The sequence below is a fragment of the Triturus cristatus genome, chromosome 5_2 (genome assembly GCF_964204655.1).
Source record: "Triturus cristatus chromosome 5_2, aTriCri1.1, whole genome shotgun sequence".
NCBI classification, from domain to species: Eukaryota; Metazoa; Chordata; class Amphibia; order Caudata; family Salamandridae; genus Triturus; species Triturus cristatus.
In genome coordinates, this window is record NC_140588.1 from 719,531,237 (window position 1) to 719,603,325 (window position 72,089).

Sequence of the window (72,089 nt, forward strand, 5' to 3'; positions counted from 1 at the left end):
ATGTATTAACATCAAGGGGCATTGTTGTTCGACCTTGCTCACAATGTTCAGACAAAATCCCAGGAACCTGCAGAGTGAACACAGCGATGGGTTCTCATGTGAAAACAGCAATAGAGACAGTTGCAAAAATAGAGTCTTGTAGTAACATGCACAAAGCAACGGGCAATCTGCAGCGTGCTCATGCTAACTTAGAGAAGACGACAATGTCCCCATGGGCCATGTGACAGTAGAGATGCAGGCCCAGTCCTTCTCACTCCTAGGCAAGCCTAAACCTGTCTATTTTGATTGGCAAGTATACCAAAGCAAAAAAGGCAGTCTGTATTTGGAGATCGTGGACCTCACCGTGGCCTTCGACTCCGTAATTCATTGGAAGCTATGGGAGGTCCTGGTAGTAATGGGGGTTGACCAAAACATCATAGCGTTATTGCAACAATTGTATAACGGAGCCTCAGCCAGTGTTCGCTATGGCATAGGAGGGGAGCTTACTGATTCATTTCCCATTAGGAGAAGGGTCAGGCAGGGTTGTGTCCTGGCCCCCTTCCTTTTTAATCTGTATATAAATGGCCTTGGTGAAGCTCTGATCAGGCAGGGACATGACTTCCCTCAAGCTGGAGGGAGACCTATTCCAGCACTTCTATATGCAGTTGATGCAGTCTTAATGGCACGGACCCAAAATGGTCTGCAGAGGGTCCTAGACAGCTTTAATACTTCATGAAAGACCTGGGACTTAGTATTAACGTCTCCACAACATTTGTCATGAGATGCGGTAAGAGGATTCAGAGAGTAAGGGAAATGTTCCTGGATGGCAAAAAGTTAGCGACAACAAGGAACTTCTCGTATCTGGGCATTTTATTTAATCAGAACAACACCTGGTCCCATGCAATAACCACTAAAACGCTTGCATTTACAAGAGCATCCACAGGCCTAGCATCCTTCACTAAGAAATTGGGGAAGAAGCCGCCTGGGGAACTTTTGCAAATATTTAAAGTGAAGTGCATTACAGCCGCTATGTACGGGGCAGGGGTGTGGGGCTTCGCTAACACCCTCCCACTGCAGCAGGTGGAACATTCTTTCTTGCGGTACATTTTGTCTGCTCCTCTGAGCACATCCTCCTTTGTTTGTCATGAGGAGCTGGGCCTTCCTTTTATTTCCAACCTTATCAGATTGGAACTAGTACTCCTCTGGCATAGGATCTGGTCCAAGGAGCAGACAAAATTAAATAGAGACATTATGAAGGATAGCATGGGTCTGGATGGGGCCTTAAAGATCCCGTGGATCAACTTTATATGCAATTTCATGAAGGACCTAGGCCACCCGGAATTCTTCACAAATCCCACCACTATGTTAGCCATGTCTAGAAAGGCTCTGAGAAGGGAGGGTCTACAAGTATTGGACTCCTTGAGAATGGCAGGGGAAATGGTGAAGCCAAGCGTTATGCAACACCAATTAACACTTTCTTGTATCTAAATGGAGCCTTACCTATTATTTGTACCAGGAGCATACGATAGGATGCTTCTGACAAGATTTAGATTGGGCAATGTCCACAGAATAATGACAACACCATCTATGCATGACTGGTCACGTAACCTGCCGCTTTGCCTCTGTGACAGACATTCAGAGCAGTCCACAATTCATTAAATGTTCTTTTGTAAATTTCATGAAGAGTTGAGGAAAGTGTGGATACTTCCACTTTTAAAACACCAAGGGGTGAGGCAATGTCGTCCAGCTCTTATTTGGCTGCAGTTCTTGGAAGATGAGCACATTGCGTTTAGAGTAACAAAGTTTTTAAAGAAGGCTGTCCTGCAGCAAAAACACATGATACTGGATGCCCTGTAAACTCAGGGCACCTTCTCCGCAGCACATAGCATGTTTTTAAAACACAGCATTTGCATTTGTATGGTTTTATGACATCTTAAATATATGGTGTATATTTTTTAGATTTTATCTTTTGTAATTTCAAATTACATTTTATATGGATTTTTCTTATGTATTTGTGCTTTTATGATTGGTACAATAACAATCGAATAAAGCTTTCCTTGACTTGACTTGACTCCTAGGCAAGGAGGCCAGCAAGGTAGTAACAGCAGAGCAGGAGTCCAGCAGAGTGACAGTCCTTTCAGCAGCAATTCAGTCCTTCCTGGCAGAATGTCCTCAGGTCTTGAAGTATACTGAGTTTGTGGAACTTATACCCAGTTGTGCCTTTGAAGTGGGTGATCATTCAAACAGAAGCCTTTGAAGTGCACAAGGTCCCTGACCTTCATGCCCTGGCTCCAGACTCACAACAGGGGGTATGCATTTCTTTATGTGGGGATAGACGTAGCCCATTCAGGTGTGAGTGTCAGCTCCTCCATTCCCTCCTGCCCAGGATGACCAATCAATATGTTAGTAGCCCATCAGGATGTGAGTGGCCCATCAGGCACGCCTAAGCTACCTTTGTGTGTGGCTGTCTAGAGGAAATGCACAAAGCCCAGCTGTCACCCACCTCAGATGTATATTCTAGGCCTGGGCGTAGTTCGCGAAGTAGCACTTCGCGAAGCTACGCAAAGTGAAGTTCGCACTACGCGAGCTACGCGTAGCACTTCGCGAACTGCGTAGTACCTTGTTCGCACTGTGCCAGATGTCGTTTTCAATGATTGCACAGTGCGGACAAGCAACCGGCACTGTGCAATCATTGAAAATGGCATCTTGCACAGTGCGAGCTGTAGTTTTCTGCTGCTCGAGTAGATTTTTACTCGAGCTTCAGCTTTCTCAACGCGAACTGGTAGTTTCTCATCGCGAGCGGTCGCGAGCATACGCGACCACTCGCAATGAGAAACCTGACCTCCTCGCGTTGGGAATCTCGCCGGGAGGTTTATTTTCCATGCTCGCGATCGCCAACTTGCAGTTGCTGATCGCGAACAAGGAAAAAGTCTCGCCAGGGATGTCATTTTGCTTGCTCGCGGTCGCCAACTTGACGTTGAGGACCGCGAGCAAGCAAAAAAGGACCGCAGCACTACGCAACACTACGCTACGCGTGTTCGCACTGTGCTACGTGCAGTTCGCATAGTGCGAAGTAGCGCGAACTTCGCAAACTACGCGAGCGTAGCGTAGTGCTTTGCCCAGGCTTAGTATATTCAGAGACAGGCAGAGGCACAGAATGGTTAAAGTAAGAAAATGCAACTTTCTAAAAGTGGCCTTTTTTAGACTTACAACTTAAAATTTGACTTTACCCCAAGATGTGATTTTAAATTGTGAGTCCAGAGACACCAAACTTGAAATATATATATATCTTTTCCCTTTTGGAAATTACTTATAAAAAATGTAACAAGGCGATTCCAATGTTAACCTATGGGAGAGATAGCCCTTGCAGTCTAGGGTGTACGTTAAGGGTAGCTTATGTGTACTATAAAGGAAGGTTTAGGTTTGGTAAGAGGGTAAGCTTGCCAGGTCGATATGACAGGTTTAAAACTGCACACAGGCTCTGCAATGGCAAGCCTGAGACATGTTTAAAGGGTTACTAAATTGGGTGGCTCAATTAGTGTTGCAAGCCTAATAGTAATATTTAATTTACAGGCCCTGGGTTCATGTAGTGTACTTTACTAGGGTCTTATAAGTAACTTAAATATGCCAATTTTAGATAAGCCAATGTTACCATCTTTTAAGCGGAGAGCACATGCACTTTAGCACTGGTTAGCAGTGGTAAAGTGCCCAGAGTCCTAAAGCCAACAAAAAAAAATTCTGCAAAAAGGGGATGAGGAAGGCAACATGTTTGGGTATGACTCTGCAAAAAGGACCAGGTCCAACATTCATTACTGATATTCCTTGGTCAAAATTTGGAAAATGACTACCCTATCGGATTTAAGATTATGTAGAGGAAAAATAAAGTAATTTTAAATGCTCAAAATGGTTTTATGCCAAAAAACATTATGAAAGCACTGCACTTCAGATTATTTCTGTTTAGGGTAACACATGACCGCTTAATTGTCAATCATTTTAACTAAAATTCATCAATCTGAAATCTATACTTGAATCTGTTACACCTGTAGCTTTTCAGCCACCTGGGAAACCCAAGAACCTCAGTAGTTTGTGGGCTCTCATGGTTCCTGGAGCTCAGGAGATGACATACAAAGCCCACAGCTGTGGGCTAGAAGAGCCTCTCACCTAGGTATCTTTCTTCTTCTCCTCCTGGATTATTGGCTTGTGCTCCTTCTCACTTCAACTCCAAAATTGCAGTCACCTGCCTGTAGATTGGCCGCTGCCTTTTTAAGGCAGGCAACTTAACAGCTAGTCCACTTCAGATTTTTTTTCTTCTTTCATTTCCCCTTCCATCATAGCTGTTCATACTTTGGTTTCTTCCTATATTTTGGTAGAATTAGAAACCAGTCATTGTTTATGAATTTGTGAAATTAGTTATGTTTCTACACTAAAATATAGTACTCCTTCTAGATGAAGAAATGTGTTTTTGTATAGTGCAAGGGATAGCGTTGTTTGTCTAGAATCACACAGTGAGTCTGTGTGCATTTGGGAACCACTGAGAGAGAAGCATTTGGTAACATTGTGTATTTGCTGACAGATAACTGTTTTAAAACCTGTCTTGTTGTCAAGTTTTAGTAGCATTAGAAGGCAGTTTTTGACTCTAAAGTGCAGTTCTGAAATATGTAGTTTGTGTGCATTTCCCTTACCTCTTCCACTGTAGTGAATGAGTTTTGGTAAACTCCTAGGGATAGTGGTGCTTGTCTAGAATTATACTGTGAGTGAGTGTGCTTTTGGGAACCATTGTGAGAGAAGCATTTGGTAACATCATGTATTTTCTGACAGATAACTCTTTTAAAACCTGTCATGTTGTCAAGTTTCAGTAGCATTAGAAGCCAGTCTTTGCTTATGCATTGATTAAACGAGTCATGCTTTGACACTAATGTGCTGTACTTTAATATGTAGATTGTGTGTAGTCTCCTTACCCCTTGCACAGTAGTGAATGAGTTTTGGTAAGCTGCTAGGGATAGTGTTGCTTGTCTAGAATCACACTGTGAGTCTGTGTGCATTTGGGAACCACTGTCAGAGAAGCATTTGGTAACATTGTGTATTTGCTGACAGATAACTGTTTTAAAACCTGTCTTGTTGTCAAGTTTTAGTAGCATTAGAAGCCAGTCTTTGCTTATGCATTGATTAAATGAGTCAGGCTTTGACACAAAAGTGCAGTCCTGAAATATGTAGATTGTGTGCAGTTCCCTTACAACTTCCACAGTAGTGAATGAGTTTTGGTAAACTCATTGGGATGGTGGTTGTTGTCTAGAATCACACTGTGAGTCTGTGTGCATTTGGGAACCACTGTGAGATAAGCATGTGGTAGATTGTGTATTTGCTGATAGATGACTGTTTTAAAACCGGTCATATTGTCAAGTTTTAGTAGCATTAGAAGCTAGTCTTTTGTTATGCATTGATAAAATGAGTGAGGGTTTGACACTAAAGTGCAGTACCCAAACACTTATAAATTCACCATGGCACTCTCCTTGCAGTACTCTTATCATTCAGTCATTGCCCAAGTATTCATGCACTGAGCCAGGCCTTAGCACATGGACTGCTTCAAACGCGTATCCACTATGCATGCAGTCCTCTAACCACCTACATACTTGTCTTTCACACCTTCAATTCCCCAGTCAGTATGTATACACTCCAGCAAACACCCTGTCACTCCCCTTGCACTTCTCTAGTGACCCATTCAGAACCATGTACTAATCCATTCACTGCGCCAAAACCCAAACACTTATAAATTCACCCATGCACTCTCCTTGCAGTACTTTAATCATTCAGTCAGTACCCAAGTACTCAGTCAGCGACCCAGGCCTTAGCACATGGACTGCTTCAAACAGCTATCCACTATGCATGCAGTCCTCTACCCCCTACACACTTGTCTTTCACACCTTCAATTCCCTAGTCAGTATCCATACAGTCCAGCAAACACCCTGTCACTCCCTTTGCACTCCTCTAGTGACTCATTCAGTACCAAGTACTAATCCATTCACTGCGCCAAAAGCCAACCACTTATAAATTCACACAGGCAATCTCCTTGCTGTACTCTAATCATTCATTCAGTATCCAAGTACGCATGCAGTGAGCCAGGCCTTAGCACATGGACTGCTTCAAACGCCTAGCCACTATGAATGCAGTCCTCTAACCACCTACACACTTGTCTTTCACACCTTCAATTCCCCAGTCAGTATTCATACACTTCTAGCAAACACCCTGTCACTCACCCAGTGTGTTACCTTATAGTACTGTAAAAATTCAGTCAGTTAGCATGTAGTCTTTTAGTGAGGTAGGCTTTAGGGCATGAACTGCTTCAAAGTAGTATGCACTATGCATGTAGTGTTTTAACCATTGTCACACTTGTGGTTCAGGGCTATAGTTTCTTGGTCAGTTTTTATATAAAATGTGTTTCTACAGTAATAGAATAGTATACATTTGAAAGTTATTAATATACATTTATTTGTGATTCTTTTTTACAGATACTGTTTTTCAACGTTAAAATAGAGAAATCATGCCAGAAAAAAAAGAAAAGAACAGAGACAGGAGGATTACTTGAAGAAACATCAACCACAAGTATTGAATGTACAAGATAATGTGGCTAAAAGGAAAACATCTTCTGATAAGATTACAAAGCAATTTATTACAAATGTTTGTAGGACCAAACAGAATGTACATAATGCTGGAACTACTGAGAATTTTTCAAGTAAGAAAAAAATTCAAAATAAGAGGAAAAGCAAAAAAGCAAATGGTCAGTCAAAGGAGACAAAGTATGGTAAAAGAAGACAAAATCAGTAAAAGGAATTACGCAAAAAAATATTTTACAAGAGAGTAGTGCATAATTTGCTGAAAGATGTGAAGAAATATAAAAAGAGAGTTGTATTTTATACAAAGAAGAAGCATATTGAAAACATTGTGGAAAAGGCTTTTGAATTAAAAAGGAAACTGTTTATTTTAGTATTAAACAGAATTCGATCACTAGATAAACCAATCCATGTAATGAAGGCCAAAAGTAGGAGGAAAAGAGTTATTAATAAAAAAACAATGTTGTGATGTTTTCTTGGGAGAATGGAAACACAGTTCCAGTTCAGAGCCTTTTTTTAACGAAGAGAGTTATTCACTCAGCGAAAAATTATTGTATGCAGTTGACACCAGTGGTAGAGGTTATGAGGTTAGCGACGGTTGTCCAATTGAGAAAGAGAAAATGGTTGAAAGAAATGCAGAAGAAGTGATAGATGATGAAGTTTTAGGGAGACGTGCTAAAAACCCTGTGTACACTTGGGATTGCAGTAGTATTTGCAGTGTACGACAGGAATCCATTGAAAAATGATGTAGTTTTTTACGAGCCTATACTAAAAAAAGTGTAAAACAAAAGATTAAGCTGTTGCAAGGACTAGACCCTTGCAGAGTGAGAAAACATACTGGTTTGCAAGGTCATTCTCTGGCTTGTCTTTCTAGGAAAGTTTGTCAAAGTGTTTTTCACCATTTCAGAATGCTGACAGTACATCATACTCAAATGCGGAAGTTAGTGAGAAGGTTGTATTATGCAAAAAGTCCAGCACTAAAGTTAAGTGAGTTGAACAGTGCTATTTTGCGTGGGTCAGTATCAGATGTGAAGCAGGTCTGTGATGATATTGAGTTTTGTTACTTTGGTCCTCCGCAAGAGAGTGAAGAAACTGACACATTAGTAGAACAAAATGTTGAATACAATGTACAACCCGTAATTACAGAAAAATTTGAGGATGAAATCACAAAGTTTAAGGTAATTTCAGGTGAAAGACCAAATGTTTCTTGTATTTGTTGTCGGCGAAGTCACTATAAAAATCAGATTCAGTGGTGTCAATCTGTATTTAAAAAGTGAAATAGAAGATAATGATAGGTGGATGGAATTTGCAACTTATTTGTTGGTAGAGGATTGTTTTGATTTGGGATCTGAGCAGCGTATTTGCAAATATTGTTATAACAAATTAGATGAGAATAAAATGCCTCCTAGAGCTGTTCATAATAATCTAGAGTTGGTTGCTATTCCATCAGAGCTGATAGATTTAAATACGTATGAGTCTATTCTCATACAATGGTGCCGATTACGATCCTGGAAAAACCGTGTACGAACCGTCGGTCGGAGCGTTTTCTCCGTCCGACTCGTACCCGGTTGTTAAACTTTACAAACATGGAAGTACGAATCGCACGGAAACCCCATTTCCGTACGATTCGTAAAAAACACCGTCCGAATGTGATCCGGGAATGCTCCGACGTCACGTCGGGACGCTGTCAGGCAGCGTTTCATGACCCAGGAAGTACGATTCGAACCGACAGCAGTCCGGACGGCAATATTTTCACGGCACCCAAAAAGTGCCGGAAAAGCGGAGTATGCCGCGAAACGACCAGAATAGGGGGCCTGGTACGCGCCGTACCCCCCACCCCAGCCCCCGTGAGTCCGCGCCGAACCCCCCCAGCCCCCGTGAGTACACGCTGAACCCCCCCCAGCCCCCGTGAGTACGTGTCGAACCCCCCCGTGTACGTACACCCGTGAGTACGTGTTGAACCCCCCGTGTATGTACACCCGTGTACGTGTCGAACCCCCGTGTATGTACACCCGTGTACGTTCGAGTCATACCCCCCCGTGTATGTACACCCGTGTACGTGTTGAACCCCCCGTGTATGTACACCCGTGTATGTGTCGAACCCCCGTGTATGTACACCTGTGTACGTTCGAGTCATACCCCCCCGTGTATGTTCACCCGTGTACGTGTCGAACCCCCGTGTATGTACACCCGTGTACGTGACGAACCCCTGTGTATGTACACCCGTGTACGTGTCGAACCCCCCTGTGTATGTACACCCGTGTACGTTCGAGTCGTACCCCCGTGTATGTACACCCGTGTACGTGTCGAACCCCCCATGTATGTACACCCGTGTACGTGTCGAACCCCCGTGTATGTACACCCGTGTACGTGTCGAACCCCCCCGTGTATGTACACCCGTGTAAGTTTGAGTCGTACCCCCTGTGTATGTTCACCCATGTACTTGTCGAACCCCCCGTGTATGTTCACCCGTGTACATGTCGAACCCCCGTGTATGTATACCCGTGTACGTTCGAGTCATACCCCCACCCGTGTATGTATGGTGCATACCCCCAGGTACACGGGTGGGGGTACGACTCGAACGTACACGGGTATACATACACGGGGGGTTCGACACGTACACGGGTGCACAAACACGGGGGGTACGACTCAAACGTACACAGGTGTACATACAGGGGGGTTCGACATGTACACGGGTGTACATAAACGGGGGGTACGACTCGAACGTACACGGGTGTACATACACGGGGGTTCGACACGTACTCACGGGGGCTGGGGGGGTACGGCACGTATGTGGGCACATGTCTCCATGGTTGCAATGGGAGTTCGGTGCGGACGGTGTTTTTTCCATACGGTTGTGACATCGGACGCACGGGATGGATCGTACTTGCGCGGTCGGACTTCACTTTTCACGTTTGTACGGTAAATCGTCCGGGGAAGTGTCGGACACATTTTCCGACCCGAGGACGTGTGGGGAATTATTCCCAATGCGACTCGTATGGAGTTTTTCCCATGCGAATCATACTTGGCAGTTTGGACGGCACTTGTACGATTCGTACGGTAAAAAGACCGGATACGAGTCGTACGGGCACCAATGTGTTCACCCGTTTCAGGCTATTGTTCGTATGGAGCCCAAACAGGTAAATTACCTCCATCAGAGTTGCAAAGAGAATTGAAAGGAAGAGTTGTGTGTTTACCGTTAGATTTAAGGAAAAATATTGAAACTATTGGTGTAGACCATGCAGAAAATGAGCCACTAGTCATTCTAGTTAATGGTGTTCCTACTAAGAATAAGAAAATTTGGCAAGAGTTAGTGGATGTTAGAAACGTGCAAAAGGCGTCATTGTATCTGTTAAAAAATAATGAGTACTATAGAAATGTGTTTGTTGGAGAAGAAGAAATAGATTTAGCAGAAGATACTGAAACAATAAGTGGACAAATAGTAAAAGTGGACATGTCCAGATGTGAAGAGATCTATGAACATTACAGTGTACATCCACTTCATTCCAAAGAGGTGATGGGGAATACAATTGAGTTGTTTCAAATGAAAAAAGCAACAGGAAGTCCAATGAGTGTATGGGAAGAGAGTTTGGAAGCTCGTTGTTTCCCGCAGTTGTTTCCAACAGGAAAAGGTGGACGATATGATGAACGTCCTGTGCAGATTCCTGCATCTGAATATCGGACAACAAGATTATATGCAGAAGATCCAAGATTTCAACAATGTATCCCTTATATGTTTCATCTTCTGTTTGAAAGTGACTTGTCTGGACTTTCATATGCAGTAAATCACATTTTAAAAACTGGAATGCATCTTCAAAATGTTACTGCAAAGGATTTTATGGATAAAGTGCATCAGAGAGTTGATCATTTAGAATCTCAGTTGATTAATCTGATGGCATGTCAGCGTGGGGCTAATGAATATTGTTACCGTCTACATGGAGAACTGCTACGGAGCTTGGGAACTCCTACAGGGTTTGTTACACTAAGCTGTGCTGAGTATGCTTGGGATGATTTACTTGAATTTCTTCGAGAGGCAAATTCCAATCTAAAAAAAATTGAATACAAGACACCTGGTCTTTGGATCCTGTCAATGTATGCAGATATTTCAATCATAGATTTGAAGCTATGATGTCTTTCATCTGCAATAAAAAGAATCCTCCTCTTGGAGAAGTTGTGGATTTCTTTTGGAGAAAGGAGCATCAAGCAAGAGGTGCTCCTGACATACATATGTTGTTATGGATCAAGGACGCCCCCAAATTTGGAACAGATTCAGATGAAAGTGTTTTGTCTTTCATAGAAGATTATGCTACATTTTCTCTTCCCAATAGCAGAGAAGATAAAACTTAAAACAACAAGTCTTATGATTTCAAAGCCACAGGTGTGAAAAATACTGTTGACGAAAGTACAAGTCAAAGGATAAGTTCTATACCAAATGTCGTTTTGGATTTCCACGTCCTGTATTATCCAAAGGAAGAGTGAACAGTTTTATGTCAGCTAAGTGACATACCATCACAAGAAAGTCTCCGAAAAACACCTACAACTTCAGAAGAAGCGAAGAATCGAAATACATAAATGACTACAATCCATTTATTTTATCCATGTGGAACGCTAACATGGATATTCAGTATGTTGCAGAAAAATCCATTGCTGTTGCTCGATATGTGACGGCTTACATTACTAAATCAGAAAAGAATGAATTGAAAGAAATGTGGGAAGAGATTTCTCACGAGAAGACTCTAAGTAAGAAATTATGCAGTTTCAGTTTGAAGATGTTATCGCATCGTGAAATTGGAGCATATGAATGTTCAGATCGGTTATCATCTGCAAGTCTATATTCCAAAAGTAGAAGAATCATTTGGGTGAGTCTAGGTCTTGCAGGAATGCAAAATCGGGTACTGAAATCTGTTCAAGAAATTAAATATTTAGCAGAAAATGAACTAGAAAGTACAGATATTTTGAAAACGAATATGTTGGACACATACTACCCAAATACAAGTCATCATCTTGAGAACATGTGTCTCAATGAAGTGCTGCAAAACTACACTTTTAAACGCAATACTACAGAGAACATCAACGATGGAAAATATGGAGTGATTGGTTCCGAAGGATGTCTGGTGAAACAAAGGAAAGGAAATTTAATTAATCACAGGAAACTGAGTTGCGACACTGCTGACAAAAGGGAATTTTACTATATAGCCCTTTTGCAAATGTTTAAACCATGGCGTTCAGAACTGGAATTACTTGGAGATTTTCCCAGCTGTGAAGATTCATTTAATGCTTCTAAAGATAGGATACAATGCAGTGCTTTTCGCAAATTATGTCAAAATGTTGAATGATGAAATTGATCAAGAAGCTACAATTGCAGCTGAGATTGCTAGAGACAATTCTCAAGACAGTTACAGTTCTGCTGCACAGAGTTAAGATCCACTTGGACAACCAATTGTTAAAAATGAAGCAGCGATTGCCATGAATGAGGTGGAAACAGCAATGTATCAAGCACAAGAAGATGCAATACAGTTAGGAAACATGGAAGAGCAACTAAATGTTGAACAGAAACAAATATATCAGCAAGTGAAAGAGCAGATTGACCATGGATTACTTCATGAAAAGAAAGACTGCTCATGTACATCATTTCAACCTATCCGAATGTATGTGAGTGGTCAAGCTGGAACAGGAAAAAGTTTCTTATTTAAAGTAATTACAAGTTATCTACAGAAAACAACTGATTCGCATTTGTCTTGTGTTGTCACTGCGTCAACTGGGTTGGCAACACATAACATTAAAGGAATTACTTTTCATCGTTTACTAATGCTGCCAGTAGAGCATGAGAACAAATTGGAATACCACAAGCTATCTGGAGAAGCTTGTTGAGAAGTTTCAAGAGTCCTGAAGAAAATGAAACTTCTCATTATTGATGAGGTGAGCATGGTCTCAAACTTGATGCTTGCCTTTGTGCATTTAAGAATGCAGCCAATTCTTAAAACAGAGTATGACGTGTTATCTGGAGGAAAACACGTCATAGTTTTTGGAGATCTCCTGCAACTGACTCCGGTAAAAGGACAACCGGTATTTAAAACACTAGCCCATGAAGATACCAGAAAGTCTCTTGGCAGTGTTGGTAATGTGAACATTTGGACTCATTTTGAATACAAAGAACTGACAAGAAATATGTGACAGGCAAATGATTCTGAATATGGAAGTATTCTTCAAGATAAAAGAATTGGAATTCTTTCAAAACAAGGAAAACAAGGGGGAGCCCGCGGCGCGATGATCTAAGATGGCCGCCGGGTGAGAAGCTCCGCTCGGAAAACGCTGATTCAAGCATGAAGGCACCTTTTCCAGGCAACGAAGCTCCGCTTTGATCATGGATTCGGCTGTGGGACATTGCAGGGACTGCCTTGGCAAGTTTTGTTGACCGAAATGCGGTCTTTTTGTTACTATAATTGTGTTCTTTCTGCTTCCCTCAGATGACGGCCGCCTTTTTGGTTTTTTTTCTTCAGCGTTTCAGCGTTTTTCTTCTTTTTTTTTGCTGCCACTGAATCTTTAAGCCAGATTCTTGATGTTTTTGGGTGGTTTTGCGGCGGTGGCTGCGTTAGCTCACCTTCTGCCTTCTTTCTGAGCAATTATCTGTCGGCGCCTGGTCTCTCTGGCTTCTGTGGTTCCTCAGATTGTGTCTCCTAGTAATTAATCTAAGTGGGAACCATCGTCTGCAACGCCTCCTCTTGCTGCTGACTACTCAATTTTTCTGCAGTTCTGCCTGTATTCCGCCATTGTTTATTTTTGCTATAATTGGTTGCAGCACTGTCAGTATGGAGGGCGTACACTCTACCAAGCCTCACGGAGGCTCTACTGGGGGAAGGAAGGACTCAAGTAACCCTTCGGTTAAAGGCACCAAAAAGGACCCGCCTTCCCCAAATAAATCTCCACTGCCCCTTACTCTTGAGGATATTATGGAGGAGTTGCGCCTTATTCGTCCTTTTATCACGGACACTGCTGCCACGCTTCAGAGGTTAGATGACAAGTGGTCTAGTATGGATACAAGATTGTCTGAGGTGGAGCAGAGGATCAGTGATGCTCAGGATGTTGTTACTAAAGTTGACACTCTCACCAAAGAAGTTGGCCAGCTCAAGAAAGTGGCGGAAGATTTGGAAAATCGCAATAGGCGCAACAACCTGCGCATTTATGGTATTCCTGAGGGATCAGAGGGGTCGGACATGATCCAATTCCTTAAATCCCAAGTTCTTCAATTTGTTGGCCTCCCGAAATCCTCAGATTTTAATATACAACGTGCCCATCGTCTGGGGCCAAGAAATGCATCTTCTGCATCTAAACCTCGTGGAATCATAGCATATTTCCTCCTCTACTCAGATCTTATGATGATTCTCCAGGCCGCCAAGCAACATAAGCAAATGATCTGGTCTGGGCACAAGGTCTTTTTCACTCAGGATGTCTCCAAGCCTACGGCTTCCCGCCGAAAGGAATTCTTGGACCGCAGACCGGCTTTGAGATCTATGAACGCACGCCATGGTTTAATACACCCCTGTTTTTTCAAAGTGACCTATAAGGAAAGAACTTATAGCTTTGAGGATCCTGCTGACCTGCGGAAGTTTATTCATACTCACAAGGGAGAACTTATGGAACTGAGCAAATCCTAGCTGTTTTTCTTTCTTTTTAAAAGTGTAGAATTATCCTGTTTTGCTTAAATGTTTACTTAGAAGTTGGATAGTCCCTATACTTCCTGTGCTCCTTCCTTGTTTTTCCTTTGTTTTGCAGGATTCCCCTTTGTGGTGCTCTTGTCATGGTCATCCTTTTGTCCCATCCGGCTTTTTACAGTGTCTACCCCTTCTGTTGCCGTCTCTTTCCCTAGATGTTTGGTAAGTTCCTTCGCTTGTCCTATTTGATTTTCATATTGTTCTAGTCTTCCGATTTATAGTCTTTTGTCTATCAGTGTCTTTTTTTTTTTACTTCTATGGTGGTTTGTTTTCTTATATGCTTCTCTTGCGCGGCTGTTTTGGTCTTCGTCGCCCCCCTCTCACAGTAATGTTTTTTGTTCAACTGTTTTCCGTGGCTAAAGTCTATTGGCTTTTTGCCACCCTCCTTCTGATGCCTTTTGGGGGTTTTTGTACCCCTGCACCCTTCTCCCTATCCTGTCCCTTCTCCTTTTCGCTTTTTCCCTCTTTTTGCTGTTTGCCCTCCCATTCCTCATACCTCTTATTCCTGTCATCTCTACTCTTCTGGCAACCTCTTCACTATCTGATACACATCATATTTTCCTTTTCTCTCTTTCTGTTCATGGTACTTCTTTGTCCTTCTTCTCTTTTATATCTTCACCAACGTATTTGCGGCTGTTGTCTGCTTCAATTTTTTCTGTCACTTACTATTTATTCAGGCACCTGTGCATTTCATTTTTATTTTCCGTTTGCTCCTCTTTCTCTTTCCTGTCCTAAATTCCATATTCCTTTCGGCTTATCCTTATTTTCTTTATACAAATGAATTGTCTTCGTGTCATTTCTTGGAATGTTAAAGGAGTTCGCAACCCTGTTAAAAAGCAACGTGTCTTATCTCATTTAGCAAGGTTGAAATGTCATGTTGCACTGTTACAAGAGACCCACCTTAATTCTCAAGATTTATCGTCGTTGCGTAGACAATGGGTTGGAGAGGCATTTTGTTCTCCAGCAGCAAATGGTAAAAATGGTGTTCTTATTTTGTTTCATAAGTCATTATCTGTTCAATTGCACAATGAATTCCATGATACTTGTGGTAGGTGGCTATTTTTAGATGTTACTGTTAATAATACACAATTTTCCTTTTGTAACGTTTATGGCCCTAATGGGGTGGATCTGACCTTTTGGAGGGACTTCTCTAAGCTTCTATCCTCGCATGCAAGTGATAATTTGATTGTAGGAGGTGATTGTAACCAACTAATGGACCCATTTTTAGACCGCAAATCACACACTAGATATGTCCCCAACAAAATGCAAAAGTCCTTTTTTAATGCTGGCTCCTCCAGAGGTCTTATTGACTCATGGAGACTTTCCCATCCTGATACCTTAGAATTTTCCTTTTTTTCTCCAGTACACTCCTCACATTCCCGTATTGACTATATTTTTCTCACACAACATTCATTCCAATTTATGACTAATTCAGAAATAGGCTCAATTCTTATATCTGACCATGCTCCGGTTATTACTGACCTGGACTTTCCCTCACCTACTCCCACCTCTAGGCGATGGCGCTTCAATAACTCGCTCCTCCTAGATTCACAGTTTGTCGAGCAATTTACATTTTTTGCAAAGGATTTCTTCATCAATAATCTTCACTCCACTCCTTACTTTCACTCTATTTGGGACTCCTTCAAGGCTGCTGCCAGAGGTTTTACTATTGCTTTTGTCTCACGAAAAAAGAAAGCAGCTCTTTCAAAGTCGGCCCAAATTCTTAAACAAATTAAAGATCTAGAGCATCTCTATTTCACCACTAATTCCTCGGAATCACTCTCTTCCCTTATCAAAGCAAAAATGCAGTTTAACAAGCACTCCTGGGACTCTGCAAGTACCACCCTCCTCAATTTTCACTCCAAAATGTATGGCGGGCGCAACAAAGCTGGTAAGTCTCTCGCTAACTATCTAAAAATTAAAAAACAAAAATCTAAAATAATCACTATAACCGATTCGCATGGAGTTCCTCAGCATACTGATGACAAAATTCTCGATTGTTTTGTTCAATATTATTCTACACTTTATACGCCCGAATCTGTCCCCTCGCCTTCTCAAATAGACTCTTTCTTTCAGTCCCTCCCCTGGCCTTCGGATAGGTCTGTGGATCTCTCTTCACTCGACGTTCCTCCTTCAGAAAAGGAGCTACTTACTGCTATTACTCTTCTTCCCAAGGATAAAACCCCGGGCCCAGATGGTTTCACGGTTCGTTTTTATCTCCATTTTAAGGATCTCCTTTTACCCCATTTATTTTCTTTGATTACTTCCTTTGTGGCTCAAGGGAGGTCTCAAGGTTATTTCACTCAGGCTATGCTATGCTTAATCCCCAAAAAAGATAAAGATCCCTCCCTCTGCAAAAATTATCGACCCATCTCCTTGATTAATACGGACTGTAAAATTTATGCTAAAGTTTTGGCCTCTCGCATTAACAAAGTTATCCCTGATCTTATCAACATTTATCAATCTCGGTTTGTTAAAGGTAGATCCATCACTGACAACTCGAGAACCTTCCTTAACATCATTCACCTGGCCTCAAAGATGGATTCCCCAATCGCTGCCATTACCTTAGATGCCGAGAAAGCGTTCGATAGAGTCTGTTGAGATTTTATGTTTGGTGCTTTGCGTTGGCATGGCTTTAGTCCTCCCTTTATTCGTTATGTTAAGTTACTATATTCTGCTCCCTCCACCTCCATTTGGGTTAACGGGTCTCAATCCTCTTATTTTTCTTTGCATAGAGGCACTAGACAGGGTTGTCCTCTCTCTCCTCTTCTTTTCATTCTTGCTCTAGAGCCCTTTTTAGAAAAGATTCGCCGTTCATCATTGTATGCTGGCTTCAAATTTCAAAACATGGATATTAAGTTTACGGCCTATGCTGACGATATTTTGCTTTATATTTCTAACCCGTCCACCTCTTTGCCCGCACTCTTTTCTTTGTTACAAGAGTACTCTCTGGTTTCTGGGTATAAACTTAATATAGATAAATCTGAGGTTTTGCCACTTAATAAATTTTGCCTTCCTCATATGTTTCAGGGTTCGGGTTTTGAATGGAACTCAGGTAATATTAAATGTCTAGGTATTCTGTATGCCAGCACCATTAGAGATACGATAAAGCTTAACCAGAAGGATATTGTTAAAAAACTCTCTTCCCTTATAGAACGTTGGTCCCCCCTTTTTTTATCCTGGTGGGGAAGGCTCGCCACCATTAAAATGATGCTCCTCCCTATAGTCAATTTTTACCTTTCAATGCTCCCAATCTCCCTTCCAATCTATTTTTTTAAAACTATAAACCGTATTTTTACCTCCTTTTTATGGAATAAACGTAAGGCAAGGATTTCTCTCTCTCGTCTTCAACAACCTAAAGATCTGGGCGGAGTGAATTTCCCCAACATTGTTCGGTTTCACTCAGCTTTTACTCTGAAACAGATTTGGCCATTTCTATCTGACTTGTCTGACCCCCCTCTAACAGCCTGGAGCGCTATAGAACTTGCCCAGCTCTCGCCTTTTTCTTTCGTTACGGCTGCCCGGTTATCTCATCCTCCACAACGTTTTCTTACTCCAATCTTTAGACACTCTAAGGCACTCGCCCTCTCTGTCTTTCGCTCTTCTCTTTCGCAGTTGGAATTCCATTCCTCAATCCCAATCTGGTACAACAAATCCATTAAGATTAATCACAGAGCACTTTTTTGGAAAGAATGGACAGATAAAGGCATCATTACTTTCGATTCCTTACTTAGTAATAACTCTCTGCGCGACTTTTCTGATATTCGAGATTCTTTTCACCTCTCCAATGTTCATTCCTCTCAGTATCCCCTGCTCAAGAACTCTTTAGATCTTTTTATTTCTCAGGGCACTTTACTTTCCACTGCTGACTCAACCATTTTCCCCCTCCCTGACTTCTCTATTCCCCTTAAAGCTGCTGCTATTTACAAGTTACTTTCTTGTTCTCCTGCAGCAAGAATTAAGTCCAAGCTTGAACTCTCCTGGGAATTGGACCTAGCCCAAGAGTTTCCTCTCAAAATTTGGAACTCTTTATGGTTAAAGTTGCACTCTGCTTCACGTTCTTCCAGTACCACACAGAGTCTGTATTTTTTTTATAATAAACTTTTTTTTACTCCTTCTGATTTATATAGCTTTAAATTGATTGACTCTAAAAAATGTTGGTCTTGCCCCTCTGAGAATAGTGACTTTTTGCAGATGTTTTTTCACTGCACGTTGGTTAAATCCCTCTGGTCCCGTGTTTGGTCTAAACTGAACGATATCTTAGCTACTGACCACACTTTTGAGATTGTTCATATTTTTTTAGGTGGTATGGCTCCTATATGAAATGTTTCTGCTAATGTTTGTAAATTCATTGACTTGTATATAGCCATTACTCTACAGATAATTACGACCAACTGGAAAGATGCTTCCAAGATCTCATATAATGCATGGTGGAATCTATTATGTCATCACCACCGAATGGACCGTGCTTTTGCCACCACTGTACCCCTTTTGATCAAAAAGGATTTTTTATGGTTGCCATTAACCAATTTTCTTTCCCGATCTGTTTCTTAAATAGCTGTTTTTATTTCTCCTTTTTTTTTCTTTCATGTTATAGATACAGCTTCTCTTAATATGTTTATTCATTTATTAACTTCTATACTTATATGATGTTTATTCTGTATAATGGTTACATTTTTCCCCCTTCCCCCTCCCTTTTTTCCTCTTCTCTTCTCTACCCTCCCTACCCATTACTCAAAACCTTAAAATGCTTTTTACATATGTATATTCTCTATCTTTCTATGGCACTTTTTTCAGATTGTACGATTTAGTTTTTTTTCCATTGACCTATTACATTGCCTTGGTCTTTCTTTTGTATTGATGTTTTACTTGGATTATGATATTTAATAAAGCTTTCTAAACTTAAAAAAAAAAAACAAGGAAAACAAGCTTTGGAGAGTTGATTACTTTGCAATGTCTTTCCAAATGAAAATGCAGTTCCTGCAAAAGTGAACTTGGAAATTGCTAAAAAATAAATCAGTGATTTGCTTAATGCCAGCACTGTGTGAGTGTTCCATATTCAACGAAGAATTATTGAAACTGGAAAATGAAGAAATTGTAAAAATGGAAGCCATCGATAAAATACTGCATGAAGGAATCACTATTATTATGACGGAAAAGTTGAGATCAAAACTGGATTGTTTAGAAAAAAAATATCTAAAACTGCTGGTTTAGAAAAGACACTATATGCGTGTGTAAACTGTCGGGTAATTTTAAGACGTAATTTAGATGTAGAGAAAGGTTTAGTTAATGGTGCAATGGGTAAAGTGGTGGATTTTGTGAATTATCAGAAAAAAGAAGGAATTGAATTTAAAAAAATTAAATTTGATCAGATTGAGGAAGTTAAAAAAATTGGTCGTTGTTCAGTTCGTTTTTTTGCTTGTTAAAGATGTATATGTCCGTAGGAAACAATTTCCATTTTCTCTGGCATATGCAGTGACTATTCATAAATCTCAAGGATTAAGTGTAGACAGTGCATTGGTGAACATTGGATCTACTGTATTTAAAGAGGGTATGGCATATGTTGCTTTGTCGCGAGTCAGAACATTATCTGGTTTGTTTTTGATTTATTTTGTTGATACAAAGGTTACTGCAGATGCAAACTGTGTAAAAGAGTATAATACGTTAAGAAGGGTTTATGCTCCAAATTTAGGTCAATATCCTGTATTTGAAAAGCGTGTGGTTGGTCGAAAAAGAAGGTTAGAGAATATCTGTTCTGAAGATGTGAAGAAGGGAAAAGAACAAGATAATGTTGTGATTGCAGGTAAAAAGAAATTGGACACTGTTGAAGAGAGTGTTGGTTATCAGTTTGAAAATAGTTCTGGTGTCAACTGCTATGCTAATGTAGTGGTCAATGTTGTTTTTTATCTTGAAGGTTTGCAAGAACAAATTATGCAGAATCAGGAAAAAAGATTTTGTTCTCCGTTGCATTCTGTTCATGAAAAATTGACAACAGATAGAAGTAAAATACAATCTGTTTCCGATGTTCGTAGTCTTTTGGATGTGTGTTCTGTTTCTACACAATTTACACAAAATATCCAACAAGATGCTCAGGAATTTTTAATGTATATGCTTACCATTTTTGAAAATGAAGGTGTAGAAATAGAAAAGATTTTTGCCTTTCTTACAAATGGGAACATCATTGTTAAAATTGCATGTATACATGTAGCACCAATGTAGACACTGAGAAATTTCTGTATTTAACATTACCAGACTGTAAATCAGTGTCTTTCAATAAATTAGTTAAAGGTGCAAATCGAAACATGGAGTGTAGCCAATGTAAATCAGAAATGTTATCCACATTATTCTTAACAAAATATGGAAAATACATAATTTTAATGATGCAACGTTGTGCAGCTGACGGAAGAAAATTGGATACTTTAATAAAGCAATTTGTAGCAGCACAACTATCAATATCAGGAAGGACTTTTGTAGCAATTGCAATTATTTTCCATGATGTTCCTTCCACCACATCTGGACATTACACTGCCTATCTAAAATGTGACAAAGGCTGGACACTTTGTAATGATTCCCAGTTGGTTTTTAAACAACGTTTGCCTAGGGTATTACAAAATTCCTCCCTAATATTTTTAAAGTTAATGTTTTAGGAAGATAATTCACTCTCTGAGGAATTTATTATTATAATTTAATAGGACTTCCATTGGACAATTTACATAAAGAAGGAGTGCAAAAATACCATTTGGCCTCAAGGAAAGGTACATTTTTGAATTATGGACTTTTTGGTGGTCATTGATTCGGTGAATATTTTAAAGCGGCAATATTTACAGTTTTTATAAGTTAAAGTTATAAAAATGTTGTTAGCCGTAAGCATTTCGTATATGTGTGATTTATATATTCTGGTATTTTAGTGAGAATAGCATGTTGTTTTTTTTTTTTAACAATCTTTCTGATTGTTTTTTTTTGCCCGCTGTTAAGTGATGAGTACGATTGAAATCACTATTTCTAGTGAAATTCAATATATTCTGAGCACAGCAAAAAAGGCAAACAAATTACTTTGTGGAAATTATGCTGTGTTGTGAAAAATTTATTTTTACATGTTATAATTTTTTTTTTCTTTTCTTTTACAGATCCAAATTTTAAAATAAGCAATTTATATGAATTTAGATTTCAATGAAAATCTGACAAAAAAGGAATACCATTTTTTATTGCTATTACTGTGAAGGTAAGTTTAACTAAGTCTCAATATGCAGAATGAGGAGGTCTGCAAGAAGCTACAAAGTTGAAACACGTTTGCAAAAACACTCTGTTTATACCTATGTAGTTTTAAAATCTGACCATAAACAGATATCATGTGACTTGCAAAAAAAGAGATTTGAGGGGTTCATAATATTTCCCATTGTAGCTATTGAAGGACCGCAATCATTTCAATCATTCTTATTTGAACATCTTTGCAGACAAAACTCTGTGCTTACCTTCTATCATTCACAAGGAATTTTAAAACTGAAAATATGTCACTTTTTGTAACATAGTTATTGCGCAAGACACTCTTTCATATTTACAAAGAGAGGAAAAGGCACTCTGTGCACTTTTTATACTCCATGTAAATACAACCTCATTATGCACACCAGTTTGCGTTGAAAGGTTGTTCTAAAAGTGTTGTTGTGCATGATTGCACTGAATTCTCATAGAACAAGACACATGTCTAGATTTATCAGAAATCATAAATCTCGATATGTGTGTGAATACCGCACCATTCTAAAATTGGTGTAAGAAAGCACAACAAGGAGAATTGTTTTCATTTCTCCACATTTTTATATCTTCAATGCATGCTACAATGCTCAGCATACATTGAAGGAGAAAAATGCCTTTACTGATTGTTTTTGTGCAGGAAGGTGTGTCTTCCTGCACAAAAAACAAACAGCACATGACACAGATATCCTTGCACTATGGTGCAAGGGTGCCTGTGTCACCACATGGCTGCAGTTTAAGCAGCTGTGCAGAGAGAAGCATAGATTTGCAACATATTTATGTACATATGTTGCATCCCTGTGCTTTGGAAGTACTACAGCACACTGCAGTTAAAGGGGTTACTGGGTGATGCTGCAGCACTTCCTCATAGTTCTGCACGTATACATTCACCATGTGCTACATTCAGTCAATCACATACTACACATACATTCATCTAAACTTTCACACACTAATAAAGAATTTTAGCTCTTTTTTTAAACCAGGAAAGTTAGTTCTTACAAGAACATTTGTTTTTTCCACAAATTTTGTGATTTTTTGTGATTTTTCGGAAAACAAAACCAAAAAACAAATCAGGAGGAAACAATCAATGAACTTCAGGGAACAATAAAAAATAAAAAATAAAAACTAGCAAATGTGACTTTCTTGCCGGCGGCAGATCAGATCGATCGACTGCTCCCCGTAGCACAAAGTCGCATTGCACTTAGTGCAGAGCACTTTTAAAAATTGAAATTGAGGACGGATGTCCAAGTTTTGGGCTGATGGATGCACTCTTGAAGTGCTCGGCTGCGATGAGGTGGAAGGCGCAGGAGCAGGAGGGTTTCTCATCCGTTTGCACTCTTCTCGTGCAAGATTGTTTGGATGAAGGGTCCTTAGGTGCTTCATCATACTAGCCGTGCCGCACGAGTATTTCTTGTTAGGATCCCCTCGCGACAGCACTCTTTTGCAAATCTTGCATGTGACCAAGGTGGCATTGGTCTTATTCTGCCCCTCGGGAAAAGTAAAACATTTCCACACCACTGAAGAAAAACGTTCTTTGCGTGGTGCCTCCTCCAAAAATTCATCCTCTGAAAAAAGTTATAGCTAAGTGTAAACTTAGTCTAAAAAATCATCTTCTCTGCAAAGAGATGCTCCTCCAAAGAAGGTCAAAGAAGAATGATTGAATTGGGTGGGGTCTTTCAATAGTTAGAACAGGAAGTGTAATGAACCAATCAAATCTCTTTTTTTGCAGGTCACATGGGATCCGCGCATCCTGCGCATACGCAGCACGCACCCAGCGCGCCTCCGCAAAATTGAATTAAAAAAATTATAGGTTTAGATGTAAAAATATATTAGTTTTAAGACTAGTTTAGAGTTTGTCTTCAATTAATATTCACATGAAATACATATATATATGTTTTTTTAATTTTAAATATTTTGCGGGATCCGCGCACCTACCGCGTCATAGACGCAGATGATGCATCACAGAACCGCATAAACGTTGCATTACATACATCGAGCATGTCGCGTATAGGCTGGGAGTCGCGTACCTGTCGCATTGCGATTGCGCAGTAAACACGTACCCTATGCATACCATGGGCAGATGTTAATGCGCAGGGAGCGAGAACGGTACGCATAGGGTGCGCGGATCCAAAAACATGGAAAAAAAATATATAAAATAAAGTTTTGAACATATAGTTAAAGAAAAATATTTAAAAATATAAAAAAATATGTTTGAAAAACCCAATAAAAACAAATACAATTTTTACATTTTTTAAAAGAATTAATTAAAAAAATAAATTTAAAAAATGGTGATAAAAAAGAATTTAAAAAAAACATAATTAATGAAATTGACACACTGAATTTGAAAAATATAGAAATCCAATGAAAATCATTAAACATGATATCTTTAGAGATAAGTTATAGATAGGAATTAACATTTAGAAAACCTTTGAAATTCACTGAAAAAACCATAGGTTTCATGCACGTTATAGTTAGGAATTGGCATTTAAAAAACCTTTGAAATTCACTAAAAAACCCATAGGTATCAGGGGCGTTATAGTTAGGAATTGGCATTTAAAAAACCTTAGAAATTCACTAAAAACCCCATAGGTATCAGGGGCGTTATAGTTAGCTGGACTTTTCACTCGTACAAAACCCTAGAAATTCCCCTGTTATAGTTAGTTCAGCTAACTATAACTTGCGCCCCCGCAATGCACTGCTGATGACGTCACATATTACATCACTCATGACATGGTCAGTGACATCCCTGATGACATCTCAAATGACACCACTGATGACATCACTGATGACGTCATCCATGTCATAAATTAGTGCATTTTCTCACACCCTAATATAACCTTTGATACACCGACTCAAAATTTCAGACGGCCATTTTGAAAACCATAGATACTCCAATTCCAATAACTACACACCCACTCATTGACTCTTAGGTCTACATACATCTCCACTCACTCACCTGTACAGTCACTCATACTTACAGTCACTCTGTACAGGACTATCATATGCATTTATACACCTATATAGACACTCACACACCGCCAATTATCCATTGAGGTACTGACACATCTAGTCAGTCATGCAAATAATTAATCGCAGTCCAATTTACTCACCTATACAGTTAAACACACTCAAATTCACGTACTCATAAAAATACTAACAAATTCTGACGCTCTTATACAATTACTGATACATGCACACACTCATCCATACAGCCAGTCACAAAATCACACACTCTCACATATAGATAGTTATATACTCTTACACACATATACACTGCATTTCACACATGTAGTTACTGACACATGTACAACTGAGATATACATTCAATCACTAACACACCCTTACATACAGTCACCCAACCATACAGCCCATTACATATGCACTCTTAAAACCAAGCGCCCACTGAATCACCCACTCACACATCTATGCAGAGAGTCACACACACCCTACCCACACAAACACTCAGGCACCCATACAGATACTCAGACAACCAATCAATAACCCATATAGACACTCATATAGCTATTCACAAAACCATGCAGCCACTTATACACCAACACACAGACACATACAGATATTCACACAGTTTAGTCACTGGTCTGCAGTAAGATACATTTAATGACTCACTTATAGAGTCAGTTACGCACCTAGAAAATCAACCGTTCACACACTTATACACCCACTCATTCTTCCATAGGCCTTTCATTATAAATATATAAAACATATTTAAACTTTTCAGAAAAACACACATTCAATGGATGATGTCATCAGTGATGTCATCAGTGATGTCATTTCAGATGTCATCAGTGAGGTCATCAGGGATGTCACTGACCATGTCATGAGTGGTGTAATATATGACGTCATCAGCAGTGCATTGCGGGGGCACGAGTTATAGTTAGCTGAACTAACTATAACAGGGAAATTTCTAGGGTTTTGTATGAGGGAAATGTCCAGCTAACTATAACGCCTCTGAAACCAATTTTTTTTTTTAGTGAATATATATATGTATATATATATATGTTCACTGAAAAATCCATAGGTTTCAGGGACGTTATAGTTAGAAGTTAGCATTTAAAAAACCTTGAAAATTCACTGAAAAAACCATAGGTTTCAGAGACGTTATAGTTAGTTGTACATTTGACGCATATAAAACCAGAGAAATTCCCCTGTTATAGTTAGTTGAGCTAACTATAACTCGCGCGCTCGCAATACACTGCTGATGACATCACATATTACATCACTCATGACATGGTCTGTGACATCACTCATGACATCACTGATGACATCTCAAAAGACATCACTCATGACATTACTGATGATATCATCCAGTGAATGTGTTTTTCTGTAAACTGTAAATATTTTCTTATATATCCATGCCAAGGTCTGTTGAAGAATGAGTCGATGTATAAGTGCCTGAATGGACTATTTAGTAGGCCTGGGTTAAATTTCCGTTCCCCTCGCGGAAATTGCGATAATTTGACATTTTCCCGTTCCGCGAGGAGAGCGCGAAAATGTCAATATTTTCGCATTCCGCAGCTTAGCGATAATTTGTTTCTTGCTCGTGCTGTAAAATAATACATTCTTGCACGCACGCAATCGCCTTACCTGAATCCCCGCGTTCGCCGACAAGTTTTCTCAATCCGGCCGCGTTCTCCACGAGATGTTGGATTGTTGGTAGCCATTTGCGCTGTCTCGCGACAGTTCACGCCCGCAGTAATGTCATTGGTCGCGTGATCACGTCTTTCTTCTCGCGATCATGCACCGTGAGAAGAGTGAAAACAAGATGGCAGCGCCCGCGAGCAACCGCATAGGTAAGTTGGCGAGCCGCGACCACGCAGAAAATACTGCAAACGGGCGGGAAAAAAACTTCTGCATCTTCGCAATATTTCCGCGTGTTTGCGGAGATTTTTAACATTTTCCCGATAATTTGTGAAAGTCACTTTCGCAAATTCCGCCCACCCCTACTATTTAGTAGATGCATGACTGACTCTATAAATCACTGATTGAACGTATGTTACTGAATGCATGGATTAGTGACTAAACTGTGTGAATGTCTCTATTAGTCTCTAAGTTGGTGTGTAAGCAGGTGCATGGGTTGGTGAGTAGCTACATCAGCGTCTATATGGGTCATTTGTTGTTTGTAGAAGTATCTGTATGGGTGTCTGAGTGTTTATTTGGGTGGGTGCGGGGTGTCTGACTCTGTGCATACATGTCTGAATAGCTGTTTCACTGGTTCTATACATTCAATACTGCCTCTCGGAAGGGCTGTATGGGTAGCTAACTGTGTGTACAGGTGTATTGATTAGTGAATTTGTGTCTCAGTTGTATATATGTGAGCAACTATATATGTTTTTAGACAGTATATGTGAGTGTTGGGGTGTATAATTGACTATACGTGAGAGAGAGTGATTGCAAGAGTGTCTACATACACAAATGTGTTCTTGTATTAGTGATTGTATAAGAGAGTAAGTATGGGATAGTGTCTATATCAATAAGGGAAGTGGTGTGTGTATAAATAAGTCAGGTGGTGTGTATATATCTGCAAAGGTGAGTACATGGGTGTGTGATTGTTTTTTGGCATGACTAAGTAGATGTGTGAGTAACTCTACGGTTCAGTAGCACTGTGTGAATGTATGTATAGGTGTATGAGTGGATTTTATACTGATATAATGATGAGAGACAACATGTAGGAGTGACAGTATCAGTGTATGTCCGTCTCACAATATATAGATAGGAATCAGTGGATGGGTATCTAGTATCTGGTATTGGTGTGTCTATGGTTTCACTAATGGTAGTCTATATTTAATAGTGGGTACATTAAAGGTTATATTAGAGTGTGAAGAGGTGTGTCAGACTACCATGTTGATGATGTCATCAATGATGTCATCAGTGATATCATTTGAGGTGTCATCAGTAATGTCATGAGTGATGTCACTGACCATGCCATGAGTGATGTAATATGTGACGTCATCAGCAGTGCATTGCAAGCGCGTGAGTTATAGTTAGCTCAACTAACTATAACAGGCACATTTCTCTGCTTATATAGGAGTCAAATGTCCAACTAAGTATAACGTCTCTGAAACCTATGGTTTTTTCAGTGAACTTCTAATGATTTTTAAATGCTAATTTCTAACTATAACGTCCCTGAAACCTAGGGTTTTTTCAGTGAATTTCTAAGGTTTTAAAAATGCAAATTCCTATTTATAACGTCTGTAAAACCTATGGTTTTTTCAGTGAATTTCAAAGGTTTTTTAAATATCGAACTACTATTGTGCTATTTGTCATTACTACTGTTTTTTTAACTTTTCAACTACATAAAATAGACTGCAAAACTGCTATGTAATGTAATATATTTCTCAAATTACAGTGAGTTTTTAAGAAACACAAAATAATTTAACATTCAGAAAACAATTTTTCTCCCTTTTTTTGCTGTCATCAGCTACAACTTAAGTTCACTATTCACAGTGATATCAGAGCAGTTTCATCATAAACAGCAGGGAAACAAAATCAACTAGATTGTTAAAAAAAACAAATCCCTAATTCTCACAAATATAATACAAAATCAACACAAATAACACATCCAATGCTATTTCCAATCTTCAAATCTTACCTTTACTTTGTAGTTTCTGTGAACATTTTCCAATACGCCAAATAATGTATCAAATATTTCGCTCTGAAAGCATCCTGTATGAATTCCTTAAAGTATCTTTACACCTTCCCACAAAGCCGAATGGTGTATCTAAAATCTTTGTTTCAGAAATATCAAGAATGAGTTGGGTAATTCATAAGGCAATCTCGGTTTCATTTCCAAGTGCATATGACTCCAACCATTATTACCCTTTAAATAAACTGTATAATGTCCACTTGTGGTAGTACTTCCATCATGCAAAACAATAGCAACTGTTGAAAAAGTTCTTCCAGAAATAGATACTTGACTTGCAACAACATTTTTAATTTTGGTTTCCACTTTTCTTCCATTTCGTCTACAGCGTTGTAGCATTATAATCAAATATTTTCCATATCTTAGTAGGCATAATGTAGATAGCATTGTTGATTTACAATGAGAACAGATAATCTTGTGATCTGCTTCTTTTAGTAATTTGGAAAATGGTACAGATTTGCAGTCAGGTATTGTCAAATATAGAACTCGTTCTCTGTCAACTATAGTGCTTGAAGTTAACGAACACTGTTCACATTTATGTTCCCATTTGTAACTGAGTCCAAATAAACTCTCAATCTGAATACCTTCATCTTCTAGTACTCCAAGCATAACCATCAGAAATTCTTGTGCATCTTGCTGTATATTAGCACTGAATGTTAAAGATCCAGTACATGTATCAACAGTTGGCGAATACCAGAAGCAGAATGAATGTTACTTCTATCAGTTCTCAATTCTTGAAATAAAGTATTAAGTGCCGAACATAATCTTTTTTCCTGACTTTCCATAATTTCACCATAAACATATTCAAGATAAAATATAATGTTTAGAATAACATCACCATAGCAGTTGACACCAGAAACATTTTCTAATTAGTATCCAACAACATCATCACTTATTTGTATTTTCTGTTTCTTTACATCTTTTCTTTTCTCTTGATTTTGTTTCTGCTTTCCAACCATGGTTGATTCTTCAACGTGTTTGCATTTTGAACACACAACACGTTTCTCATAAATAGGATATTCACCTAAACGTGGAGCATAAAGCCTTCTCAAACGATTATATTCTCTTACACAATTAACATCAGCACTAACCTTGTTCTCATCAAATTCAATTAAATACAAACCAGACAACGTTCTAACACGAGATAATGCAACATATGCCATTTCCTCTTTAAACACAGTTTTTCCAACACTTACCAAAGCATTATCTACACTTAAACCTTGTGATTTGTGAATAGTTATTGCATATGCTAAACAGAAGGGAAAGTGTTTTTTACGAACATACAATTCTTTTACAAGCATAAAACTTGTGGCAGAACGTGCAATCTGTCTTTCCTCTGCAATCTGATCAAATTTAACTTTCAAAAGTTAAATTCCATTTCTATTTTGATATTTCACAAAATCAACAACTTTCCCTGTTGCTCCATTCACTAAACCTTGTTCTACATTCAGATTGCGCTTCAAAATTACCCGACAGTTTATACATACATCTAAAAAAAATTCTAAGCCAGCAGTTTTTGATACAGTCTTTTCCAAAGAATCCAATTTAGTCTGTAGTTTTTCTGAAAAACAATTGTTATTCCTTGATGCTCTATTTTATCAATAGCTTCAATGTGAACTATTTCTTGTTTTCCAATTTCATAAGCTCTCTATTAAATGTATAACACTCTTCCACTGTAGACATTACGCAAACTATAGACTTTTTTTCTTTCATTTTCTTGTACATTACTTCTGCTGGTGTGTTTTCATTTGTAAACAAGTTCTTTAGTAGACGACTTTGAAAAGCTTGTTTACCATGTTTGCTTAGAACACCAATTCTTACATCCTTTAGAATATTTGCATAATCTTCATCTCTTGCTTGTTGCATATTCTGAGTGAGTTCTTTATATTCAAAATGTAACCACAGATTCACATTTCCAATACTTCCCAGAGATTTCTTAGTGTCTTCATGTAGAAAAGTTTTAAACACTGGTTCTCCTTTTACAGGGGTTAGTTGTAGCAGATCTCCAAATACAATTAAATGTTTTCCTCTAAAGATAACATCGTAATCTGTTTTTAATACCTGTTGCATTCTTAAGTGTACAAAAGCAAGCATTAAGTTTGAGACCATGCTCACCTCCTCAATAATTAAAAGTTTCATTTTCTTCAGCACTCTTGACACTTCATAAGAAGCTTCTCCAGACAACTTCTAATTTATTATCATGCTCCACTGGTAACCTGAATAATCTATGCAAAGTAACTCCTTAAACATTGTGTGCAGCTAATCCAGTTGGAGCTGTTACCACACAACATAAATGTGAACCAGTAGTTTTTTGAAGATCACTGGTCAAAACTTTAATTAAAAAACTTTTACCTGTCCCAGCTTGACCACTGATGTACATCAGAAGAGATTAAAAAGATGAACACACATTCTTTTTTTCATGCAAAAACGTTGTTCTATCCGTTCTCTCACTTGCACATATATTTCTTTCTGTTCAACATTTACTTGTTCTTCTAATTTTCTAATGTTATATTCTCCTCATGTGCTTGTTGGATTGCAATTTCGACTTCATGCATAGCAATCGCTGCTTCATTTTCCAGCATTGGTTTTCCAAGAGGATCTTGACTACATGGACCACTACTTTGACTATCTTTTAAACTTTCATGAGCTATTTCAGCTATAATAGTCTTTTCCTGTTCAACTTTAGCATTCAACATTTTTAAATATGTAGGGAAAATTGGACATCGAATGCTATCTTTACAAGCATTAAAAGAATCTTCGTAGCAGTCAAACTCTCCAAGTAATTCACTTTCGCTATGCCATGGTGTAAACAGCTGCAGAAGAGCTAAATAGTAAATTTCTCGCTTATCTGGAGTTTCACAACTAAGTTTCTTGTGGTTTATAAGATTACCCTTTGCATGTTTTACTAAACAACCATGACTTCCAACTACTGCAAACTTTCCTTCTTTTAAATTCTCTTTAACATTTCTTTTGAAGCTGCAATGTTGAAGTACTTCATACAGACATAGCTGTTCCAGATGTTGATTCATTTTTGGATAGTATGTGTCCAACATATTTGTTTTAAGAATGTCTGTACTATCTGGCTCATTTGCTGCTAATTGTTCAATTTTTTCCAATGATTTCAACACTCTATCTCATTTGCAGGCAAGACCTAAACTTACCCAAATGATTCCTCGTGACTTTGAATATAAACGTGAAGAGTGTGGTCTGGACATTCATATGATCCACTTTCTCGGTGGGAAAGCATTTTCAAACTAAAGCTGTACAATTTTGTGCTAAGACTATTCTCTTGTGCAATTTCTTCCCATATTTGTTTCATCTCTGTTTTTTCAGATTTTGTTATGTACGATGTAACATAACGTGCAACAGCAATTGAGTTATCCGCAATCAATCAATCAATTCCATAATTTGTAAAGCGCACTACATACAAGGGGTGGGCGGAATTTGCGAAATCCACTTTCGCAAATTATCGCGAAAATGTTTAAAATTATCGCAAACAAGCGGAAATATCGCGAAGATGCAGAAGTTTTTTTCCCGCATGTTCGCGAGATTTTCTGCATGGTTGCGGGTCGCCAACTTACCCATCTGGTTGCTCGCGGGCGCGGCCATCTTGTTTTGAGTTGTCTCGCGGTGCATGATTGCGAGAAGAAAGACGTGATCGCGCGGCGCATGACGTCACTGCGGGCGCGAACTGTCACGAGACAGCGCAAATGGCTAAAAACAATACAACATCTCATGGAGAACGCGTCCGGATCAAGAAAACTTGTCGGCGAATGCAGGGATTCAGGTAAGGCGATCGCGCGCGCGCGCGCGCGAGAATGTATTATTTTACAGCGCGAGCAAGAAACAAATTATCGCCAAGCTGCAAAAAGCAGAAATTTTGACATTTTCGCGCTCTCCGCGGAACGCGAAAATGTCAAATTATCTCAATTTCCGCGATCGGAACGAAATTTTAGCCCAGGCCTACTACATACCCTGAGGGTTTCAAGGTGCTAGGGGGGGTGCTGCTGCTATTGGTCAAAGAGCCAGGTCTTGAGTTGTCTCCTGAAGGTCAGCAGGTCTTCGGTTTGTCGTAGGTAGAGGGGGAGGGTGTTCCAGGTCCTAGCGGCGCGATGGGAGAAGGATCTGCCTCCGGAAGTAGTTCTCCAGATGCGTGGGATTGTGGCCATGGCGTGGTCAGCGGAGCGGAGTTTCTTGTTGGGTACGTAGAAGGAGAGTCGACTGTTGAGATAGGCTGGGCTGGTTTTGTGGAGTGCCTTGTGCATAGATCAGGAGCTTGAAGGAGATTCTTTTGTTGAGGGGGAGCCAGTGCAGGTTCCTCAGGTGGAGGGTGATGTGGTCGTGGCGTGGGACGTCGAGGATCAGGCGTGCAGAGGCGTTCTGGATTCTCTGTAGTCTGTCGATGAGCTTGAACGAGGCTCCGGCGTAGAGGGCGTTTCCGTAGTCAAGTCTGCTGCTGACTAGGGCCTGGGTGACGGTTTTCCTCGTGTTTGACGGGATCCATCTGTAGATCTTGCGGAGCATGCGGAGGGTGTTGAAACAGGTGGAGGAGACTGCGTTAACTTGTTTGGTCATGGAGAGTTTCAAGTCGAGGATGACTCCCAGGTTGCGTGCGTGGTCGGTGGGGAGCCGGGGGGGACGTGACGTGGGCCACCAAGAGTTGTCCCACGCGGAGGGGTTGGACCCGAGGATTAGGATTTCCGTCTTGTCTGTGTTCAGTTTGAGGTGGCTGTCTTCCATCCAGTCTGCGACGGACTTCATTCCCTGGTGGAGGTTGGATTTGACAGTGAGGGGGTCCTTTGTGAGGGAAAGGATCAGCTGAGTGTCATCGGCATAGGAGATTATGTTGAGGTCATGCTGTCGGGCGATTCGTGCTAGTGGTGCCATGTAGACGTTAAATTGCGTTGGGCTGAGGGAAGAACCTTGATGGACGCTGCAGATGATCTCGGAGGCCTCAGATCGGAACGGGGGAGGCGGACTCTCTGAGTTCTGCCGGAGAGGAAGGAGGTGGTCCAGTCCAGTGCCTTGTCTCGGATCCCTGCGTCGTGGAGGCGTGTGCGTAGTGTGCGGTGGCAGACCGCGTTGAAGGCGGCGGAGAGGTCCAAGAGGATGAGGGCCGCTGTCTCGCCATTGTCTAGTAGGATCCTGATGTCATCTGTGGCGGCCATTAGGGCGGTCTCGGTGCTGTGGTTGCTGCGGAATCCTGATTGGGACTGGTCCAGGATGTTGTTGTCTTCGAGGTGACGGGTGAGCTGGGTGTTTGCTATTTTCTCGATGACTTTTTCTGGGAACGGAAGCAGGGAGATGGGTCAGAAGTTCTTGAGGTTGCTCGGATCCATCTTGGGTTTCTTCAGTAGGGCGTTGATCTCTGCATGCTTCCAGTTCTCAGGAAAGGTGGCGGTCTCGAAGGAGAGGTTGATGATTTTGTGCAGGTGGGGTGCGATGGAATTGCTGGCTTTGTTGAAGATGTGGTGCGGGAGCGGGTCGGACGGGGATCCGGAGTGGATTGTTCCCATGGTCTTGATTGTGTCCTCGATGCTCACATTGGCCCAGGCTGTCAGGGTGTCGTGGGCGGAGGGGTGCGGTGGGTTCGGTGCAGTGCGGTCGGCAGGGGTCGTCTGAGGTCTGAAGCTGTTACGGATGTCGGTGATTTTCCGGTGAAAGGAGGCGGCGAGGGAGTTGCACAGGGCTTGCGATGGTGGGATGTCATTGGCATTGGAGCTGGGGTTGGAGAGTTCCTTCACGATGGTGAAGAGCTCCTTGCTGTTTTGTGCGTTGTTGTCAAGGCGGTCTGTGAAGGAGGTCCTTTTGGCGGTCCTGATGAAGTGGTGGTGGTTGCGGATGGCGTCTTTGTGGGCAGCGCGGCTGTCTGGCGTCTTGTCGCTGTGCCATATGTTCTCCTGTTTCTGGCAGTTGCGTTTTGAGTCGAGGAGTTCTGGGGTGAACCAGCTGACTCTTCTGCTGGTGTCTCTGCTGGTGGGATTTTTCAGTGGGCAACGGTGTTGGTGCAGTCGTTCATCCAGCGTTCGAGGGTAAGTGCACCCTCATCGGGGTTGGTGAGGTTTGTCGGAGGGTTGAGTGCAAGGCTTGTCTGTAGTTGTTCTTGGGGGATTTTGCCCCAGCAGCGGCAGGGGGTCTGTAGTGTGTGGTGGTGTGTGAGGGGTTTTCGGAAGGAGAAATGGATGCAGCGGTGGTCTGTCCAGGTGAGTTCAGAGGCGTGGCTGAAGGTGACGTGTGGGCTTGAGGAGAAGATGGCGTCTAGCGGGTGGCCGGCGATGTGGGTCATCGTCATGACGAGCTGTTTCAGTCAGAGGTTGGCGAAGTTGTTGATCAGGGTGGAGGAGTTGCTGTCGTTGTTGTTCTCCAGGTGATAGTTCAGGTCTAGTTCAGATGTAGTCGGTGGAGGTCGGGGTCCTGGCGGTCTGTAGACGAGGGTGCCTCTTAGGGTGGTCTTGGGGTCCATGTGAATCTGAAAGTGCATGTGTTCGGCGGTGCTGAAGGTGTCGTTGATGTTTGTTGAGACCCTGATGGTGTTTTTGTGAACGATGGCGTTTCCCTGTTGGTGCGGTCTCTGCGGGTGATCTTGTACCTGTCTGGGATGGCTATGGTGATGTCTGGCGAGGAGGTTTCGTTCATCCAGGTCTCGGTTAGGAAGGCGACATCTGGTGATGCGGTGTCGAGTAGGTCCCAGAGTTCAATGGCGTGTTTGTGTGCGGAGCGGGTGTTGATCAGGATGCATCTAAGCTGGTTGGGTTCCATCGTGGCAGGCATCTTGGCGCTTTCGCGGCAGGAGAAGCTGCAGTTCTGGCAGGTGAAGGGGCCGTGGGTGCGCCTCGGGGCGACCTTGCAGCAGGTGTGGGTCCTTCCTGGGTTGAGAGCGATGAGGGTGTTGGCGTCGTAGCAGAGGCGGCGGTCCTCGTGGCTGCTGCGTGGGCTAGGGGTTCTGGCGCTGGGCGCGGGCCAGGTGCGGATGGGCGCAGACGTGCTTGCCTTAGGCGCGCCCACTGCACGCGTTCGCTGCGAGGCCGCGCAGCGGCCACCATATATGGGGAGGTGGGAGGGAGGAGCAGCTGGGAGGCGGGAGGCGAAGGACGGGTGGAGCGAATGGGCGTGGAGGGGGCAGGGCAGCAGGGGAGGCAGCGGCAGGTACGGGGCCGGGGAGCAGATCGCGGCGACCACGGGGCCGGGGAGCGGATCGGGGCGACCGCGGGGAGGAGAAAGGCAGGGGTAGGGGTCGAGAGGGAATGGAAGGCAGCGAGAGGGCCACAGAATCAAGGGGGCAGCAGTACAGGAAAAACGGGACACAGAATCAGAAAGGGGCAGCAGTAAACGAAACAGAGGCACAGAATCAAGGGGGCAGCAGTACAGGAAAAACGGGACACAGAATCAAAAAGGGGCAGCAGTACAAGGAAATGGGGCACAGAATCAAAAAGGGGCAGCAGTAAACGAGACTGAGGAGAGGATAAACGGGGCACAGAAACAAACAAGGGGCAGCAGCGGGCGAAACAGGGCACAGAAACAAACAAGGGGGCAGCAGCGGGTGAAACGGGGCACAGAATCAAACGGGGCACAGAACAGAACGGCGAGCGGGGGGGCACAGAAGAGGAGCGGACAGGCAGAGAAGGCACAGAAGCGGATACAAACCAAGGCCACCACTGGCCACCAGGGATGAGGTGCAGGTGAAAGCCTGCGGGAGGTGTAGGGCCTCAACTTTGGCAGTGATCGCAACATACTGGATGTCCATGTTTGCATTACACATTTTTAAAATGACTGGATTGTAGTCATTGATATACTTTGATACTTCTGTTCTTTTTAAGTTGAACGTATTCTTTGGAGATTTCCGAGTTATTGTTTGCCTCACAAAAGAAAAAAAAGAATTTACTCTTCATTTACAAATGACTGGACGGGGAAAACCAAACCGACATTTGGTTTCAAAATTTCCTTTAGACTTGTATTTTCTTCTGCAATACTTTCCACAACGGTGACTTTGGAAATGTAAAGCTTGCTGTCTCAAGCTTCCATCTCCTCCTTCTCTTGGAATCTCACATGTCACATACTGTTCGATGAAAGACAATACTGTTTCATCAGAATCATTTCCAAATTTAGGTACAACCTTGATCAATACTAGCATATGTATATGAGGTGCACCTCTTGCTTGATACTCCTTTCTCCAAAAGAAATCGGTAACTTCTCCAAGAGGTGGAGTCTTTTTATTACAGATAAAAGACATCATAGCTTGAAACTTATGATAAAAATATCTGCACACATTTACAGGATCCAATGAACACAGTTCACCAGGTGTCTTTATTTCAACATTTTTTATATTAGAATTTGCTTCTCTTAAAAACTCAAGCAATTCTTCCCATGCATACTCTGCACAGCCATGGTGGTGTACCTAAGTTCTGTAACATACACTTGAGTTCTCCATGATGACGATACCAATACTCATTTGTTCCACGTTGACATGCCATCAAATTGATTAACTGTGCTTCTAAATTTTCATCTGTTTCTTGAACTTTCTCCACAAATTGTTACAGAAAGAAGTGATTCATGAACTCCAGTTTTAAGTATATGATTCACTGCATACGAGAGAGAAGACAGATCACTTTCAAACAAAAGGTGAAATATGTATGGAATGCACTCTAATCTAGGATCTTCAGAATATAATCTTGTTGACTGATATTCTGAAGCTGAAATCCGTACAGGTCGGTCATCATATTGTCCACCTTCTCCAGTAGGAAACAACTGTGGAAAACAACGAGCTTCCAAGCTTTTCTCCGATACACTCATCGGAGTTCCCTGTGCTTTTTTCATTTGAAATAAGTCAATGCTACTTCCCATCACTTCTTTTGAATGCAAAGGACATATTGTATAATGTTCATTAATCACTTCAGTCCTTGACTTGTCCACTTTCTCTATTTGACTACTTGAAATTAAAAAATCGTCTTCTAAATGTATTACCTGCTCAACCACATTTACATTTTTGTAATAAATATTGTTCTCTATAAGGTATAAGGTAGCCTTTTCAACTTTATTAACATCCACAAATTCTTGCCATATTTTCCGACTCTTTGTGGGTACACCATTTACTAAAATAACTACTGCCTCATCTTCCTATTTCTCTCCAGCAATAGTTTCAATGTTTTTCTTAAAATCCAAAGGTAAGAACACCACTCTTCGTTTCAGCCCTCTTTGCAAGTCTGTTGGTGGCAGTTTACCTGTTTTAGGCTCCATCCGAATTATAGTTTAAAAAGGATGAACAGATTGAATTAGAACCGACTCATATGTATTCAATTTGGCCAGCTCCTGCAGAATAGCTACTAACTCCAACTTATCATGCACTGCTCTAGCAGGCATTTTGTTCTCTTCTAATTTGTTGTAACAATATTTACATATACGTTGATCACTACCTAACTCAAATCGCCCTTCAACAAACAAGTAAGTTGCAAATTCTTCCCACTTACCATTGTTCTCCTTTTCACTTTTTAAATACAAATCAACATTCCTACTTTTACTTTTATAATGAGTACGTCGACAACAAACACAAACATAGTTTGGTATTTCAGAGCACACTACATTAAACTTTTCAATTTCTTCTTCAAACTGATCAGTGCTAATCACTTTCTCATCTCCTCCAACATCTGTAATTGTCAAACTTTCACTTTCTATGAACTGCTCTTCTGAACCAAAATATTGCATTTCAATATCATCACACTTTTTTTTTTAACATCTGATAAAGAACCATATAAAAGACTTCCATTCAGTTCACTTAAACTTATTGCAGGACTTTTTACATAGTACAGTTTCTTTACAAAGTTCCGCATTTCTGAATGGTGTACTGCTAAAATCCTCAAATGATGAAAAACACTTTTACAACCTTTTCTTGAAAGACAAATCACATAATGCCCATACTTCTCATTATAATGTCTTCCATTACATGGATCTAGTCCTTGTAACACTTAATCTTCTGTTTTATACTTTTCTGAGTATATTCTCGGAGCAAATTTCGCATTATATCAATGGATTCCTGTCGAATACTACAAACGCTACTACAACTCCACTTATACACAGGAGCTCATGGACGTTTCCCTTGCACTTCTTCAGCTATTAACTCTTCTGCACTTTTACCAACCATTTCCTCCTTTGGAAGAGGAACACCATTCTTCTTTTATATTTGCAGCATGTTTTCAATAAATTCTGAATCACTCTAGATCGAAAAAGTCTCTGACAAATTTCTTGAAATTGTTTTTGTCTCCGAGTACCAGATACTATTTCTTTATCATCTTTCCTTTTCATCGTATTTGAAATTGAACTCTGCTTCACCTTACTTGAAAAATTCTTCTTTTTGCTCTGTGTGATGTTTTTCTCATTAAGGGCCTCATGTAGGTAAATAAATTTTACCGTTTCTTAAATACCGAGCCGTACCGAATCGGTAAATTAGAATCGGTAAGTTATATGTAGGTAAAAATTCGGTAACAGTTACCGATTCGGTAACATTCGGTAATCACGAATCGGAATTCACCGAATCGGTAAATACCGAGGTGGTATTTACCGAATCGGAAAATACCGAGGTGGTATTTACCGAATCGGAAAATACCGAGGTGGTATTTACCGAATCGGAAAATACCGAATCGGTATGTACGGAATCGGTAAATAAAATCACATGACTTGACGAAACAGCTAATCCTGTGCAACCACAGCCCACCCAACCAGGAAGTGGCCACACCCAGGCAGGTGTACATAATTAGCCGACCCTGGAGAGGCTTGGAGTGCAGAGGAGAGGCAGGGAGCCGGTGCCTGTGCGAGCGGGAAAACGAACATCATGTCCAGCCAGAGAACACAGAGAGACGGAGGGGAAAGGAGGAGGAAGCTGAAATTTAGCCCCAAGGAACTCCAGGTGCTGGTGGAGGAGGTGGTGAAGCAGCACCAGAAGCTGTTTGGAAGGCAATCCCTGCAAGTGCCTGAGGCTGAAAAGCGCAACATATGGCTGGCCATCCAGTCCCATGTGAATGCTGTGGGAGTGACCCACAGGGACATAGAGGTCCTAAAGAAGCGCTGGTATGACCTGAGGATTGTAACCAAGAGGAAGATGGGCGACATCCAGAAGGAGGCCAGCCAGACTGGAGGTGGAACCAACAGGGCACCTGCCCTCACCGAACTGGAGGAGCTGGTGGGGGCCACAATCGAGCAAGAGAGCGTCGTGGGTCTTGGGGACGCCGACAGCTCTGCCAGAGCCGCCACACAACAAGGTAAGACGAAAGCACAGCAATGTAGCACCCCCTATCCCTATCCCACATCCCCCAATGTTAAACGAGAATCACACTGCAGTCCACACGTGTCAGTGCAGACAGGCAATGCATTCCGGGAGATGTAGTCAGGGAAACACCAACCATGACGTAAATGTTACAGGGCAACAAGGCATGTCACGCACTCGAGGCACAAGGAGACAGAGGACATTTTGGAATGTGAAATTATTCATTGTGACGCTGTCAATGCAGCCCTTCGGGGACACTGAGCCAATGTTGTATTTCTGTCCACAGATGTGACATCATGCAGGACAGGGCATGCTGCAGGAGAGACGGCACACCGGCCACAAATATCACCTCTAGCCAGCACAAGTTCAGACCAGGGAGCAGGCCCACTGGCAGCCGCACCACCAACACAGGCAGCCTCGCCGCAGCCAGAGCCAGCATCACCTCACCCAGAGCCAGCATCACCTCACCCAGAGCCAGCATCACCTCACCCAGAGCCAGCATCGCCACTCATGTTTGAATCACCGGCCACATCTCCGCTTGCAGGTGTGGGAATGAGGAGGCGTCCAGCAGCCAGGCTACGAGCCTTAGACACCTCGTCAGACGACAGCATGGGCCCTGAAGAACTCACCAGGCCCCAGGAAGGGAGCCATGCCACTGTGCCCCACACCTCACAGGCAGCACAGACGGGCGCAAGAGGGCGCCGCAGGTCGCGTGTCCAGAGTCCACCAGCACCCATTGACGGCCATGGTGTCTTCTTGGGTCTCGAGGGCCAAATGTTGAAACAACAGCGCCTGCAAACAAAGGTAGTCATGACAGTCCAGAGGCACATGCGGGTGATGAAAACTACATTACTCAACATGGACAATAACATCAGCGGCATGGCTGCGGGCATTCGGGACATGTCCCAGTCAATCCAGCAGTTGTGCAGCAAATTAGATGCTGACATCGAGGCACGGCGCCGGGAACGGCAGAGAAGGGACACTACCAACAGGCACTCAACCGTCTGGCAACTGCGACTTCTCTACTGTGCCGGCGCTCTGTGACGATGCAGGAGGGCCTAACACACTGCTGCAGCGACCTGTCTCGGGGGATGGTGCAGGTGACAAGTGCACTAGGGGTGCTATTTACTAGTCAGGCGTCGACAACTGCTGCAGGGGATGCTGCGGAGAGCATCGACACCAGCAGCAGGAGCAGCATCACACCCCCCATCCCAGAAGCACGCAGGAGCAGCAGGCGGCTTGGGGTTGGCTCTAGTGAGGATGCACAGGCCGTGCCATCCACCACTGCAGCGCGTATGCGCAAACATTGATGTGGCCCTGCTTAGCCACTTCCCAATGGGTGACGTAACCCTGGACATACTCCTTGTATAGATGGTATATTGCCAGATTGGCTTGTTCATGTGTTCATGGCGTGGTGCCACATTAAAACTACGTCATGACTAATCACAACTGGCTGTGTCCCCTTACTTACTCAGAAATAGTTGCATGTGATCTCTGCCCGTCTCTCTCTCCCATCGATTGCAGTTGGCACTCTAGCTGCGTTGCCCTGTGGCTGGCCTGACTCATCCTCGTTGTCCTCAAAATATGTTAGTTCCACATCTGTACCTTTTTTCGTGGCAAGGTTGTGCAGCATTGCACAAGTGGCAATAATCTTGCAGCAGGTGATGGGTGTGTACTGGCCTGCGCCTCCGCTCTTGTGGAGGCAGCGGAACCTGCTCTTCAGTAGTCCAAACGTGCGCTCCACCACATTGCGTGTTGTTTTGTGTGCCACGTTGTATCGTCTCTCACTCTGGGTTGCTGGGTGTAGGTAGGGAGTGAGGATGAATGACCGGCATGCATATGCACTGTCGCCTAGATGAGTTAGAGGGAAACATCAGTCACATGCCTCTTTACACTATGATTTGCAGGTTGCAAGGGGCGTCACTGTTACTCACCTAGCAGGTATCCCTCTCCAAATTCTCCGGCACTCAGTCGTGTGTAGATCCCACTATTCTGGAAGATGTACGAGTCGTGGGTGCTCCCAGGAAACTTTGCAACAATATCTGTGATGATGTTCCCTGCATCACAGATCACCTGCACATTGATGGAGTGGGTGGACTTCCTGTTCCTGTAGATGTGCTCTGTGTCAGCTGGTGGACAGATTGGGATGTGTGTACCATCAATACAGCCGATGACATGGGGGAACTGTGCCATGTGATAAAAGTCTGTTTTTGTTTTCTGCAGTGCAGCCTGTGTGTTGGGGAAGCTGAGGTAGTGGTGCATTCTCTGCATCATGGCATCCAGGAACTTCCTGAAGAAACGTGACAGGCAACTCTGGGATACACCACCCACCGCAGCTATCACCACCTGATAACTGCCGGATGCCAGCAGATGTAGGCTGCAGAGCACCTGCACATGTGGGGGTATGGCGTGCGCCCTTCTTATTGGCTGGTCCAGGAGTGGGTGAAGGTCCCTGATTAAGTCCATGATGGTTTCGGGGTGTAGCCTGTACCTCTCATGTATCTCTGCATCAGTCAGGTGGAATAGTGTGATGCGCTGTCTGTAGATGCGTTCCTCCCGTCGCCAAACCCTCAGTCCTGCTGCCTGTAGACGTAGGCGCCTTGCAATGACATACATAGCGGCCATGTTGTCCACGCTGTTGCATTTTGGGATTGCTAATATGCACTGTTGATGGTTACCACCTGCTTTCAATCCGTGTTAATTACCGACTCTTATTTACCGATTTTCTTGGATTTCTTAATTACCGAGTGCTCCTACATGTCATTTTAATTTTTACCACTTCATATTTACCACTTCATATTTACCGATTCGTTAAGTATGTATTCGGTAAATCTGATTCGGTATTTTAGAATTCGGTAACTATGATTCGGTATTTACCGCCTCATATTTACCGAAAAGTCGTTTTTGGACTCCTACATCTCACTTGTCTGAATACCGGTCGGTAACGGCATATTTACCGAAAATCGGCCGTTACCGACCGGTATTTGGCTACCTACATGAGGCCCTAAATGTTCATAATATTTGTTTCAAAAATTGTCTTTTGCTTTTACTCGAACAAACAGTTTCTCTACTAGTCAAATTTTATTCTACTTCAAGATATTTCCTTTTCATCAAATATATATTTTTCTTCTCTTTTCTTTTTTTTTCACTTCTTCTAGGCATTTCCAATTTTCAATTCAAATGAAATAATTTTCTGAAAAACAAAAAATAGATTCAATTATTTTTCACATTTCTTCACCAATGTTAAAATAATTACATACAATTCCAAAACTTCCACTAACAACTTCCAGACCCAGTGCCGTAACGTGATGGAGCATGACAGATGAGCACTAGGATGACAAGTAGTGCCATAGAACATACAGCAAGTATTTATTTAATTATTTAAATACTACTTTACAATGTATATATAACTGCACTTCCTCATACTTTTCACCTCTCCGCCACACCCCACCACCCCACACAACTTTCTCTGCAACCCACCGCACACAACTTTATCAATAGTATTTTTTTAAATGTTAATCTATGTACTTAGAATGATATTAATAACCAAACAGCACACATAAAAATGTCCATTATTACCTAACAATTCACAAACATAACACTACACCCAGGGCTTTAACTGGAGGGGTGTCTGTGGGGATGTGACCACCAGCACATTGTTTTTGAGAGCCTCGAAACGGGTCTTTATAGGGCTCTATTTTCTGACCTCACAAACGTAATCCGTTGTATTTTCTTTATTGCACTGCAGTGACACTGTGAGAGCATGCACATTGCTCACTACTTAGAAGTGCAGACATCATGCCAAGTGACTCGCATTGTAGGAGAAGGGAAATCCTTTAAAGAGAGCCATTTTTTCTCAGTATTTCCCTTCTCGTTTTGCAACGCACCAGCAACATCATCGTGGGGTGATTAGCAGACAGACCACCAGGCATGCAACGCCCATTGCCCCGGACTCTCTGACACAGCTTCCCGGGTGCACACACAGAGCCGTACCTGAGTACTACACCGGTCTTCAAAACATCATTCTTTTGTAAAGGAGACTGTTCTTTTTCACCCCTTTTTACTACCCCTACATGCCCAGTCTGCCTATTGCTGAAAGAATTAGGCTCCCCCAAAATTTCCCTCTGGTTGCGCCTCTGCAAACGACCACAACAAGGCAACTCCAGCATGAACCTGCTCTCACCTTACACACGGTCTTGTTTTAGATCTATGAAAACAAACACTTTGCCTGCCTCACTAAGTTCTCACACCCCCTCATAATATCAACATAAAAGCTTTCCAATTACTTTTATATTTCTATACTGTACTTTACATGGAAATATAGAACTCAAGGTTCTCACCACCCAAAATTAGCTCTCTCGTATACTTTCTCAAATATAAGAAGTACTGGTATTCAGTATCTGTCAGTCACAGCCACTTTAAAACAGTGTACCTATAAACAACTCGACAAAACATTATGTTTCTAAATTAACGTATTACACTTAAAAGCTCCTTTACATTTCTTTCGCTAGATGTAGCTTTGTTTAACACACCACCAGAGAAGGGTGTTGAAGTATGCTCCACAAAGAGTAATTCAAAGCTTTGTTATTCTTTATTAAAAAATCTGCCTGTCAATGCTTTTCGCAAGCATTTTTAACGCCTTAAGAGGGTAGCTGGAGAAGTATAATACGTCGTATTTAAGATCGGGGCGGGCGATGCACGGAAATAAGAACGTATAGTTGAATAAAGGGCGAGTGGATGCATGGCCAGATGCATCAATGGATAGATGCATAGATCAATGTATCAATGTATGGATGGATGGAAGGATGAATGAATGCAAAGACCAGTACTTACGATAGACGGGTGGGCTGATAAATGCTTAGGATTGATTCTGGGACAGATGTATCTATGCATATATAGGCGTATCGCTGCATGAATGGCACTGTGCTTACTATAGGCGAGTGCGCTCATAAATGCTTAAGATAAGCGGACAAACAGATTTATGTATATATATATTCACTGAAAAAACCATAGGTTTCAGGGGTGTTATAGTTAGCTGGACTTTTCACTTGTACAAAACCATTGAAATTCCCCCGTTATAGTTAGTTCAGCTAACTATAACTCGCGCGCCCGCAATGCACTGCAAATGACGTCACATATTACATCACTCATGACATGGTCAGTGACATCACTCATGACATCACTGATGACATCTCAAATGACATCACTGATGACATCATCCAGTGAATGTGTGTTATTGTGAAAATTAAATATGTTTTATATATGTATATCTCAAGGTCGATGGAAGAATACATGGGTATATAAGTGTCTAAATGGATGATTTGTTTTTGAAAAATTGATTGTGTAACTGACTGATTAAGTGTATCATAGTGAATACATGGCTTAGTGAGTAATTTTTAAATATGTAAATATCTGTATCAGTCTCTCACTTTGTGTATAAGTGGCTGCATGGGTTGGTGAGTAGCTACATGGGTGTCTATATAGGTTATTAGTTGGTTTTTTGAGTATCAGTCTGAGTGTCTGCATGGTTCGGTGGGGGGTATTACGTAGTGCATAGGTGCATGAATGAGTGACTCACTGTTTGTATGTGTTGAACACAGTATGTGTGCAGGACTGTATGGGTGGATGAGTGTGTGTATGGGTGTGTTAGTGAGTGAATGACTGTCTCAATAGTGTCTTTATGAGTAACTACATATGTTTTAAACTAGTATATGTGACTATTGGTGTATATATGTGAGTATATGTGAGAGTGAGAGATTGAAAGAGTTCCTGTATGAATAAGTATGTGTTTCTATAAGTGATTGTTTAAAAGACTAAGTATGTGTAAGTTTCCGTAGAAGTAAGTGTGGTGGTGTGTGTATAACTGTATATGCAAGTAAATGTATGTTTGATTCTTTATTAGCATGAGTGACTATGTGTGTGAGTAACTCTATGGATGAGTGGCATTGTGTAACAGGATGTATAGGTGTATGAGTACATATGATGAGTGAGTACATGTATGAGTGACTGTATTGGACTGTTGGTGAATGAGTGGATGTGTATGTGGATCTTAGAATTACTGAAGAGGTTGTTGTAACTGGTATTGGTATGTCCATTGTTTTGAAAATTTTAGTCTCTATTTTTGAATGTGTGTATCAAAGGTTATATTAGGGTGAGAGGAGGTCTGCCACTCTATCACAAGGATGATGTCATCAGTGATGTCATCAGTGATGTCATTTGAGATGTCATCAGTGATGTCATGAGTGATGTCACTGACCATGTCATGAGTGATGTAATATGTGACGTCATCAGCAGTGCATTGCGGGCGCGCGAGTTATAGTTAGCTGAACTAACTATAACGGGGGAATTTCAATGGTTTTGTACAAGTGAAAAGTCCAGCTAACTATAACACCCCTGAAACCTATGGTTTTTTCAGTGAATTTCTGAGGTTTTTTAAATGCTAATTCCTAACTATAACGTGCCTGAAACCTATGGTTTTTTCTGTTAATTTCAAAGGTTTTTTAAATGCTAATTTCTAACTATGCCTACAGAGATAGGACATGTGAAGAAAGAAGAAAAAATGCACAGAAAGAAACAAAAGAAGTGCAGAAAGAAGCAACAGAAGTCCTCAAATACGAAGATAAGTGCAGGAAGAAGGATAACGTGCAGAAAGAACAAAAAGAAGAGCAGAAAGAAGCCTTGTTGCAAAATCATCCTGTACCCTCAACTTTTTCAGACGGATACTGGTGGTAACTGAGTCTGACTAACCAGTCCTAGAGCCAGTGCTATGTTAAAAGACACTTAGAATACAGCGAAAACACCTACATACACTAGGGAACATTATGCGTTGGGGTCCCCCTGTGATTAGCCTTACCTCCTCTATAAGCCCCTAGTATATAATAGGGCATGGGGATTAAAACTACCTCTTAAAACAGGCCACGGGGCGTTTTTGCACACGTTAACTCAGGCCCCGTCCCCTCCTTTCACCATTGTGTAAACACGCCCTGTGTCCGTTTTTAGTTGGGAGATTAAGTTCATTTGAATCCTGAGGGTCCCTAGGGTCCAACTAGCCCACTAGGTACCTCCAGTAAGTGCCACAGAGCTGCGTTGCAGAGAGGTGTAAAAAGTGGCACAGCCTGGACCACCTCTCTGCAATGCAGCTCAGTGGCGCTTACTGGAAGCACTTGGTGGGCTAGTTAGCCCCCAGGGGCCCTCAGTATTGAAGGGAAATTATATCCCCAATTTAAAACGTGCCATGGTGCGTGTTTGCACACGTCACCTCAGGCCCCGTCCCCTCCCTTCACCACTGTGTAAACGCGCCCTGTGGCTGTTCTAAGTTGAGAGATTAAGTCCCCTTGAATCCTAAGGGTCCCTAGGGTCACACTAGACCACTAGGTACCTCCAGTAAGCACCACAGAGCTGCGTTGCAGAGAGGTGTAAAAAGGGGCTTGGCCTCAGAACACCTGTCTGCAGCGCAGCTCCCTGGCGCATACTGGAGATGCCTGTTGGGGGCGCGTTTGCAGAGTGCTGCACGGAGGGGGCATGGCCTCCGGCACAATGCCAGTCTTTTATTTATTTTATTTTTTTAAGAAGGGGGGCTGTGTGGTTCCCCTTCTTATTCTAATTTATTGGCCCTGATGACCCCATCCCCCAGGGCCTGTCTCCTAATTATATTTTTTTGACCCCAATCCCCAGGGCCGGCCACTGTTTTTTATTATTTTTAAAAAATATATATTTATAGACACACCTAGGACATGCTGGACAAACCGTACGTACCTATCACCATGACGATTTGCGTGATATTCATTAAAAGGCGACTATGCATGCAATTAATCCACGTGGAATGTATTTACACCACTAGTGAAGCTCTGACATGTCTGATGCTCTACCGTGCCTAATCCCGGTAGACACCCTTGTCGTTTATTTATACAAACATGGGTAGCTATTGACGGGCACATTTAATACACATGCACACCAAGCCATTCAAAGGGGATTCGACAAAAATTCGACCAAAACTATGCAAGAAACCCCCCTCACGGTTAATAAAACACACATCCACTGCCGGATGTGTAATACTTTTTATTTTACTCTCTGGAAAGGGGACGAACATCACTTGCGAGTCACAGCGCGCTCCTGACAGAGCCCAATGCTGTGTTACACCCACCATTGCCTGCCGAGTGCCACACACCTCTGTGTTGTATTCCACTAGCTAGTGCATATGCTATGACACTCTCTAGCCCATGTGCACTGTAACACCACCCCGTGAATATGTCATGCCACACTTGTCTTCGCACGGGTTATATTGCCCCATCAAACGTGCCTTCCTCGATGCCTATGTTATAACGCACAGTGCTATGCCATACATATTACAATTTGGGATCCATATCTTTGTCACAGTGCATGTGCAACGTTACACTCCCCAGCACATATTTTATATTACAACTTTAGAGACTAGTTAGGTTACACAACACTGCCCTGTGCATATTACACTCCAAGGCGCATATCGCATAGCACGCGCTAGTGCCTGTGCTATCTCGCGCTCTCCAATGAATCTGTCATTGCGCACAATGTATTGCATATTATATTTCACGCCTGGTTCATCTTATATCACACTTTTTGGTGCATAGTTTATACCATACACTATATCTAGTTTTCATTTTCAATCGTGCTCTCAGGACTATGTTCTATATAACACTGTGTTCACCTACCCTTTTCACGGGCATTACATTTTGCGATAGGGGGTGGAGGGTCAGGGGGTGTTTTTGCCAAGTGAGCCCGGAGTCACAGTCACTAACGTCTTCTTCTTCCTGAATAAAAGTGAGATTATGCTGCATACTTGTTCATATTTTAAGTCGTTTGCACAGACAAAATGTTTTAAAAACAATAACGTTTCTAATACCCGCCTTCTCTGAACAGTTAGCTTGCTGCCCCATCCCCCTCCTCCCTATCCTCTGTTGTGTGAATCCATGGACTAGCCTCCTCCCTCCTGCCATGCATGGTCTGATGTGCTGCCACTGCCCTCAATTTAGTATGATGTACCAGTCCACTCCTCCTGCCCTCCATTGCCCAATTCTATGCCCCATCATTGACCTCCTGCTTAAACTCTGTGCTTAGCTTGCTGCCCCTATTCTCCTTCCCCCTGCCCTCCGATGTCTTTGTGCATGCCCCTGCTCCATCCTTTTTGCCCACCATGTCCCATGGACCTGCCACTCCTATCTACTCTGAGTGTTCTGTTGAGCTGCCACTCCCCTCCCACCTGCCTAGCATTGTCAGATGACTGTAACCTGTCCCTGCCACCTCCACCCTGCCTGTCCACATGCCATGCCTCTATCCTCTTCCTCCTGTCCTACATGGTCCATTGTACTGCCACACCCTTCTGCCCTCCCTGGTCTGTTGTGCTGCAACTGCTCCTCCTGCCTGCCCCGTGTGGTCTGTTGTGAGGCCCCTTCCCCTGAACTTTCTTGTCTGTGCACAGGTCCTAACCCTCCCTTCTATCCTCCATCGTCCTTTGTGCATGCCCCTGCACCCTCCTCCTTGCCCATCATAGCCATTGTGCTGCCACTAACCCTCCCACTTGCCATGCATGGTCTTCTGTGCTGCCATGGCCCCTCCCACCTTCCCTGTGTGGTCAGTTAGCTGCCCCTGACCCCCTCCCACCTTCCCTCCATGGTCTGTGTGTATGCCATCACAGTCTCACTGTTGCTCTTCATGTTGTGTCTTGCTTCTAGTGCCCATCCTGCCTGACCTCCATGGCTATCTTGCTGCTCCTGCCCTGCCCCCTTGCCCCCAGCCCTCTGTTTACATGTGCAGACCCCTACTCTCCTGTCTGTCCATTATGGTCAGCTAGCTACCATTGCCTCTTGCCCCTCTGTTCTCTGTTGTCCATGTGCATGGTCCTGTCCCCTCCCTCTTGCTTTCTATGGATTGTTGTGCTGCACTCCCGTCCTGCATGCCCTGTGTGGTGTATTGTGCTGCTGCAAACCCTGATGCCTGCCCTGCAGGGTCAGTTTGGTGCACCTCTCCATGTCTCTCCTGTCCTCTGTTATCCAAGTCCATGTCCCTATCCCATTTCCTTCCATGATCCAATGTACCATACTTGCGAACATTTTGAACTTGGTAAGAGGGAGATTTTGAAAAAAAACTGGGGTATTGATTTTCCCCTTTGAGTTACATTGAAAAAGAGGATATTGTAGACAGATCAAATAAAGCCCATTTGAGCTTAAAAACATTGGACGTTTCCTGGCTGAATCGGGTCTGTTGGCATGTATGGTTGTACTACCATTGCCTCTTCCTTCTGCCCACAATGGTCTATTACATTGCCACAGCCTTGAAGGAGGGTAGATTTTGTATCACAGGGGGCCCCTGGCCCGTTCTGTCCACACCTGAAGTATGAGACCCTTGTCCTTGCCCTGCCAGCCGCATTTGTAGGCCGTATTAAATTGACCAGCGGGTCCTGTGTTGCTATATAATTATCCTGAGACATCCTTACCACTCAGCCAGCATAAAACCCCTGTGTAGGCCCTTCTGTTCAATATGTAGGCCTCTTTGTTAAATTGACCATAGCTCTGCAATTTTAGTGTATAGCAGTCTGAAGGCAGGTCTGCGAGGCCTTCTGCTCCAAACTAGTAGCCCCCACCCTACCCGAGTGCTCCGTGCTCGGTATCAAAGTTCAACATCCCCCTGAAGCTGTCGACATACAGTAGGCTGCATCCTGGACTGGTACTTGCTTCCTGGGCAGGTTTCCCGCTTTTAAGGAAGTGGCAACCGCAGAGCATCAAGTTAGGAGAACTGAGGAGATTTTATACATGAATATATTGAATTCCTGTACAATACCCATTATTTTCTGCTTGCTCTATGGAACTTACGATAAGCGATTGGCCTGAGAGACTGACCTTTTCACCCAGTCCATTGTCAGCATTAAGTGGGTAAATGACGAAATGTCTGGTAAAATCTGCAGACGAAGCTTTTGGGTAGCATACGTAGGTAGATGTAGCGTGCAAAGGAGCCCACAAAATGATATAAAAAGGGATCACCCACAGATATCGACGGACAACCTCGCCGTCTGTATGTAGGTTAACAGGCTGTGCAGGTTTTCCCCAAGAACTGGGAGCTCTTGTCTTCCTTTGCTTAAAATGTCTTGCTCTGCTTTGCTTGAAGTATCTTATTCTATTTTACCTATATGAAATGTCATGTTATGTTTAACCATTGTTCTCTTTACTTTTGCATTTAAAAGATGTTGTATTGTAATTGCAGGAATGCTTGCTCTAAGAGTAAATGTGAGTGTTCCTAGGTAACATTTTCCTTGGTGTAACTTGTTTCTCATGATGCATTTATAGATGTGTTTTCTCTCTCTCTCTCTCAGTCCATTAATTGAGATACAGAGAATATCATGACAGCTGTATGATTATCTGGATTCTGTATTTTGTACTTTATGTCTCTATTCTGCGGTTTCTTTGAAGTTGCATCTTCTCATTAAACTGCCATTGTATTCTGCCTCCAATTCCATGTCTCATATGTCTGTTTTCTTCATTTTTGGAGCAAGCGTTCCTAGGCACCCCGGCTCAAATTAAGGTGCCCCTTTTGTCCCTGACTCACTCTCCTGCTCAGTTCTGTGGTGGCTCCCGGGGCTCTGGGGACCGCCCCTAGCTTCCTTGACCCGTAATAGATCTTCCCTCCAACAGCCTCTCTTGCAAGTCCTGTATTGTTGGTTTGTTTCCCCTGCCCCCCTTTCCACTGCCCTCCATAGTCTGTTGTGCTTCCACGGCCCTTCCTGCCTGCTCAGTGTGGTTAAATTGTTGCCTTTGCACCCTCCTACCTGGCTTCAATTTTCAGAGTCCGTGCCCCTGGCCTCTGCCTCTCAACAGTATCCTAATGAACAACTAGATTGCTAACATTCTATATTTATTACAAAAGTGTGGAACGCCTGACATCATCTTGATGTAATCAAAACTGTAATACCTAGAGCATTCCTTTAGAAATTACATATATGAGAGGGTCTTATTGGCATCAAAATTATGGTTAGTGCTCTAAAAGACTAAAATAAGGACATATTTTCTGAGTTTTCAAATAGCGACAAAGCACTTTTAAATTATTTGTTATCTTTATGTTTTTTTTATCTAGTTGACAACTTGATTAAATGTTGCACTTAGGGGAGAGGATGTGGTGTTACTTCCAGAACTGCAGACTTTGCAACTGGGGAACCAGGTTGAAGTTTCTGCTTCAGCTCGACATTCTGTGATTCTGGTCAAATCACTTAGTCTCCCCATGTCTACAACCAAAATGAATTTGTTCTTGTGTGATGTAACCAATGCTCATGTAAAGCACTCCAATACCTGACAAGTCTGCACTATATAACACTGCAAAAACACAAAATAATAAGTGTTTTGCACACTTCTGTCATTGGGCTATATTTGGGCTATATCTGGGTGATTTTGGGCTACATTTGGGCTCTTTTGTCTCCGGTGGCCATCTTGGGAGATTTATTTGTTATGAAGTTTCCTAATTTCCTCATGTACTGCAGTCTCCTCAGTCGGAAATGCTTTCAGTTTTTTACTTTGATTCCATCATGAAGGTATTCAGATATGTCACACATTTGCCATAAATTCTGAATGTTAGCACTCTAGTTGCTCATTAGATCACTGTAGTAAAACTACTGTTCACCATGGAAGTCTGCTCCTGGTATTAAAAGTGCATGTTTCAGTCTGCATGTCAGAATTTTTTAATGAAATAGAAGAGGATTTGAGAAGTCACTCAAAATGTGCCCTCATTTTCTTTCTACAGCATTAATCATAATTTCTATGGCAAAATGAACCCCCTCATTGTGTTCCTTTTTAAATTAAATGTTTTAAGTTTTACCAGTTTATTCCAATCAAGATGGTTTCAGGTGTGCCATACTTTTGTCATAATGAAGACAGTAAGTGCTCTAGTTGTTTTTAAGAACATTCTTGGACATTCTGTCATTGGGCTATACTTGGGCTACATCTGGGTGATATTTGGGCTACATTTGGGCTCTTTTGTCTCTGGTGGCCATCTTGGGAGACTTATTTGTTATGAAGTTTCCTAATTTCCTCATATACTGCAGTCTCCTCAGTAGGAAATACTTTCAGTTTTTTACTTTGATTCCATCAAGAAGGCATTCAAATGTGTCACACATTTGCCATAAAATCAGAATGTTAGCACTCTTTTTGCTCATTAGATCACTGTAGTAAAGCTACTGCTCACCAGGGAAAACTGCTGCTGGAATTGAAAGTGCATGTTTCAGTCTGCATGTCAGAATTTTTTAATGAAATAGAAGAGGATTTGAGAAGTCACTCAAAATGTGCCCTAATTTTTCTTTCTGCAGCACTAATCATACTTTTTATGGAAAAATGAACCCCCTCATTTTGTTCCTTTTTAAATTAAATGTTTTAAGAGTTACCACTTTAATCCAAGCAAGATGGCTTCAGGTGTGCCATACATTTATCATAAGTAGGACGGTTAGCGCTCTAGTAGTTCTTTGGAACACTCTGGAAAGCTGCAGTAGAACACAAAGGAATCAACTGACAGTCTCTGCCCTTGTTGGATGTACATGTTTTACTGAGAATGTCAGACTTCATTCTCACATGACTGAGAAAGATAATGTGAATTTACAGAAAATAAGCTCTCAGTTTAGCTTATAGATCACCTTCCAAACCTCTGTGGTAAAAGCATGAGAAAATATTTTTCTCTCAATCATGATATCCCAGCAGAAGGCTTTTTCACATGGTGAAATCACCTTAGAACATACCACAATTCCTAAAATGAGTATGGTACCATCAACAAATGATTTATAATGTAACTAAAGTCTTAAAACCTTCTATTAACTGCAATGCTTTTTAATGAGGTGCTATCATGTATATTGGTCCCAAGATGGCTGCCAACACTTCTTGGATGAAGTGCTTACAGCCAATCAGATCTCAGGATGAGATGTGTGGTTAGGCTCCGCCCACATATATATATTGATTTAAATGCTATTTTCTCAGGAACTACTGAACAGATTTACACCAGACCTACAAAAGGCACTTCCTTGACCTGAGGACTACCTCTCTGCCAAATTTCAAGTAACTCTGTTCAGCCGTTCGGGCTGTAGCTGTGTCTAAAGGTCCTATGGAAAAATGCATGGGAAAAACGCGTTTTGGGACCCCCCTTTTTTCTCAGCCCCCGCTTGACGAATCCCCCCGAGACTTTCAGGGTAGGAGCGGAGCGTAGCGCCCCACCTATTTTGAAAATTTCGCGAGGATTCATCGACCGGCGCCAAAGTTATTCCAAATAGAATGTTGCGGATTTCCTATGGAAACAGGGTCCTAACTATAACTATCTACTGGCGACCGCCAGTAGATAATAAGTAGGAATATATATATGCATCAATTAAAAGATGGTTGAATGGAGCAGTGCTTAGGATGCATGGATACTGTGCTTTAATTGGGCCAGGTCTGGGGACCGGCACTTATTTTCAGGCATCCTCCAAACGACTCTCTACCAGGCTCTATTTTCGACACTCTCAAAAATAGTAAAACATTTTTTTTAAATTACACTACAGTGACAGCATGCACATCGATGTACGCATGCTTATTTTGCTCACTACTGAGAACTGGAGACATCACGCTAGGTTACCCACGTTGTAGAAGAAAGGGAAATCCTTTAAACAATGTTTTTTTCTGAATCTACGATAATTGGAGAGGATTTTCTAAAGCACACAATGATACTTATCTTGATTTAGACCACGCCCCAACTTGCATAGCCCACACCCCTTTAAGAGCTTTACCCCCCTTTTAGAGCACCCCCACTTTTTTTTCTCCTACTTAGAACCCTAACTACACCATAGTAACAAACAAACAGTGTAACCGTCCATTAAAATCTACAATGGCACCAAGTTTCATAATTTTCCATCAACGCCATCTGCCTTCTACCACAGTACAAGAGTGTCTATCAGTACGAAGTTATCTTATCCACAGAAATGTTGTGTAATTTCTGTACCTGTCTGCTGGAACACTCATCACCAAAACAAATTAAAACATGGGAATTTGCCAGGAAAACATATACCATACCATAAACCGATTCATAAATGGGCACACTGCCACTGCACCGCCCTCTTCCCCATCCTTCCTTAACGTCACAAAATTAAAGAAATAGCCACACCAAACCTAGTAAACACACTATACCAATACAAGAACCTAATTTCAACAACCGTCTACCGGAACGCTCATGAACAAAGCGTATTAAAACATACAAATTTGTGGGTAAAACATATACCATGCCATAGGACACTTTATAAGTGCTTCCAGCGGTACTACATCACCTTCTGTAGCTCGACATCTGCATGTTGCTAAATTCTGTGTTTTAATCAGAAACATACCCACCTCCCGCACACCCACCCCGCCCTTCCTTTACCGTACGAAATCAAACAGAAATCACCAAAACAAATTAAAACATGGGAATTTGCCAGGAAAACATATACCATACCATAAACCGATTCATAAATGGGCACACTGCCACTGCACCGCCCTCTTCCCCATCCTTCCTTAACGTCACTAAATTAAAGAAATAGCCACACCAAACCTAGTAAACACACTATACCAATACAAGAACCTATTTTCAACAACCGTCTACCGGAACGCTCATGAACAAAGCGTATTAAAACATACAAATTTGTGGGTAAAACATATACCATGCCATAGGACACTTTATAAGTGCTTCCAGCGGTACTACATCACCTTCTGTAGCTCGACATCTGCATGTTGCTAAATTCTGTGTTTTAATCAGAAACATACCCACCTCCCGCACACCCACCCCGCCCTTCCTTTACCGTACGAAATCAAACAGAAACCCCCACCATTCCTAGTAGCGACACTATACCCATGCACAGGCTTAATTTTAACAGGTGTGTGCCGGAACACTTATCAGCAAAAAGTATTCAAACATGCAAATTGGCGGGTAAAACATAAACCATCCCATAGCACAGTTTATAAATGGGCCCAGTCGAACTACACCACCTTTACTAGCTAGACATCTATATGTTACGAAAGTAGTTTAAACACTCTGTAGAGTGTAAAGCAGGGCATGGGGAGTGTAAACAAAGTTCTAATTCCCAAGCTTTTGATATACAGTCCCTTTACTGTATCTATATTAAAGATATTAAATGAAATGAATAAATTGACGAGTGTCTCAAAAGGGATAGTGAAGCTCACCATCAGTAAAACACAGACCACTTCAACACCTACATATATCCGCCACAACAACACAGCCTGACAAATAGTATCACTTATAATCACATGTAGTTCTCTAATGTCAACAAAGTCATACAGAAAATATACCGCACATTTACATTTTTTTTATCTCTCACACATTTATAAAACATCTCTTCAAAAGAAGCACTCCCCAACTACTTCTATTCCATAAGAACAGACAATAATAATACGTTTACTATCATATATTTTTGTATATCTACCTTTTTATTATTCACGAGTCGGAAACTACAAAAACTATTCACTATACCCAAATGCAAACCAGAAACCATATTCATATTTATCTCAACATAGGATCGCATGATTCAAACTATGCGTACATATAAAAGGAACGTATCACTTTTCCTATCTCCATCCCCTCTCCATGTAATCTCCATACACTGTACACGGCCCCACTGTACAACAACCTACCCTGACTTACATTCAAACCTACCTCTCAGTGTCAAAAATAAGACCACAACCTGCCCACATAACATTTCTGCATTTAGTTTTATCGCTTTTAACTTAATAACAAATACGTCTCCTACCACCACCCCCCACCCCACTATTTCTACAAAAAGTATCAGTTGCAAACGTGCAACATTTTCTTTATCTCCCCAAATATATTACACACTCAAATTAACGCTGTACCTCATTTTCAAAACAATACAGTCCTATAACGATGACAAACTACACTTCTTCTCTGTGAAAAATTCCTAAACATATATAAAATACTTATATAACAACATCTCAAATTGTATGCATATTTCATAACCAATATCAAACACCACACTTTACTAACACTATATAAATTTGAAATAAAAAATACTTTCAAAATTAAAAAACATCACCTCAAATACTTAATCAATACTATAAAACACATAACACACCTTGTTCATTTCTTACGCACCTTTGTAGTTGTTATCCAGATTTCAAATGACACACACATACAATTCTCTCTTTCTCACATAGTACATGTAAAGCTCCGACTTCATCAAGAATGAAACCAGGAATGGCACAATTTCTCTGTCGTTCCCACATAAATACATGTAAAGAAAAAATCAGAATACTTCATTCCTTCAACAACATTCCAAAACTTACCTCCATTGGTTAATTTTGAATTTTCCTTCCGAAAAGCTACTTATTGTTCCACGCCACATACAGGTCACAAGTTCAACCTATTTTATCACCACACTTTCTGGAACCTTCTACGACACCTGCAGGTTAAAAGTTCATCATTTTTTTTTTAACCCAGCGATATACTTTTGCGACATTTTATCCAACACTTAGAGACACGTTAAAAGTTCATAATAGGGATCAGTAGTTCATCAGCTTTATTCCCAACTCCAGTAGCACCTCACCTTACGCCCCCAGCACCATCAGACCCATAGGCGTCCGTGCTTTCCACTTTCCAAATACCAAATTCATTTCATACACACAAATTTACCTTCGCAATCCCTATATAACACCCCCTAAGCACCATACACAAGTTACAATGTTCGAAACAAATGTTCCTCCAAGTAGCTATAACTACTTGCTGACACTACTTACACAGATGTGGCACAGTGGCCAGAGCACATGACTTCACAGCATATGACACACAGTTTGGGCTCACGCTTTCATCCCCGAGTCCGGCAGCAGCTCAGCTTAGCAGCATGAGACTCTACACACTACCTCACATATTTTCCGTACCCCAGAACTTTCAGACCAGTACGGGTCAGAGGTGCGTCCTAGTAGTTATAAACACATGCTGACACTACTTCCACAGCTGTACTGTAGCGGCCACAGCACATGACTTCACATCATAAGACACACAATTTAGACTCACGCTCTAATCCCCGAGTCCCACACCACCTCACCTTAAAAGCATCACACTCATGCAGCAAAAAAGGAAATTATGTGGTGTGATGCAGCACATTTTTTGATAGTTTTACGTCATTATTTTGTCATTTTTACACTTGTTAACACTGTCTGGGCATAAGTTACACCTTATTAGAACCTGTTTCACATGCAAATATAGCAATAAGCAACAGAAATGTGGCCAGCCAAATGAATTGAGTTATGTCGATGACGTAGTTCTCAGTGAAGTGGGTGTCTATTTGTTGGTTTATTATTATCAACACATGCTCCCCCACTGGACAAGATTAATGAATCTGTCTATCAGCCAATACATTTTTCCTGACTGCCTCAAAACTGGATAAGTCACTCCACTGCTTAAAATACCCTCCACAGGTATGAATGAGCTTAACAATTTTTGTCCTAGCTCCAACCTGTCTCTCCTTACATAAATCAGCAAAAGATGTCTAGTGAAGTAACTCACCTAACACATCAAAGGCAACCACTTCCTAGGCAAATACCAATCTCGTTTCAATCAGGGCTACAGTTCTGAAACAGCACTTTTGCATGTGGTTGATGATACACTTCAAATCCTAGACTTGGGCAATCCCCTGTCTTCTAATGCTTCTTGAATTATCAGCACCAATCCATACAATCAACCACCATATGCTCCTAGACACACACAAAATCTAATTTCATTGATGGTGCAGTCCTTAAATGGTTTGTATCTTTCCTCATGGGTAGATTGCAGAGGATAACAATTGATGATAGTTGTAGGAAATTGGGTTGATGTTTGAGGGGGCGGAGCCCTACTAAAGCAACCACCACAATTCTTGTTAGAGTGAACCACAAAAAGTCACTAACTAAACTAGCCTTGGCTTAAGCCTCAAGTAGCTTAGCACACAAACAGGCTCAATTAAGAGGCAATGTGTAAAGTATATATGCAGTGCACAAACAGTAACCAGAAAAATCTCACACCAATTTAGAAAAATAGAGAAAAATGTAATAAATTATTTGGCACCAAAACAAAAAATGCAGTCTGTAGAACAAGAGAAATGCAATGTCAAAGATTTAAGGTAAGTATATTGCCTAATAGCACAAAGCAACACTGACGGTTATTAGGTTATGCAAGACTGGATGAAACCCACAACTTTAGGTTCCAGATACAGGGTCCAGGTTGGTCCCGCTGAAAGAGGTTCTTTCTCAAAGCCCAGGGCGAAGAGTCCAATTTGCGGTAGAGGAGGCTGTGAGGAACAGGGAGAGCCTTGTGGATGGTCATCCCTGTATCATTAAGGACAGGCGTGGTGTCTCAGATGGGCATCGCTGTGGTGCGAAGATCTATCAGGCATCCAGGACAGTCATTGCTGGAGCTTCATGTTGATGGTCACCATGGGCTGTTGATACTATAGCACAAAGTGCAGATCCCGCTTGGTTGCTGTAGTATGAAAAGTATGGTTCACCAGAGCTTCACATTGACAATCGGTGTGGGCGACAATATTTCGGCATGAACAGGCCAGTTCACAATTGCAAAGAACCCAAGACTCCAGGATTTCTCTTTTGTGTGAAGAGGAGTACACTCTGATGCATACCAAGGGCCCCGGACCTGGGGAGCACATCTTGGGAATAAGGGACTCAATCTTGCATAGGCCATCAGGGTTTAGGCAGGTCCAGTTGCAGGCCCAAGCAGGTCCAGTTGCAGCAGGTCAGCTGGGCAGTTGCAGGGAGGCAGCTGAATCTTGTTATATCCCTGTTGCTCTGAACAGGAGGTCAGTCAGCTGACCACTGGAGTCATTTCAGGCAGCCTGGGATGAAGGAAGCAGGTCCAGTCTTCATTCTCGGACAGCAAGACAAGCTTCAGGAAGCAGGTCAGTTCTTCTTCCATAGTATCCACAGGTCCTGAAGTGAAGTGGGAGACATTTCTACCCTTTCCCCCATATCTGGTTCTGGAATTTTTTTCCTTCCACTGTCCAAGCCTCAAGATGTCTGAGGTGACAAAAGGCTAGTGGAAAGTTCTTTGTGAGTATAGGAGGCAGCCCCTATTGATGTGCAAGTGTGATAGGTGACAGCTTCTCCCCCACACATCTTGTCAGAATGGCCTATCCTGCCCCCACCCAGTTCCCATTTGGGACAATTTCAGGGAGGAATACATAATGGCCAAGTGCCAACTACGCCTAGACATGCGACTCAGAACACAGGTTGCAGGCATTAAATAGTTAGGAGAAGGAAATGCCACCTTTTTAAAAGTGGCATATTCAGAATTGTTACTTTACCATTAAAGAAGATATTTATTACTTTTAAATTATAACTCTTTAACCAGAGACAACACATGACATTTCTACCTGTTCTCAAGCAAAGGTTATCACTAAAGTAATAGGGTAACCCAATATCCCCTGAGAGAGGTAGGCCTTGCAGTAGTGAAAAACGAATGTGAAAGTTTTTTGCTTCCAGAACATGAAAAATGTCCAAGTACATGTCCGACTTTTTAAATACAATGCACCCTGCCCTATGGGCTGTTTAGGGCCTACCCTAGTGGTTACTTACATGTAATAACAAGTATTGGTAAATACAGTAGATATCGCCTATGTGATTTGTACGTTTTAGCTTGGTTAGCAGTTGGGTGCCTGGGTTAAGGATTAGCAGTGTGAATTGTCAGTGGTGGATGTGTGTAAGTGGAGCATTGGGTGAGGGCAGAGCTGCAAGAATGCAAGGGATGCATTGTGTGATTACAGGGTATGTAGAGGGTGAGTTGTGGGTAAGAAGAGAATAAGGGCAGGTGATCAGTTTGTTAGTACAAGTTGAAAGGCAAGTGGTGTACTTGTGTGATTGCAGGGTGAACCAGTGCCAGGGTCAGAGCGGTACCCATGTGAATGCATGGTGAGTATCATGTTTTGGTGAGTGCAGGTTGTAGCACGTTAAATTCAGATCTATTGCCATTGCCAATGCTTGTTTTTAAAGCATATCCACATCTACTGTATTCCTAGTTATAATTCAATCACTGTGAAACAAATAGGCTTGCTATATGTGTCACCTGCGGAGGCAGACGCATGTTGAGACAAATAGGCAAGTGTAGCATGACATTCAACAAAAATATTGTTAAAATTGTTCCCACAAACTAAGGTTACAAATGCCTCTATATCATCATGGACACTATGTGACAGGTCGCACTTGTCATATTCAAATCCTTGTTTTCAAGCATGTGTTGGTTCACTCGAATTAACCAAAACTACAATTCTCAGAATGCATTATGCTGTTGAAAGAACACCCACCACTGTAACATTTTATCCTTAATAACATGGAGCATTCTGATAACGTTAACAAAAGCAAAATACATTTCTGACCAATGCAGGTCACAAAACTGTGCACCACTCATACCTCTACAGATACCTAACAGTCCAAATGCAGTATATGGCAGTCGGGCATCATTAAGTTTCTCAAAAGACCCAGTTGCCTGGTTCGCCTACCTCACAATGATTTATTTTTCAGTGCACCTTTGCAACTTGAAGCGTAAAGGGTTGTGTGCATCAGATAGAAATGCTTTGCAGCGCTACTTGTTTATTCAATAATAAAAGTAAAATCTAAAATGTGGTGGACCTGGTATTTGACTAAGAGAGTTTCTCTGTGGATAGCCTTACATAAATGAAAGAAATAGGAGCCTCTACCATGGGAAACTGCTAGTCATTTTAGCACTCACCACAAGCCTGCATACTGTTATGTTATGTTATGTTATATTAATTGTGATTTGTAAAGCGTCTAATACCTGCAGGTCTCTAAGCACTGTGAGAGAGTAGCCATAGCCCCCCGATGAGTGAGAGTTAGCCCCAGGTCAGTTTCTGCATTATGTCCAGGCCTCAGTGAAGAGGAAGGTCTTCAGTTTTCTTCTGAAGGGAAGGAGGGCTTTTTCTGACCGGAGTTCTCCAGGAAGCTTGTTCCACAGCTGCGGGATCAAGACCTAAAAGGCTTGCCCCCCTTTAGTCATGTTGTTGAACCGTGGACAGGCCAATTGGCATCCTTCGGATGACCGAAGAGTGCGACCGGGGACGTATTGCCCTAGGCACGCCTTGATGTATCCTGGGGCCTTCCCATGAAGCGCCTTGTGGGCAATGCGAAGGCCCTTGAATCTGGCTATCTGTTTGACAGGGAGCCAATGTAGCTGGTGCAGCAGAGGTGTGGCCCGGCTTCTTGAACATTTGCAGCGGGAGCGCAGTCATTGAATCTTCAGGGTAGCCACGTTGCATACCTGCCAAGACGCACCATATCACATGCTTTCATTTTCAGGCCCTTTGTCACTTATGTAATGGTACCCTCTTGATAGTAGTTAGCAGAAACATTAAAAGATGTGAACTTTTCCTCAGAGGAAATGGAGCCTTCAAACTGTGATGAATCGCCTCATAGCTCGACCCAACAGCTCCTTTCATTCACATTGAAACATGAAACCTGCAATGTTGCTTTCACAAGAATTCTACGGTAGTACTGTGGAGATGGACAGAACATGAGGCAGAGGAGATGGGAGGTGGGGGGGTCCTGAATCAAAGCAGGAAACAGGTACTCAGCTTTTACTAGAGCTGCGTGGGGCACCATGGGGAGGGATGAGTGGAGGAAGCGGAAAGTGTTGCACCTGTCAGGTTCTCTGCTTTAGTGAGAGCAGCTCAGCACCCCAGTAGAAATGGGAGGGTTAGAAACTTGAGGACAGTCATGAAACAAGCCCAATCCCCATATAAAGGAAGCCCAAAACCATTCGAAAATCATGTCAAAGGAAGCTCAAACTGACAGTCGCCATCTAAAATTGCAAAACGGCTAACAAAATCCAAGCAACGGAGCAGGAAAATCCAGCTTTGTTTCCCATCTACCGCAGAAGGGTCTCCACTGCTGATGGTCATGTGACCCTTAACACAGCCGAGAAGCATGCTTGAAATGCATATGGGGAGATTAAGTAAAGAAAAGAGGAGAAACAAAAATAAAAAAATGAAAACAAGCAAGCTTGATATGCTTGCACCCGGCGGGAAGGTATGTAAACAAGCACAGCGCAAGCTCTGTGTAGACAAAACCATAAAACAAATGTCCCACTAAGTGGATGAAAACAGTACTTGGGACTTGGGAGACTGATAAGAGAAACAACAGGAAATAGCATGCTACAGCCAATAGAAACAGATAAACTACAGGAACCAATGAAAAGTAAGGGCAGGATGTATCCCGCTTTCAAGATTCATATTGAATACAATAAATTTCACAAGTGCAGAGCAAGCACTGTGCAGGTGAAACCTAAAAAGGAAGGTTCATGCCTGGCAAAAGGTTTAATTTGCCAAATTGAAATGGCAGTTTAAAACTACCCACAGGCTATTATGGTAGTCCTAAGACATGTTTTAAAAGGGTTAGGTGTATGACACAATATGTGCTTCAGGCGATGCGTCAATTCTACTCGGTATTACACAGCACAGTAGAGGAGATGCATTGGTTCTGCTTGGCACACAGATTGGATGGCAGAGCACTTTCAGGCCCACTTCCAAGGATCCAGGACTGGGGTGGCGCCACTTAGCAAGGTAGGACTCACTGATGGCAGAGTCCAGATGCTGGATTTAGGCTTGTTGGAGCATTCTGTCCCTGAGGCTCTATTCAGGAGGCTAGACAACTAGCCCTTGGAACCACTAAGAGTTACTGTATTCAGCAGATGAAGATCTAGTCCTTCTTACCAAGGCAATAGGTCAGCAGGCCACTGGTCAGTGCAGCAGGGCAGTCCTTTCAGGCAGCACAGCAGTCATTCTTCCTGGCAGAGTATCCAAAGGGTCCAGAAGTATACTGAAGAGCTGGTGTCTGAGGCACATATTTATACCCAGTTCTGTATTTGAAGTGGGAGAAGCTTCTAGAGGTGTCCTGCCTTCCCTGCCCTAGGTCAAGACTAATTTAGGTAGTATGCAGAACTTTGTGTGGAGGCAGGAAGCAGCCTAATCAAGTGTAAGTAGCATGGTGCCCAGTTTATCCCTCACATGCTGCTTGTGCCAGCTTAGGCACACCTAAGGTTTCTATTGCATGAGATATACAAAGCTCCACTGCCACCTATACCAAGTCAAATGACCCAATGTCAGTCTACAGGCACTAAATGGCTAAGGCAGGAACATGCCAACTTTCTAAAAGTGGCATTTTCAAAACTGTAGTTTAAAATCTAACTTTACCATAAGAAAAGATTTTTCATTACAATTCCAAATACACCGAACATGAACTGTTAACCTGTTCTAATTTGAAAATTACATTACAGCTTACTAAATATATTCAGATAACTGTTAGACCTGGCATCTTTTGGCATAGCTTCCCCAGTCTGTTTACCTCAGAACTCCTGTTTTTGACTGTGTGCTGTGTGCTGCATTTCATTTTTGGCAGTGTTAGAACTCTGGGCACTTTTCCACTGATCACCCGTGCTAAAGTGCAAGTGCTCCCTGTCTAAAATACAATGATATTTGGTTCCTCCATGATGGCCTATTTGATTTACTAGTGAGACCCTAGGACAGTGCACTGTGTATGCACAGGGCCTGTAAAGCAAATGCTACTAGTGGCCTTGCAGCACTGATTGTGCCACCCACACGAGTAGCCCTGCACACATGCCTCAGACCTGCCACAACAGCATCTGTGTGTGTCTACCTCCAAACCTTCCCTTTTATTACATGTATAGGCTCCCCTAAGGTAAGCCAAAGGTAGCCCAAAGGACATGGACAGGGTGAAGTGTATTTAAGAGCTAGTTGTGTTTTACATGTCCTGGTAGTGAAATACTGCTAATTTGCCTATCTCTACCATAGGTTATCATTGGAGCTGCCTTGTAACATCTTACAAGTGTATCTTCCAATTGGGAGCTGATAGAAAATTGGAGTTTGGTGTTTCTGGATTCACATTTAAAAATGCATCTTTTAGTGAAGTTGGTTTTTAAGTTGCAGGTCTGAAAATTCCACTTTTTTAGAAAGTTGTCATTTTCTTACTTTAGCCATGCTGTGCCTCTGCCTGTCTCTGAATACACCTCTTGGTCAAGATGACAGTTTGCTGATTGTGCATTCACTCTAGACAGTCGCACAAAGGGAGCTGAGTTGCGCTCTGCATATCCTGATGGCCCATCACCAGGCTGATGGTCCTTCCCGAGGTAGAGTGGTGGGAAGAGTGGACACTAGCACCTGAATAGGGCTGTGCCTGTCCTCGCACAAACAAGTCTCCACACCCTGTAGTGTGTCTGAAGCCAGGGGAGGGAATGGAAGGGTCTTGTGCAATACAAAGACTTTTCTTTGAAGTTTGCCTACTTTAAAGGCTGAAATTGGTGTGAGTACTGGACCTCTGACAAGATATACTTAGAACACTTCTGGGTTGAGGACATGTCCCAATAAGAACAGCTGGATAGCTGTCAGGAAGGACTGGACCTTTCCTATTTACTGTGCAGTGCTGGCCTGCTGCTTGCTGCTTCTGTCTTGAGAGTGAAAGGATTGGACTTTGCCTTCTACATCCTGCTTCCAAGGTTGTCCAAGAGGGTGAGTTGAGGTTGTCTCCTGTTAAGAAGTCTCATGGAGATCAAAGACTTCACCTGCAACCCCTGGGTTCTTCTGCTGAGGAGTCCTACTTGCCAAGTGGTGCCAATTCCAGTTCCTGGGCCCTTGGAAGTGAGTTTAGGGAGCTACTAAGCAGAAACAAAGGCATCAATGCCAATTGACTTCGGAACCAGTGTGCGTCTTCAATTATGATGGTGTGCCTCTGCCTGCACCAGAGCCGTGGTTCTGTTCAATGCACTGACCGCGACTTGAACTGCAGGCTCCATCGAAACCTGTTCAACTCCAAAGCTCTGCCACTACACGAGTCTCGAACAATGCACCACCAAAGTCCGTGGTGCACTGGTCTGACTACGGCACTTGTGGCCTAGTCCAACATTGATGCCATGGAAAGCAAAGGCTCGCTGCTTGACTCTCAACAATACATTGACGCTGGTCCATAGTAAGGAACCGAGGTACCACACAGGAAAGCGCAGCATCACCGCCCGTGTAGTAGTAAGGAACCAACGCATCACCTCCTCTGCCTGACAGTAAGAAACCAATGGATCATCTCTCCTGCAACAGTAAGGAACCACTGTTGTACCGGCCTCCATGACGCCTCACCTCTCTTTTTTGTATTCCCTTTGTTTTTCACAACGCCTCCAAGGCACGGTACTAAGGTCTGCCCAACTCTGTAAACAGCCCTCGATCCATCCAAGTTGGAATGATTTTATGGACTCGTCGATATTGGCCACGACCAAATAGCCCCAGTTGGAGCTATTTTGTATTTCTGAAAGCTATACTTGATTTAATCTCTAAAAAGTGATATCGAGATTTGTGAATGTTGGATTTTTGTCTATTTCTCTCAACTGGTGTGGAGTCCTTTTGTAGTATTTTCACTGTGTTACTGTGTGTGAGTTTGTGGGTAAATACTTTACAAATTGCCTTTAGCATAAGCCTATCTGCTCTTGCCAAGCTACCAAGGGGGTAAGCCTGGGTTATCTTTGGTGTGTAACTTACTTGCTCTGACTAGAATGGTAGGTTCTGCCTGGCTTAGGTGCCTACCGTAGCCAACCTGAAACCCCATTTCTAGCATTGGTGATCAGTGATGAGGATAGGACTTGCATTTGTACATTATTTACAGTGAATGGTGTACACTACTTTCATATTGCAGATGTTAGAACCGGCGGTCTCTAGTTGGCAGAGGTACACACTTCTGAAAAATAGGGACCCACCGACTCTAGTCAGGGCAAGGGGTTTACACACTCAGATAACCCCTGCTTACCCCCTTGGTAGCTTGGCAGAGCAGACAGGCTTATCTCAGAGGCAGTGTGTTAAGCATTTATGACCACATACAGTAATAAAGTGAATACACTACAAATGGACACAACACAGGAGTTATTATAAAAATAGTATTTTTATATAAGGCTTAGCACAAGACCAAATAACGACAAAAATATACCACAATCTTAATAAATACTCTTTGGACGGAAAAATAGTAGTTCAGGTAAAGTTTCTTCTTAGGAAATAGTTCTTTAGCAACAAAAGTAAGTATTCTTCTGAAAACACAGTTCTTGGCAACAATGTGACCCCCACAGGAGTCACACGACGTCGAGTTTACGATATTCCCAAGGTTCGGCGTGGACCGCGAGGAGCGCTACGTCGAGCCTGGAGTTGCAACAGAACCCACAAACACAGTACCTTTGGAAATGAAGAAAACAATGATCCACGGCGTCGAGATGTCGGCGTCGAGGTCGGCGTCGATCGTGCTTCGGATTCGGGTCGATCCGCAGCGGCGTCGAGAGGTGTCGGGCCGGAGCAGCGCTCACAGCGTCGAGAAGGGCGTCGAGTCGATGCGATCAGCAGCGGCGTCGAGACGGGGTCGCTTAGAGCTGGAGCCGATATTCACTACTCAGTGGCGTCGATACCGGCGTCAAGACGGGGTCACTTGGAGCTGGAGCCGATACTCACTACTCCTGGCGTCGCTACTGGCGTCGATCGGGCCCGGCGGCTGGCGTCGGAGACTCAGAACACTGGAGCCGTTACTCACGAAGTCGAGCTGGATTCGGCGGCGTCGAGAATGCAGATTTTCCCTGTGTCCTGGAAACAACACTTTCCAGCAACCAGCAATTCAGTAGAGGGTGAAGTCCTTTGGCCCTGTGACTTCAATAGGAGGCTGGCACTCTTCCAGCCCTTGGAGATTTTCTAGCAAGCTTTTGAGAGTACACACCAAGTTCCTCTCTCCTTGTTCCTTGGCAAAAATAAAGAAGCAGCTTCAGGTTCCCCCCAGCAAACAGCACACTGGCAGAAGGGGGAGGCAAGTCCTTAAATCAGCAGGCTTCTGGTCCTTGGTAGAGGTTTCCCTGTCAGAAGTGATCTGAGTTCTTGGTTCAGGGGTCCTTCTCTTATACCCCTTTTCTGCTTTGTTCCCTTTGTCCAAGCAGGGAAATTCCCCCATCCCAGGTTTGTTGTGGGTGTTGCCAGGCAGAGGCACCTGGCCTACTCACTGAGCAGGGCAGGGTCCTCAGCCGCCCAGCAGGAGGCGGAGCCAGTATTGTCATTGGCAGGAGCAGGGCTATCAGACGCCCGGCAGGAGGTGGAGCCAGCATTGTGTCAGGCAGGGCAGGCTATCATTGACTACTCTTCCGCCACTCTAAGTGTAGATGCCTCATTCACCCCACACTGACTCATTCAGACCTCTGGAGCCACCCAGCCCCTGACACACACACCAAACCAGCAGAGACCGGTGGATAGTTGGACAAGAAAATAGCCACTTTCTAAAAGGGCTATTTTCAAACACAGAATTTAAAAACCATCCATCCTAAAGGGTGTGTTATTAAATTCTGAGTTCAGGGATACTAAACTCGACCTGCTACCATGCTCCCTAAGTCAGATAGATTATAATGGAGTTAATAATCAGTCTGCCTATTCTGGCCTATTGGAGGCAGGTAGCCCTTCAATAGTGAAAAACAAAAATGGCTGTAATTCACTATTAGGTCATGCCACACACATCAGTGCATGACCTACCTTTTACCCACAACGCACCCAGCCCTAGGGCCTACCATAGAGGTGTCTGAAATGTGGCAAAGTGAAGGTTTTAGAGACTGGCAAGTAGGTTTCCTTGCCAAGTCGACATGGCAGTCAGGGACTGCACGCAGGGTCTGCGGTGGCAGGCCTGGGACACATTTTATAAGCTGCTTCTGTGGGTGGCACAACCAGTGCTGCAAGCCCACCAGCAGCAGTTAACTTACATGCCCTTGGCACACGCGGTGCACTAGACGAGGGTCTGAACAGTAAGTCAACCAAGCCAATCATGGTAACACCAATCAATGTATCAATTTAACATAGGGAGCACTTGCACTGTGGCACTGATCAGCAGTGGCACAGTGCCCAAAGCAATATTCCAGCAAAAACATCGTAAACAGAGGAGGCCAACAGAAAAAATGGAGGAGAGACTCCTGCCAATGATGCCAGGTCTAACAGCAGACCATTACATCCCAGCATACTGTTTGTTTTCTTTCTGTTTTCTTCTTACTTTTGAGTTTTTACAACCTTGTCTCAGTCTTGTGAGCCATCAGCTGTAGCTACAGATTTAGTGATTGAACAGGAGAGGTTGGAGACCTATACCGTGCCTCAGATCAAAACATTCTGCAACACACTCAAATTTCCTTTTAAAAGCCTCAGTATGAAGGAAGAGCTGCAAAAGGTGCTGAGGGCCTGGTTCGCAGCCAGGGAGGCTGGTGAGCGCACAGAGGATGGGAATGATAATGTGGATATGGAGAAACAGAGCTGGCATGGGGATTTTATGAATCAGGATCTGCCGGAGGGAGAGCACTCTCCTGGGCCAGCAGCAGTGTGTCCTCTAAAGGTCTGTCTCCAGAGTAGCTGGAGGACAGGCGGGACGCTAGGAAGCACAAGCTGGAACTAGAAAAGCTCATAATGGATCATGAAAAGGAGCTCCAATTGGGACTAGCTAAACTCAAAAGGGAGGTAGAAAGGAATACTCTTGCCCATGAAAGAGAAAACAATGATGTTAGCTCAAGAGCTGAGCTTGAAGGAGTTGGATTTGAAGGTCAAATCCAGCGCAGCTGGAGGCAGCAATTCTAAAGTACAGTCTGAAGGAAAAGAGCATATACCCAAGAATCTAGGGAAAGAGTATACCAGGGAGGTTGACATGCATAAGTGGTTTTACTGTTATAAGTCAACTCTCCACATAAACAAGGTCCCTGAGAGAGATTGGGGGGCAGGTGTGTGTACTTCACTGTAGAGAATAGGGACACATTGCTGGCAGTAGGGAAAGCAAGTGAGCATACTTACCCTGCCATGAAGGATGCCCGAATTATTAGGTATGGTCTCAACCCAGAGAGTTACAGGGACAAGTTTAGGAAGAGTACCAAACTTGAATCTCAGAACTGGCTTGAATGTGTTGATACTTTTGCAGAGCACTGGATGGTTGGACGAAGGGCAATAAGGTAATAGATTAACAGGGGCTGTACAATATGCTTGTATGGGAGCACCTGGGTAGCCTTTGTTTTAAAGAGCTGTGCCAGCGCTTGATTGACAGTAAGCTTACTGACCCCAGGAAGCTTGCTCAGGAGGCAAACTGCTGGATGAGTACCAGAGTCTAAAAGAGGTTGTATGTGGGAGACTGAGCAAAAGGTGGGCATAGTTCCCAACAGAAGAAGGGATGAGGCAAAAATAATGAGAGTAAGGAGTTCTCAAAAGGGCCCCAAATTATGTCCCAGGGTAAGGATTCCCAACCTCCCACTGACAAGAAAGGTTTGTTCCCACCAGGAATGCCTGGAGGGAAGGGACCCCTCAAGTGTTTTTAGGAAGGACATTTTAGAGGGAGTCCCAATTATTCCAAGCAGCCACAGCCACCCACCGGTGGACAGTCACAGGGAATGGTGAGTGTAGTGGCTGCGGAGGTGTTGGACCCAGTTAGTGGTGGGCAGTCAGCTGAGATGACCCTAGTCTCCCTGGGTTAGGGGATCCAGAGAAACATCATGCCTGATAATAGTAAGAAGTACAGCCAGTGGCTGACCATCAATGGGAGGTGGGTGGATGCTCTGGGAGACACAACTGTCATCTGGTGTCTGAAGAGCAGGTAGTCTCTAATGTGGTCCACCAAGTTGTTGCAGTAAACTACAGTGAGAATCAATGTGAGGTTGCTCAGGTCCCCTATGAGTAGGGGTTTTTAGGTTATTTAAAGGTAGCTATGAGTTCATCCATGACTGCTGACTGTCTGCTAGGCAATGACCTGGAGCATACCATCTGGAAGGAGGTGGAGCTCAGGTCGCACTTGGAGAAGTTGGGATTTCCAGAATGGCTGTGTCTGACCACATGGTCCAGGGCAGCCAAAGATGGTGATCAGAAGGACCTGGATTCTGAAATAGTGGCCAAGGTGCCTGCCAGGAGGAGAAGGGGCAAGGGGCATGGGAAGTCTGCTCTTTAAATTTCCATGGTCGGGTAGGAGGCTGAACCTGAGGATGATGCCCCGGAACCTACAGGGGAAGATGTGGCTGAGCTGGGGTACCTGCCTGAGCTGATCCATTGGCAGCAGGAAGGAGGACCGACAAGGGAGGATTACTGTGCAGTGCAGAAGGAGTGCTCCACTTTTGTGGGCCTTCAGAAACAGGCCAAGGACCAGGCAGCTGGTAACTAAGCTTGGGCTTAAAACTCCGTTCACAGAGTTTGCGAAATTCAGCAACTCCGCGTTCCGTGGAGAACATGGAGTTATCGTTAAACTCCGCAATAGAGCGGAGATTTTTTTGGGACTAGCGCACTTGAAATTTTCTTTTGCGAGCGTGGGTGCGACTTGTTAGGCAATCACCCACGAGATTTTCAGGGGCGTTCGCGGGCACCACAAGATTTGCTAGCTGGCCGCATGCCCCCGCGCAAGATTTTGCGGTCACCAATACGTCATTTCAGTGTGCCAGCAACTTTCGGTGGATGTTTTCTGCCGTAAGTGATCCCGAATGAGCAGGATCTACTGCAGCTGCAATCTGTGGAAATACTCTCCTCAAGAAGCATCAAAATCTTCAAAATAACATTTGGCATTGGCTTTTTTGTACGAGGAGACCTTTATTTAAAACATTTTTTACAACTGGAAGGAAGTGCCCCAGAGTCTCCAACTACCTGTTCCTGTTCAGCAGGCTCCTCCCAGTGCTTTGTCCATCTCCTGGTCAATTTTTATTTGGATATGGAGATGGAAGGATCACTCTTTGTGCCTGCTGCTTATCCTATCGGAGTTAAGGACGTTGTATTTGAGATTTCACAAGTAAGTTGAAAAACTGGTGTTGATTGTTGCCATGCACCTGTATTTATTTGTACTTTTAATGGATTTTTATAATTTTTGTGGTGGGTGGCCTGTTGTTTCAGTAGGGGCCTAGTGATTTCTTTGTATTTTATTTTTCTTCTTTTGTACAGGAAAAATGTTGCACAGTTTACTACATTTTCTCCATGGTTTTTGCATTCATTTGCAACATTGATTTAATTCACTTTGTGGGCTAGTCTGCAAATTGGCCTTCCAGCCAGTAGGCCCCGTGCTAGTCATGGGTACATGTGTCTGTGGTGTCTGTTGAATCTGAAACGTCAATTAGGCCATGGGTGGATTTGAAATACATAAAGTGTTTTTGGGGTATTTCAGTTTTTTGCCCTCTGCAAACAGTGTATAGGTAAGGTAATGCCTTTGAAGGATGTGTGTTGTTGTAAAACATTTTTCTAGCCCTGATTATTTTCATTTTTTGTTTTTCTGAATTAATGCTATGTTCCCTGTTTTACCATGCCTCCTTTGTCTGCCCAGTGTGTGTGTGTGTTTGCCATAGACCACCATTTGCCTTTATTCCACATGTCATATGTGGCCACTGGTCAGGGGCCATTTTGTATAGTCAGTGGGACTGTGGTGTGCATAGGCCGGCATGTGCTCTTTGTTTTACAGGCCTCCTGCCTCTTGTTGTGAGTAACCATGTGGCTGGAGACCATTTTGTGTATCCAGGCAGTGTGCTTTTGCCATAGGCCTGCATGTCTTATTTGTTGTGACCATGACTTGCTGCTGGTTGTTCATGTTGTGAACATG